The following is a 72089-nucleotide window of genomic DNA, read 5'->3' as shown; positions in this document are numbered from 1 at the left end:
TTAAATTCACTATTCTGCTAAGTTTCAAATGTAAACAAATATGGCACCTCCATTACGCTTAACCGCACTTAACCAACTTTTAAATTGTTGATAATTCTACAACTATTGCATGCGGATTAACTAAAGCATAAAAACTTTAACCGGAACATAAGAGCAACATAGTTCAATCATTTTTAAAGCAAAAAATGCACAATTTAGTAACATATAACAATAAAAGAACTGAGTTTACCAAGCCGAGTAACAGAGCGGATATATGTATATATTTATATATACACTGTTAGTGCGGCCGATTGTAACCAAAAAGATAGATTCACAACTACATGTTACGGCAATCCTATTTACAAAATTGCAACGTTCTGAGGCTACTCGTTTTTGAGTTATGCGAGATACACACGTACGTACGTACATACGTACCGACGTCACAAAAACTAAATCTCTTCTGAATCCGTTTTACAATCCTTTTTTGGGTAAAAGAGTCCTTTATTACGTTTTTACTTACAGATGTCACCCAAAAGCATCGTTAAATTGATTCAATAAGGGTAAAAACGTATATTTTGATTGAAATATTAAACGCAAAATTTTTCGCGATTACAATAGTTCCTTTACTTCGTTCAAGAAAGTAAAAAAGGGGGAAATAGACATTAATAGTTTATTTCCCAGTAATGACCTTCTTATACTTCGATATACTTTTCACATCATTTGAGTCACTCTATTCATCATCACTTTATTCTAGAAATAGTAATCTTAAGGTTTGTCCTTAAAATGCTTCATAACTGCATTAATTTACTCCATCATCTTTAAATATCTTCCGATGAATGTCAGAGTTCAGACTGGAGATAATCTCTTTTATCTGATTCCGGCGTATAAGGGAGAAGGTGATCAGGCTCCTTAAAACTTACAGTCTTGTTTCTGAGCTGCACTGACATAGTGCTGAATTTTACTAATTACTGAAAGAAGTCGGGATACCGATCCTGCAGAGACTATACTTATGTAGAATGGGCCAAATATTTGTTTTAGATAGATTTAATTTTGCTTTTGCTATCTGTTTGACTTTCAATCCGTTGTCAATACCGATTCTCTAGAATTGTAGCAAGTTGTTTTACTCATTCTTTCATTACAGAATAGAAAGGAGAGGAAACACCATACACATGATCCAAATGCTGTGTTTTATTTCTTTGGGTTTAAGATCTTTTTAAGTCAAGATTTTGTTATAGAACGACACCTATTCTAAACGTTTCGGAACAAACTAACAAATAGGCTTATTCTATAGATAGGCAAAAAAAAAAAAGACGATTTTACTAATCAAACTTTCAAATTTATTTATTCTTACCGCCACTACTTCTGTAAGAGAAATTTTTAACCAAAGTTGTATTTATATTTGAGATTGGAAACTTTTGCTACGTAAATTTGACTACCTAAAAAGTAGAATGAGCTAAAAGTCAAAATTTTCTGAATAAATTTATAATTTTACATCAAAATAAGTAGAACGATAACGAGTTCTTATATGTCTTATATGCTTATATGTCTTGGATAGCATTTAGCATATTATTCGGCTAATATAAATTCCATTACACATATATGAATATAACTAAGCAATGGTTATAAAATAAAATACTCAAAAAATAAATATATCATATAACTCTGTCTCTGTAACGCAAATACGGCGTAAGGGTATATATAACACTGACTGCATTTCTGCTGTAATTTACTTCTGTTTCAAATTAAATATGTACTGCAGGATTTTCATTAAAATTTTCCTTAACAAGCCTCTGTTTCTCTCCATCACGTCTGTAAGGTATTTCTCCCTCCCTTCCGCATGCCTTTGTGGTGTAACGGTAGCACACTCGGCGTCCAAGTTCGAGTCCCGGCGAGAGTATTGGTCATTTTTCATGTATCTTGCTTCAAAATGGCCTAGACTCTACAAGTCTTTATGCTAAATTTAGCTGGGAGAGCTATTACTGCAAGTATGTAATGTAGAAGTATATTTAATACGAATACATTTAATGTATTTGCATGCCATATTTGAAATAGTTCCTGGTACTTCGTGCATACAATTTTTTATAATGTTCCAACAACAAATTTATAATGATTCTTATGAGCAGAGCTGTTAAAATTATTGTTCTGAATGGGTGCGTTTTTCCTAAATTAAATCTCAAGTCAAGGGCTCAATCATGCATTCATACTCACGTTGCGATATCGCCAACCATAGCTGACAAGCACTCTTAATCGCATTTTCGTATCACTCCGGCGCAATGCAAGTAAAATTAAAGCTATAATCCTTGATATCTCAAGCATTTCTGATAATGTTTTAAAAAGATGCTAGTATTTCTTGTACCATATAGTTCGTAGGGCATTTTATGATTTCCTCTGAGCAAACAAAATACGTTAATAACTTTAGTTACTCATTAAATGGATAACTTTTTGTTAAAACTGAAGTGTACATTTATTAATCCCCATTATGAATTCAGTTGCATAACGTATTATTAGTTAAAGTTTTCTTTTTATTAACAATTATTATTCCCAACTGAAAGTATTATATGTGTAAATTGTTAGGATTTTCTTATTTATAAAGCGCTGTTTTATTTGACATTTCTATTGAAAAAAATCTCTCTAAAATGTACCAATGAATTTTTTTTTTTTATGTTGCATCTTAATTCATTGCTCTGATAAGCTGTTCATCTTAATAATTTGTATAAAAAATAATCAAAAGTTTCAGCTTTTGTTATATCGAGCTCGACAGTTAAAATAGATTTTCAAAATAAATAGTAAGCATGAAAGAATAATCTCTGAAGCATGCGCAGTAATGTGCGACTTATTCTATAAATAGTTTTGTTAGAAACATTTTCATTATATAAGCAAGTCCTTCATGACATCTTTCAGAAGTTTATTAGTCAAATGTGCATATTGAATAATTTATGGATTAATGCATTAATGCCAATAAAACTAAGAACCTGCACAAGCAAGCAAACCTTACGTGTATTCCAGATTTCATCATGGAATTCGGACCAGCTTCCACTAAATGTTAGATCCAGGTTGACTTCATATAGTTATGAAAATAAGCATTTTGTACTCATTATAGTACAACATATGCACAGAAGTTCATACATTTCTGTTCAGACAATTTGTCCCAGAAATTCAGACAATTTGTAGAGTTATTAGTAAGTTTGTTTCGAAACAGGAAAAGCGAAAAATCAACGATGTTTCCAATCAGCAATAAACAAATGTATAAAACGACTTCATCAATATGCATTGCTTGTGGCAAAAATAGCATGTACCTCAAGATTTAAAGCCTTATCATCCCAATAGTTTTAAAACGCAGATCTTCATCTCTTTCAACTTAAGTTCGAGTTTGTTGAAATTTATTTCAGGAAAACTTCCTTTCAATGATATGTTGATGAAAATCTTTTTGTTCTCATGCTAGAAGTATCAAAGATGATGTAGCGTGTATTTAAATAAACAGTTCTAAACAGATGAAGAATTTAATGCTTCAGCGCTTAGATGGAATGAGCGGCATAAATGCGAATAAACAACGTGACATATGTCAGCGCACTCTGACATCTTGTAAGATTCATCGGCCCAGAAAATTGGAGATTGGCACAGAAGAAAACGTTTGCCCTTGAGATGTTTCAAGGGTTAAACACTTTTACCTGTAATTACGAAGGGCACTTTTCTCCGCATAATGACAAAGTAGCGTTAAACCTTGATTGATGTAAAAAAACGACGCTTTTTCTGCACCATTTTCGCATTAGTTGCTTCAATCTTTAGAATTTTATCAGTTAAAATAAGTAAGAGATAAAAATTGCTAACAGACTGGACAGATTCCATCAATAAACATTTGAGCTGAGATTTATCGAAAAAAATTCTGGAATATGAAAAGTCTCAAAGAATTTCAGCACAAAATTGATAATTCATAGTGAATTCTTATTTTCTTTTCCCGTGCCTATATGTAGGAATTTTTTTTTTAAATTTCAGGTGGACTTTAATCAGTACATATCGCTACCTTAAATCTTTTGAAAAACGTATTAATCATTCAATTTAATAGTTTATTTTCCGTTTGCATACTAATATTAGTACCTTTTAATATCTTGCTACTCAGGAATTCTTAAAGTAAGGATTGTATAAAAACTCTGCGACCATGTGGAGATTTTTTAATTTAATTTTTTATGAATAATTAGGTAGTTAATGCTCTTTTCTGTAAAAATGACATTTTTAAAAACTCTTGGATAGGTAGTTCTTCGTAGATTATATCTTTATTATTATCTCAAAGCTATTTAATATTGGTTGTTGAACTTTTCATTTTATGTAATTTTTCTGAAGATATTTTTTCATTAAGTTAATGGCTATAAGTATTGTGAATCTATTGTTAATATATTGGATTAATTATATTGCATATTATATTGTTAATATATTTCTTTCAATTAATGACTTTACTCGAATAAGATTGTTGTACAACATTTCCTTTGATCACAGGCGTCACTATAAGTAAACATATCTCAGAAGCTTTGTTTTACACTTTCAGATAACACACAATTCGTGATAATCACATTTATATTCATAATCACTGTACGATTACGTAATCAAAACTTTGTTAAATGTTTGTAAAAGTATGTCCTGTGTGATATGCACTTAAAACGCTTTTGATATATTCATTGAATAGTACGTCTTAAGTTGCAACTGTCCTAAGGTTACTACTCTCATGAAATCTAGTTTGATGCTGACTATAACCTGCATTAATTTATTGCAATAATTTTCCTTAATTTACTGTTTCGAAGGAACTCAAGCATTAATTATAAAGCCTCAAGTTGTGTCCACAAAGCATGTAGTTTTAATCCTTCATGCGAGGTTTTGTTATCCTTATAAACTTCTTAATCATCTTAAAGTGATTAGATATATACATATTTATGTGTATAGTAGCTCATGTTTCAAACTGTTAGACATCAGCTTTACCTGATAAAATGAAGAATTTATCTGGAAGAAAAGATCGAGAAACCTTGACCTTAAAAATTATCCATTATAAATTCTATTTAAAGAGAAGAATTATAAAAGTAATGATAAATAAAAGTGTATAAATCCAAAGCATCGTAAATTAAAACTTCGCGTGAAATTAGTAGCTAAAGAATTTAACAAAATTTTGAACCCGGTAAAATCATTTAAATTCCTTCCCCAGATTTCACGGCCAATTTCTTCAGCCGTTTTTAGTATAAATTAATAAGATCATCTGAATAAGATTTTGAAAACAAAAGCTAGGATTAATTTACTTGCTCTCATGGATTTGTTTAAAGAGATTTGTACTACACTCACAATGCCTTCTAATGCCTTTTGATTCTTTCCGGAAATATAATATGGAAAAATGTTATCATTAAAAATTTACTTTCTCTAACTCAAATTATTCTCGAGAAGTTATTTTTCATCAATTTGTGGAAGTCGAAATAATATCCCAAAATTGATGCTACAACATTTAGAGGCATAGTTTTGTTTAAATTTCTGCATTATATCTCAAATAATAGAAAATTCTTTTTAATGAAATTTTATTCATTTTGAAGCACAGCTTATAAATCATATTTCAAGAACTCATAAGTAGCCCAAGAACCGTCACCTCATCTCGTATTTTTAAAAACATAATATAAGTACTTAACCCTTTAGATAACAATAAAATTAAGTGCAGCTCTGAAACTAAGTGATAAAAGTCAGATGCACTGCCTTGTACTATTAATTCTTACTCTAAAAGTGATAGAGATCTAAAATATAACATTCCGAAGTTCTAATTAAAACGTAATAATGAAATATAATGATATTCAAAAAGTGCCGATCGTCTGGCTACGCCACTGAACAAACTCTTCGGTGCAGACAGAGACTAAAGACCTGAATACATACACAGCGGAAAAGAAATTTAAAACGAAAATCTGAAAGGTTTCAGATTTTAAATTACGTCCAAAGGGGCGTTTTTTTAACATTTTGTGTGTCCCCTTTATTTATTAAATATCATGTTCTGCGCATTTAAACCATAAAATTCAGTTCAACAGCAATATCACAAAATAATTTTAAATTGACCATATCTTTAGAATTTCCGATACACAGTCTCACGCGCTGAAGATAAAAACGTTTTTTTTCTGTGCAACATTGCCACTGCTCGCTTTGAAATTTTTGAGTATGTTAATCAAAATTCGTTAAAGTTTTACAAAATATGAAATCGATAATAAATCAAATTCCAAATTTCGGCTTCCAGATGCCGATATTCGCAGTAGGATTACGTTATTCAAAATTCGATGGCTCTAGGTACCGTTGTTTTATCACAGTGCGAGAAACATACATACATTTATGCAGATTCTTCATTATTTAATTTCTTCAAATATAATATTTGACAGCAACAGTTTGAAAAGTGAAACCAACATTCAGAGTGATTCGACGCAAAATCGCAAAATGAAAACAATAGTCCCTCAAGACAAAGCCCCTTTGGAAAAAAACTGATGTGTACGCCACACGACTTATCCACCACATATAAAAAAACTGAAAGATTTGAAATTAAATATCCCGACCTGTATTTGTAATATGGAAGTCATACTTTTTATAATTTTATTTTTCCAAACAACAGTAAAACTTTCCCGAATATAAGTATGGGAACTGAGAGACCACATTAAAAGATAGATATCGTTATTTGTCACAAAACTATTTTTTTTTTTTTCATTTGACATTGCCAAAACATGAAGTCATATTTCATCATTTAAAATAATAATTGGAAATGTATGACTACAACCAATAATTGCGAAAATAAAGACCGGTAAGCGAGTGGATAAAAAAGGGATGTGCGCAATTAGATATTATAGCAATTCCATATAAAATATTTCAACTTCCTGCAGCTAATCGTTTCTGAGTTATGCATACGTACATAGAGACGTCAAGAAAAAATCCATATTAAATCCATTTTACGATCTGTTTTTGGAAAAAACAGTCCTTTATTCTGTCTGTACAGATGTCACGTAAAAATAGTCAAAATGGATTCGGGAACGGTAAAAATGGATGTTTCGGTTGAAATATGGTACCCTAAATTTTTCGCAATTGTAATATTTCTTTTACTTAGAACAAAAAAAGTAAAAAAAAAAATAACAATAATAAATTTAAATAAATAATTAAATTTTCAAAGTCAAATTTAAATTTAAATAAATAAAAGGAAAATGAAATAACTAGTTTACAATACAACAGGATCCAGATCACAGGGAAAATATTCTTTTTATTATCTTTCGTATCTTTTAATAATAGTATAGTATCTTTCGTATCTTTTAATATTACTTTGTCAGTAATAAACAAGTTTATAATTTAGAAGGAAACTGGCAAGACGTGGCAAATCCTATCTAATTAGAGTATATTTTCTCAGGATTCTCAGTTAACTACAAAAATATTTGTGATGCAATAAAATCTCTACCTGATTAATATTTAATTACTTATATAGTTACTAAATTAATTGGAATTATGATTTTTTTCATTTGGGAAAAATATACATAAAATCTGGTTTTAGTATTTAAAAAGTTTAATGGGACATCTAAAAATATACTCTATTGCTTTTAAAACTAAGAATCCAGTTCCTTTTCCAATAGCGGGCTCTAGCCGTTTACAGGCTTTGGCCACTATTAATGCTGAAAACGACGGTGTCTTTATTATGGAGGCACCTAATAGGTGAACCACTCTTAGGGACGGAAAAATTACATTCATGCCTGCCCCGGGATTCGAACCCGGACTCTTCGGATACGACAGACAGATTCATTAATCACTTTTCTTCTGAACGGCTTATTAACCTAATTAAAATAATTACCTTTTCAAGGAATGGCAGATTTAATTTTCGATGTCCTAGCGTTAATTAGCCAGAATTAATTATTAACAGTCAAACTACTAAGCTTTTAACTGCTGTATACTGAATGAATGCACAACAGCCTGTTATTAAGCAGATATTCAAATTAGAGATCACCTTAGAAGTAAAATGAGGTAATATTAAGTCTGCATGATCATTCTGGTTGATAATTACCATTAGGCAGCAGAGGCAATAATTCAACAAGTAAATTTCCTTTTTTGTATATCACTTAGTTACAACATAAATTTACTTAAAGTAAATCTCCATTCAAACAAAATTCACTGTGTAAGATTTGTTAAATTAACCAGTGACCTCTGCTCTATATTCGTATTTTTTTCTGTCAGCCTTCACCAAAACGTAAATTAGTTCAACTGTAACAAGTAATAACAAAAAAAAAAAAAAAAAATTAAAGTCAATTCCTACTTAGGTCAACAAAAAATTTTATTTTAGTTACTTTTTATTAATATAATTAACATTTTTTCGTTTCTAATTTATGAAGCTGATGGTGGTCTATAATTTCTCATTCTATTCATCTCTTGTAATGCTTCATTATTGCAAAAAACCTTGTTATTTGGTCGTTGGTTGGGTAGATACGTAGTGCCTTCTCAATTGAGAACTCGCCATTCCTATCACCATTGTTGCACACTTTATTCAATAACACTCGCATATGTCTCTGTTCCATCTCTCTGACTTTTAATGCATTTAATACTTCAACAAATGTATTATCGCCTTGCTGTCTCATATTGTCTCGAAGCTCTACTAACGTCAACAGTTGTCATAGATGTATTGCTGGAGCCATATACTGTGGTTGATTGAAGACTTGAGATCCTCTGACTGGTGGTTGTTGCATCAATTCACGAAATACGTTCAAATTGATACCACCGACAGCATAATAAACAGCATAATAGATAATACCATGCAAGATAAACGTGCGTAATAGCATGCAGGATAAACATCCATTGTAAACAGCATCTGTTTAGTTCCGATAAACAAGAATAAATAAATAGGAATTGACTTTAATATGTGCAAAAACTGTATTAACATCCAGTGTCATCCACTACAAGTTAAAAAAAATGTATTTGAACTTGAGTGGATGAATAAAAAGTGATTGAAAATTTGAACAAGATATAGGGAGAGTGTGAGCTAAAATAGTAGGAATTTAAAAAGCAAGACTATGAATTAGAGAGCTTGTACTGGGAATGTGCTGCTGTTTTATTCACTACCAATGAACCAAGCTCTGTAAAACTCGGACTTCAAATTTTGAATAACATAGCCCTCTACTCGAATATAGGCATCTGAAAGTCCAAATTTGGAATTTGGAATTTCTTTTATTACCTATTTCATATTTCGTAAATTTTTAAAAAATTTTTCATTAATAAACTCAACGATTTCAAAGGAAGCACTGGCAACACTACACGGGAAAAAAAATTCTTTCCAGCGGCGAGACTATTTATAGGAAATTCTAAAGATATACTCTTTTTAAATATTTTGTAATATTACTGTTTACTTGAATTTTACGGTTTAAGTGCTAAGAACATGATATTTAATAAAGGTAACACAGAACGCTAAATAAAATCTGAAAGCTTTCTGATTTTTACTTTATTAATTTTAATAGCGATATTACTTTTTATTACATGTTTTATACATTTTTACATTTTAAACAATTGAAATGGGCTCATTTTACATTTCTGAAACGTTCTTAGTTTTTTTTTAACAAGACATTTTCGTAATTAAAATAAGCATTTTATAGGAAAGTAAAATCCAAAAATTTTAAATCTAAAATCCTTATTGAATCAACTAAAGTAAATTAAACAAAAAATATCATTCGTTATAACCTAATAATAAGCAATATAGTCGTTTATTTTAATACAGATTTCATTTCTGCAAGTAATTAGCATTCGTAGTTGAAGTTGGTCAAGTACCTCTAAAGATATTGCCAACGATCACGGTAAACCAGCAGGAAAAGAAAACGCTTATCGTGCAGCAAAATATAAATTAAGGATCTATGTTCTGAAACTGATGATGTCCATATCATTTACAAACGGATGATGCCCTATTACACACTAGTTTACCTCAATTATTTAAACAGTCTGTACATTCTATTCACCATTACTTTCACGGAAGGAAAACGTAACCAGAGGTCCAATAATGGACTGCAAAATTAAAAATGTGCCTGGGGGGTGACTCAGCGGGAGTCTTATGTCGCACGCTTGGGTGCCTAGGGAAGTCAACGGACCCTTTGGCAGATGTAAAAGTAAATAAGCAAATGAGAAATTTTTGTTTCTTATGTCCATCCTCGTCGTGCTCACTGACCGACATTTCACGATGTCCCTCACGCTAGTGTACGGTAATTACGTCACGGAGGGAAATGTGAATCTGCATCAAAGGAAAAGCGAAACTGTTCAAGAAATTGATCTAAGACAATATTTCTCTTTGTACGTTCTTTTCCTCATCTACGATTTTTGCTGCTGCTTTTGCCCTCGTTATTAAAGCTTGAAATGTTGAATTCGTGTTTAACTCGGCGAAAAGATTGCTAAAAAATGTTAAACATGAGCTCTCGGTGGTCTTGTTTAGAAAAATGGGTTAATTCTAAATTCGTGGTAATGACAGTAAATCGTTTTCTGAAGCATTTGTGTAAAAAAAAGATCACTAAATGTTTCAAAACCCTCATATTTACTTTAAACACTTGCGTCTTGCTTTCATTTAATAGGGGATAATTGTAAAGATGTAATGTGATGATTAAAATAAATAAGACCTAAAAAGTAAAAGTAAGGATCTTTTTTTGCCTCCATTTACATACTTGTGAAAGTATGCAAATGGAGACAAGATTCCTTACCATACATTTCTCTTAGGAAGTACGATATTTTTTACCTTTACTTTTGAGTACGTATTGAGTAAAAGTATTTAGTATCTCTCAGTATATGTAAAAATGCATTCTTATAGCACAATACTATAGGAAACTAGACCGTAATCTTGTCCGGACTTGAACTCGGGCCCTTCCCATTGCTATACTATATATTACACTACAAAAACGCATGACAGGATTGACTTGATTATATACATATTTTGTTAGTTTTAGAAAATCAATTTAGGTTGCTAGCTCCATGATTTATATTTGTCAACGATACTCAACGGCCGTTGTTTTCCTTTTATTTTAGATGGCATTTTGTTTTTGTTGTTTGGCAACAGTAAGAAAGATTAGAATAACGTGTAAAACGTATGAAATAAAGTTCTGGCTTTCTTAAGCAAGAAAATGTAATTGTTTATCTAAAATATTTGTTTTCAAGCGTTATGGAATGGAGTCAGATTTAATTTAAAGGGGAGAACAACAACTGAATAAAATAATATTCAGGTGGATTCAACGCAATATCTTAATTTAAATAAGAATGCATTTTTACCTTTACTAAACGCTTAAGTTATTCTGCATTTCTGCTTCTGTTCAAAATCTTATAATTTCCTTATTGTCCTTGCTAAATGGATTGTTACTGCTGGGGAAAAAAACCTTTATTCTATTTGCTGACTCGGACACATTTTTACTTTGTAAGATGAATTTTGAAGATGATTATGAGTTTGTCGAAAACACTCACCATTTTATTTGTTTAATTTTATTGATTTTTATAATATGTGCAATGATTTTAAAGTTTACATTTATAGCCTTTACGCTGCTTTCAGTAATATTTCTTGACCTCCCCAATAATTGCAGGTGTTTTAATTATTCTAATATATAATTATTGTTAAACCTTTACTAAACTGAAATTCTTTCCTATATTCCCATATTATGTTTTACTTATTACTACCTGGTAACTTATTACTACTTACTGGCAATATAGCCGGTGGAGGGAAAAAAAAGAAAGAAAAACCCTAGAATATATATTTTTTATCCTCTTATTTCCAACCATGGAGAAGTAAGTTTGGTCTTACTTCCATGTTTCCAGCGTGCAAGGCAGTCTATCGAAATAATCCAAAGATATGCAGCTTTTAAATATTTTATGATTTTGCTGTTGAATTAAATTGTATGTGCTTTGAATGCGAAGAACGTGATATTTAATAAATAAAGTTATCGCAATAAAAGTGAATGAAAAAGGAAAAAAAAAAAAGAGTTTTGTAAGCCACTTTACTAAGGCAACTGGATGAAGTGAGAAACGAGAAAATGATAAACTGAGAAAAGACGAAAAAAATAGAGAAATATTTGCCAACGCTTAACATTCCACAGAGAATTCTAAATATTTGCTGTTATGCTCCTTTTAAAATTTTTATGACTTTGCTCTCGAACTGTATATGGCATACAGGCGAAGAAAATTGTGCTTAATAAAAAAGCTAAAAAAAAAAATGTGAATTAAGGGAGTGCAATACCAGAGAGATAGACTGCGAGCTCAGCGAAAGCGTGAAAAATCTTAACAAATACTTTTGGGTGACCGTTAAATCTGAAGCCTTTCAGATCTTTTTATATCTTCCATCCTTTTAAATCAATTAGAAAGTACATTGACATTCAACTTTTTATTCATTTATAATCATACATTTGAGACAACTGTTAGAATGACAGATGTTTTACGCGTAAAAGAGTAATTTTCTTTCTTCTTAATTTCTTTTCTCGGTTGAATATTTTAAGCACTTTGATACTAATAGAAAGTTTGCCATTGAAAATTAATCATTTGTGCCCCAGTTAGTCTTCTGCGTATGAGTTTGACAACACTAATCATTTACAAATCAGACATAAACTCCGCATTTTGTATTTTAAACTTAATCAAGACGAAATAAACGACAACAATAGCTTCTTTGCGCCTGTTGTAGTTTTCCATGAAACGAGGCCCTATTTTAAATATAAAAAAATAATCTGATGTGGACACCACATAACTTCCTTGTACAGATTATTAAGTTATCCTCATTCTTTGCTGCACTTCATTTAAACTTTTTTCATCAATAACAGAAATACTTACTAAAATGTAGGGGAAGTATTTAAAATGGAGGGTCTGGGCTAGTTGTAACAATTTTGGGGTGAAAATGTTTATATATTTAAATTTATCAACGATTCCTTGATTATAACTGCTTTTTATACCATAACGTATTCACAAAAAAAAAAAAAAAAAAAAAAAAAAAAAAAGATAGTGATTTTTGTAAATTTAGCCCAACAAATATTTCGTCAAAATTATTCAGTTACAATATTCTCTGGACCTCAAGGCAAATTATAATTTTAACACACCAAATAATAACAATCAAAGAGAATATATTTGGAAATATTTATTCACTAATAATGCTTTTAGTTCTAGAGACCGTAGGTATTTTGGAAGCCGGAAAGATGAAAAATTAACGCATTCGCCGGGAGTCGAACCGCGGACCTATGGAATACTAGCCCAGTATGCAGACCACCACACCACGAAGACATGCCAAGAAGGTGGAAGAAATACCTTCTGTACTCCCCCTTTTAAAGGGCGACGGAGGTTTTTAGGGGACCCTATCGCCAAATACTGGGTGTGGAGACTCATCATGCACCACCTTCTTAGTTCGGGCTCCACTGTAGTGACATTAGGTATTTTGGAGGCTGGAAAGATGAAAAATTAACAACGCCTTATCCTGGAATCGAACCGTGGACCTCTAGAATACCGGCCCAGTGTGCAAACCACCACACTACGAAGGCATGCCATGAAGCTGGGAGAAATACCTTATATAATAATTAAAGCAGAAAAGCATTTGGTAATTATTATTACTTGGCATAGTGATAATGAAGGACATCAAGTAGTTTAGAGGGAAATAAAGGTAAAACTATTTTAAAATTATCATATAAACTCATCTTCTTCCCAAATTTGTAGTTAACATAATGATAGATTGTTTCTTCTCAACATTTTAATGTGTGCCCACATTTAGCACATTAAGCATCGCACCAGTTCTTCTTCATCAGAGTTGCTGCAGGCATCTCCGCAAGTTAGGCAAAACCATTTTTCTGTTTTAGAATCTATATTTGAGGTAAAAATTCTTTTGTTCATCCTTTTTATATCTTGGTTTTCTTTCCGAATGCTTCTTTTTACTTAATTTTTCCTATTCCCTTTATCTTTCTCTTCTTGTTTTCGTTCTTATTAATTATCGCTTCATATTTTTTTTTTTTTTTCAAATGTTTCTTTTTCGGGTGTAGGAGTTAGGATGGTTGATTTTCGTTTGCGTCGGACTTTGTCTGATTGTTCCTCATTCTATAGCAAGAAAAAAAGGCACTATACGAATCAAAATCTCGAGGAAATAACAGCTTGCACAGATTTTGTTACATCTTGCCACCTCGTACAGTTTCGGACATTCTGTTGATTTCTAAAAGAAGCTGAGATTATCAAAATAGTTAAAGCGAATTTTAAAACTTAATATATGGACTAAAAGATGGATAAAATTATTTTTAAAAAGGTAATATAACTTACCTCGAACCAAAATTTTCGAAATTCGAAATATACTTTTTCCCCATTAGCTAAGTAAGACTGAATATGTGCACTCAACCTCTACCCATTTGGGAAGCACTACCTATGCTTACGTAATAAGGCCCGTTGTAAAATTCATGATTAGTGAAATTCCTTATCAAAAATTAAAAAAATACAGCCTAACGTGCGTGTTACTACTTACCCTTGTTTTAACTAACTCCTAACTCCGCTACGATTTCACGTTCGTTCATTAAAATTGCAATGAATTTTACTTTAGTTTAATATACAATTTTATAACGGTTTCAGAAACCATACTGGCATATTTCTTTGACAAAAAATATTGTCAAAAGACAAATCAGACTTAATAAATAATTTCCATAAATCTAATTTTCTGAAACGATCAACGTCAGATTTGCAAGAATGTAACGAAAATTTACATTTCTACCTAAAGTGCTTGCATTTAGAAAAGAATTATAACACATGTATTCTTGTTTCTGTCTGCATTTTAGAGTTAAATACTGCCTCTAAATATATATATATATATATATATATATATTATATGTAAAGAGTACTCAGAGTCTAATTCCCGATACAAAGAGCAATTACTATGATGAAAAGGAAAAGTATTTTAATAGTTGCTTGTAAAAAAATTAATTTCTTAACAGAATATATTTTATTACTTCCTTGATTGCCCAATAGAGATAGTATTTAGTTATGCAACAATGAGTTCTAATAGCTGTGGAACTGTAAAATCACTGGGTACTGGTGCTTCGACATAGTCTTATATTCAAACGAATGAGTTGGCTGTTCAAGGGTTTTCATGGATTTCTTCATATGTAAATTGAATACTAGCCAGATTCCTTTAAAAAATCGTCCAGAAAAGCATCCTTCCTAGGCAGATAGCCCTCGAGTGCTTTCCTAAAATTGAAATAATGCAGTATAACTGGAGTAATGATAATCGATGATATTTCTATAAATTATTTACATTATTACTTAAAAAAAGAACAAACAGATCCTTTATTACCATATTTACTAAAATAGCAATTATTTTAACTTAAATGCATAAAAACTATCTAAAGCATTTGATTTGATTTGTTTTATTAGTACTTCTTATCGACAAGCAATTATAATGCTTCATTAATAAACCTTGTCTTTGAAAAATCTCTAAGTTTTCAACATTTCTAGTTTAAAACGATTTTGGGAAAAAAGCTTGAATTTTTACAAATTTTACTAATTTTAATTTAAAAACATATACTTAAATATAGGTACTTATTCTTTCATCACTTTTATAAAATTCGTTTGCAGACATTTTAAAGTTAACTTCGTTCCCTAAAATGATAAGTGGTACATAGTTATTTGAATTTCACTAACTTCATTCCCCCAGCTTTTTTCCCAATTTCTGTGTGAACAGTCTTATAGAAACTAATTTCCCTCAAGGTTCCCTGTAATCTGTGGCAGTAGGGTACGGCCTACAACTCTACTAATTCGAGGACCTACAGGGTAGTCGGTGTTGAAATCCCCGTCTAGCAAGTGGCTAATTTGATTATCAGTCTAGCTCCAGTCAAAGAATTTGTAGGTGAAGAAGCAAAGAACCTATAAGTAAAGAATATGGAACAAAGAACCTAAAACTTCTTAGCTCCAGATTCAGAGGATTCACTCTCTTCGTGGTGGCTTCGTAAAGAAAGTTCAATTGTCTTGGGCGCCTCGGTAAACCCTTTCCCAGTCGAATGAGTGGTCTGTTTTCGAGCATTGTCTAGCGTGGAGACTTCGTGGGGTAAGTGGAGAATTATTTTAATCCGCCGCCCAGATTTAGGGAGAGACTTGAAGTGTGTCTTTCTCTAAATTCTGTGTTTCTGCCTATTCAACGTGGTGTATTGTTGCATTATTACATCTAATCCTTGCTGAATTTGCATCTCTTGGCCAAATACGGAGAGTATCAAAAGGGCCGGCCGTTTAGTACGGTCACATAGACAGCGGAAACACATATTTACTTTACTTATAGCATCTGAAAGCCTCTTTCCACTGGATTTTGACGATACAATTAAACATCAAATTAAGAATTATTTTGTAGCGTAAAAAGATATCTCTCAGAATCAAATTATTTTCCATGTTATTGAAAATATATTCTGTTCTGTTATTTATAATGAAGAATTACATGTTTAATACTCCATATGATATATTTTCATTTAAAAAGTACTCCAAATTATTCGTCTCTGCATCTTTGGCGGGAAAAAACCTGAGTGTTTAATTTAAAATTATGAAATTAAATTAAAAATTTATAATTAAATTGCAAATTCTACAATGAAATAATGGCAAATAATGTAATGGAACAAATGAAAATTCAAATGACTTAGTGTAGACTAAAATGTGGCAAAATCAATTTGAAAATATATTCAGTCAATAAAAGCTCTTATATTCGTATTATTAAAATATTAAAGGAAAAGATATCTATTTCACTTTTTTGTCACAGTTGATAGTTGGAAATGTGTATGCCCGATTTCAAATTATTTCCCATCGTGAGAGAAAAATGCTCCACTTCTCAATTCTGATTAATATAAGTGGAAAGTGATGTAAAATTACATATTTTAAAATATGGATGCATTATCAAATTTCAGAACTTTAATTTTACGATATCTAAAGTAAAAATTTAGAAAGGGATTTAAAAGAACAAATATTTACAAGTTCTACATGTAAAACAGAAAAGCTCACGATTAGCCATCCTCTTGCAGATTTCTTTGCTCCTGAAGAAGAGTGACCTGTATTTGTTTGCCCTCGAAATGGATTGAGATCTTGACGCCAAACTCAAGGCTAATTTCCTGTTTTACATCATTATAGTATCGTTGTAAAGTTTACGTTAATTAACACACCATCTTATTATTTTATCTGTATTCTCACTTCTGCTTCCGTCAGCTTCCACCAGGGTGCAGTTTGGCTATACGTATATAACAACAGAATTCTTGTTAAATTAAAGCGAAGAGGACTTTTACAGTAACACTCAACTTCGGGCACTCCTTTGCCCATATCTGAGAATCACTTTAAATAACGGCTGCTAGCCAAATTTGTTGGCGCATTGTGGAAAAGTTAAAGATAATGTTTGACAGGAATTTACTTTGTGAATTTCTAGCATTAAGTATTTAAAATTAAAATTTGTTTTTATATTAGCTTAAATTTCGCAAGCAGAGGAGATTGAATTGTAAGCACGAGTTTTGCACAGTTAAGTTAATTATTTAATAAAAGTGTTATTTAAAATTTTTGCCTGAGTGCATTTACTAAATGGCGCTATAGTCCCTCCTTAAGCAAAGCGTTGTTAAAGAAGTGACTGGTCTCGTTTATGTTTATTACAATTTAAACAGAATTTGAAAGTTTTTTTCTAGTTCAGGTTATGGAACAATCAAGCACTGAATTGGGAATACTTAAATATTATATGTATATAGCATTCTAACTACCCCAAACATTATTTATTATTGCATTAGTTATTTGCATCTCTTTTTCTTTCTAGGCTGAGCAAAGCTAAACATTTTGTTTATTCATTTATAGTATTTTCCTTGATTTAAATAGTTGAAAAGGATAACATAGCACAGCACGCGTTTGTAAGATATTATTATTAAATTAGTCATATAAATGTTTACAATATGGAGACCAGCATACAGTGCTCCGCAAGTATTAGCTTAGTGTGTATTTAATTATGGCAAAGCACACTAGGGCTATCTGCCTAAGAGGAGGGATGCCTTTCGTGGAGGACTTTCTAAGGGAAACTGGCTCGTATACACGTTACACATGGGGAAAACCACGAAAACACCCATGCAGCCAGCCCGTTCGCGGGATTCGAACCTCGGACCGAACTACCAGCGTTCAGCGACTTTACCGCTCGGCCGCTGGTGGGCCAGTATTAGCTTAGAAACTAAAATATTTACCTGTAAAAGCAGTCTTTATTTAAGCTTTCTGTTATTGATTAATAAACTAACCTATTTGAAAGCGTTAGAGGCAGGTTTTAAAAATATTAATTTTTTACATTTTAATCTGATCGATTTAAAAAAAAAATTGCGTTAAATTCATGATATATCTAACTAGAACATCAAACATTTTTTATAGAATAGCGTTACATATTTTTTCCCTTTTCAAACAAGCAGAGGATATGTAACGTTCCCGCATCAGTTTAAATTTATATTCATTTAGTGTCCTATAAAATGTTTCGCTATTCTGCTTGGACGATCTGTATTGATAATCTCTACGAATAAACCATATTAAACTTTAAAAGAAGCCTTTGGGACTACCGTTAAAATGTGTACACCTTTAAATTTCTTTTTTTATCACTTTTATTTTATTTTACTTCGCTGAGGGTAAAGTTTATACTTTTATTTTTGAAACTTTTGTGCACAGTCTTTGTCAAAATAACAGAAGGCTAAAAAAACCCTCACTTGTATTAAAATAGATACATATTTGCCTTATAAGAAGGAGGCAGCAATTATTAAGATTTTCGAATAATTGCTGCCCCCCTTTATATAAAGGATGTATTGATGATGCTGGGATGTGTTGCTGCCGCCATTTATTCAGATGCCAGGAATACTGTTGTATTTCTTAATGTTTTCTTTCTTATTGCCTAAATTTATGTTTCTGTTTTTTTTTCGGGGGGGTAAGAAAAATTAAAGGCCAACAGAGATATTATTTATTTAAAAAATTCATATGAAAAGAAAATATTCGTGAACAGATTAAGCAATAGTTTTTTACTTGTCTTCCACATTTGACTCCATTATGCAAGGAATTTATTTAACCTACCAGTTTTTGTCTTAAAGTATCTAGTTTTTAAAATTTGGAAATACAATTGCCGCGGAACTTAAAAGGAAATGTCCTTCAAGGAAAGAACAATAAACTCTGTTATCATCAAATGGTCAGCCAAAAATATTATATTATATAATACGTACGTACTAGATCTTAATTCTTTTCCCTTTGTTAGTTGGTGAGGTGGTTTTAAAGTTTCGAAATCAAATGTGTCGCAAAAATGCGCTCGCATTTTCAGAAAAATAGCAAGTTTTTGTGCTGACACTGTAACATACATCTCAGAATCGGTTGACAAGCGACCAATCTGAGACACCTTCGTTCATGATTCTTCTAAGCTGTGGTTGGTTGAATAGCTGCTGCGTCACTATGACGTCATAAATTACGTCGCAATAGCGGCGCGCTGTATATTTTTCAAGCTGAGTTAAAAAGCATCATAATAACTACAAACACATACGAAACACATCAGTTGGAACAAATCGCTCGAACAAAGCCAATTTAAATGCCGGTGAATCTTTCCCGCCATTGTTATGAAGAGTAGTAGAAATGACGACTTTCTAATATTCAATAGCAGACGTTCTATCAAGGAACATTCCTTCTTGTGCTTTCGGATTTTGAATTTCACGAAATGGCGTTTTGGAATAATGTGATAAATTAGTTAAATTTTATGTGTCAATTAGTAGTTTTAATTTTTTTTAACATTAGAAATCAATTTCAAATCATATAAAAAAAACGAATATTAGTAGATATTTATAGACTATTGCTTTCAAGTGGAGACTGAAAATTTTAAAAGGCGATCTGTTCAGTTGTCCCGCAAGTGTACTTTAATTCAAAATGCCAAGTTCTAGAACTCATCAATCATTATCATCATTTTCATCCCGTAGTATCTCAGACAGGAGCAGAGCAAAATCGTATTTTTCTCGACGCTCTACTGTCACCAATGTACCATCACAAAGATCTAACAGGAAAATGAGATGTATTATTGCCATAGGAATAGCTCTTCCAATCATTGCTGCCATCATAGGTAAGTGAAAATATTTTAAATTAGTTTTTAATGCGATTGCAAGGTAAATAAAAATAATTTCGCTTTTAGGTTTAGATTAGAACTATAAAAGTAAACTGTAGTTTATTTCACCAAAGCTAGATTAAAATACTTAAAATTTAAAATTGAAATTTAATATGCTGCTCAGCTCAAATTAAAAAATTTTTAATAAAAATGCATATGATTCTTGCAATATTCATTGTTTTAAATATTTTTTTTTTATGTTTTTTGACAAGTAAGTTGTGATTGTATTTTTAGAATGTAGATTAGATGTCTTCAATCAAAATAAGAGAACGTAATAAATTTTTGATCATGCGGTAGAGATTTTGAATCTATTTTCTTCAAATTATCTCAGTCTGTAATTTTCTTTTGATAAATGACATCTGCGAAACTTTTAAAAATGCAGAATTTCTTGCGCAGTTTTTAAAATTTCATAAAAAATATTATAAACGATAATTAAAAAAATCATGCCTGAACATTAATTCATTTAATGTTTAAAGAAATTTCACAATGTTCATGAAAAAAATAATGGAGGAAAAATTATTTTTTAAAATAAAGGAGCAAAAAATTTTATAAATCCGAAAGCTTGCAGATATTATATTACACCCAAAAGGATTTTTTAATGTTTTGCATGTTACCTTTATTTGTGAAACATCATGTTCTTTGCACTTATTCGCATAAAATTCAATTCAACAGCAATATCACAAAATATTTAAAAACAGCATATCTTTAAAATTTCCAAGAGATAGCAGCGCGCGCTAAAGATATTTTTTTCCCCTGTACAGTGTATCCATTGCTCGCTTTGAAATCGTTGAGTTTGTTAATCATATCTTCCTTAAAGTTTTACAAAATATGAAATAGGTAATAAAGCAAATTCTAAATTCAAAATTTCGCCTTCCAGATGCCCATATTCGGGTGGAGACGTACGTTATTAAAAATTTGATGGCTCAAGGTACTGTCTTTTTTTCGTAATGAGAGAAACATGCATACTACATTCATGCAGATTCTGCATTATTTAAGTTCTTTAACTATAATGCAGGGCGATAATATTTGGTAGCAACGATTTAACAAGTGATTAACCATTTATAGTGAAATGACACAAAATGCAGTTCTGAGACTAATAGCCCTTGTGGGCTACCTCAATTTTGGGATAAAAATGCAGTTATTCAGATGTATAAATTTCAAAATTATTTTTAAATTTATACAATGTAAATTTCAAATAAGTATATATATATATATATATATATATAATATTTAATGTAATATTTTATAATATATATTTATTAAATAATGATACGCGTTTTTATAAAATAATTAACTGCTTCTTTTTGCTGAAATAAGGTATAATTACTCTGCATGTCAAAAGTTTTTTCGTATATTTCAAAACATTTCTTTCAAAATTCATGTAAAAGCGAATTTTAGTTAATTGAAAAAATATTTTAGTGATTAATTTCAAGTTTTTTTATGATCTTGTAAATTCATTGAAAAACATCCTCTGGAGTTCAGACAAGTTTAGAAGATTTTACGAATATAAAAGTACTTAACTATTGTTACCCGTAATGAACTTACCAAACAAATCAGTGAGTCTTTATTAAAAGTTTTAAAGATACCGATTTCCAAATATTGGACGAAAAAATTATTTTTATATTAATAAATCTAGCCTGTAAATTTTTTGTTGATAGCATAAGACATGCGTTTCAAATGTTTTTTATGATATCTTCTATGTTTAGTTAACCTGATTATATTAAATGCAGTTTTCCCAGTTTTGTATTTTTCAGGATTTTAAATATTTAAATTCTTAAAATAGCTAATGAACTGCCTAAGATATCTGATGCGATAACTAGAGAAATGTTTTGAAACATTTTGTGTTTTCTAATGATATGTACTAAACATTATTCTGAATTGGTTAGTAAAATTACTAAAATTTTCTTTTAAAGTAATGATACCTAAAGTGCTCATAATATGTTAAACAAAGTATTACCAATAAAGTAAAATGACAAAATAGCAAAGTTTACCACGTCCATTAAATGCAAAATAACATTTTTTGAAGATATTAATCAATTCAAATCTCTACCTTATATGATCTTTAACACATTGAACGAACAGTCAGCGCTACTACAACATTTAATACTAATGTAATTAAAATTAAGATTTTTTAATAGCCGAAAAGGATTATTATTAGTCTCGGAACATGGTTTTGAGTTGTTTCACTTTTCATTCGAGTCTGTTACTGAAAATCGTAAGATAAAACTTAAGATTTTATTCAGAAAAACGTAAGATATTATTCTTTCGTATTTAATCCGCGCGTTATTTAGTTAATAAACTAATTTACTTAAAAGCATTAGAACCCAAGGAGAACAATGCTTTCGTGGAAGACTTTTTAAGGAAAAATGGCTCGTGTACACGTTACACATGGGAAAAACCACGAAAATGCCCATGCAACAAGCCCGTTCGCCGGAATTCTAATCCCGGACCGAGACCGAGCTACCAGTGTTCAACAACTTCGTATGGCTATTAGGACGCTGGTGAGCCTAATAACCATACGAAGCTGGCTTCCAATTATGCAATTATTAATACTAAGTATAGGCGTCTGGTTGCATATTTTCTCAAAATGAATCTGAGAATTTTAATAAATCATAATCAACACTGGTTTAGGAGGAATATATAAATATTTAAATTTTTTATATGATGCTTGTAAGGCAAAAAGTTCGATTATGAAACATTAGCAACTCTTCAACAAGTTAAATAATGAGAAAGTAAACATCTTTACAAGAAAAATTCGAGGACATATTTGGAAAGATTTTACTAACTTAGATTACTTTTTATTGTTTACTACTGTGAGATATTTCGAATTTTAACCCAATTGAGGGAGTGAGTGCAAAACAAAGTTGTTCGCCTCGGAAGTGAATAATTCCTGTGTGGTAAAGTGATGTCATTTTTAAATTTATAGCTGTAATATATTCATATTTGTTAGAATTTTACATATTAGGGCATAGAACTCTTTTGCGTTTAATTTAGTGATGCCTATAGAATTCGGAATCTTTGCATTTAATTTATCAAAACTTAATGAGAATTTTACTATATGTAATTTTGTCCTATTGTTTTAATATTAATTATTAATTATTATTATTTATTTATTATTATTGTTTAATAATTATTGTTTTTATAACACCCATTGCTTTGAAACTGTTTTAAAAAATGTTATCTGTTTTATCTTGAAAAATTTCGTAATTGGATGTATATATCTAGAATTTAGAAAATGGAAGCACACCTTGCACACAAAAGAGGGCAGTTCTATATCTTCCGTTCTACAGAGGCTGTTCGCACATTTTTTAGACGATTTTGGTAAGCGTTAATAAACAATCGTTTGCTGCAAAAGACGTAATTGCAATTGTACTATGTTTTTAAAAGTCAAAATTATCGTCTGTGGCTTGAAAGTTTTGTTTTTATTCAAAATGGCGAATTTAACAAAGCAGTGGTTCGGAGGCTAAATTTAGGCTCTTTCCGAAGAGAAATATGCATACTCCATTATCCAAAAACGATGTGAGAGTCATGGTTTTGTGATATCTAAAGCGTCGATAGGTAATATCATCAACAAGAAAGGAAAAAACGTCAAATCGGAGCCTCAAGTGGGACAAAAATTCCAAACAAGTATCCAAGGAAAAAACGGACATCTTCGACTATTGCAAAGGTACGTTGTTTAATGTTAAAAGAAAATACCCATAGTCAAAGGACAGTTGCAAAATCATTGTTCGGTGTCCATTGTAAGCAAAATGATAAACGTTGATTTAAATCTTAAGAAAGCGAAAAAACGCAATGTGCATCGTCTTCTTCCAAAGCATATCGCTCAACGCAGGACACGCTGCAGAATTCTATATGAGATACACTTATCCAAAGAAAAATGGAAAACAATTGTCACAATAGATGAAGCATGGGCGTATTTAAATGACAGTAACAAAAAAGAGCAATTTATTATGAGAAAAGGGAAGAAAAAAATTTAAGTACATGGTTCAAAGAATCGAAAGAAAGTTTTTCTAAGAGATTCATGATTGTTGCTGGTTTTTCTTATAATGGTAAGTTAAAAATAAAGAGAGTGCAAAAAAATGTCAAGATTAACTCCAAATACTATCAGGAACATATTTTATCGCCATGTTTTCTGAATGAAATACCATCGCTTTACCCACAGTGCCGTCAATCTCTGAGACTCTATCAGGACAAAGCTAGCAGTGACACATCAAAATCCACTGTAAATTTCCTAAAATAAATTTAACAAAAAACTGGTATCAAGGCCATACCCTTCACTGATATCCCTACTAAATCTCCTGATGTGTCACCTGTGGATTTTTGTGCTTTCGGACTTTTAAAAACTGTTGTCCCAAAACCCTAACAGGACTCTGGAAAGCTGTTCGGGAGGAATGGGATAGAATATCTCTTCTGCCACTTCAAAAGGCATTATTATCCTGGAAATTATGATGTCGAAAGATAATTCAGAATAAGGAATGTCAAATAGAACATTTAAAACACAAGAATGTTATGTAATGTAGTTTTGTGAATACAATATACATCGTCTAAAAAATGTGTGAACAGCCTCTGTATACTGGGGCAGTTGACGAAATTTAACTTGCATTTGTCATGCCTCAAAAGCACGACTTATGATATATATTACGTTCATTTATAGCACTGTTCTAACGTAGGTATTCTGACAAAAAATTGGACTTTTTCTGGAATGGCATATCAATACGTCTCCTACATCGATAAACCTAATGACTCTACAATATTATAGTAAATACTACTGAAAAAAGGCCAAACCTATTAATCGGCTTTTTAATTATCTGAGTGAATAGTATAACCTATTAGTTCGGATACTTAAAATTCTGTTGCAATTAGCTTTCAAATTAATCATAATATCGTTATAGTGAAACCTGCATAATTGGAAAACAGATTATTTAACAATATTTTTTACATTTAAAAGAAAAAAATATTTCTTTTGAAACTTAAATGCTGGACAGAATCTCATCGCTGGTGGTACCAAAGGTATTTTAATTGTTTCTGTTATGGCTATTAAATAATATTGATTATATTATCTCCTACGATTAATTATAGTAGAATTATCTGAAAAGAGTGAATCTATATTTAGTAAATTCTATTTCGAAAGATGTTTTGAAGTAACATGAATGGAAATTGTTAAAAATGTTTAACCGGGATTTGAATTAAATCATGAATAACAAAATTTCAATTGCAAAAGGAATAAATTAAAAGCAAGTAATTAAATTAAATGCAAGTAATCATTGCCATTGATTTGAAATTAGTTGACTTTTCAAGGGGAACAAACCAACTCCCGTTCAATGAACAATAATTAACAAATAAATACGAAAGTGTTTCGTCCTTTACTCGAGCAATAAGGCGATGCCAAACCGGCAATTCAAGCTAGTCCAAACAGTTCATGAAGAGAATGTATTAAGAACCAATGCAGAGAACCAAAGAACTCATTTCGATTGAGCATTTTAGCTAATTCAATTTTGAGTGAAAAGTATTTTCTGCAGTAAATTTGATATCGCTCGAGTAACTATCCCCCGACACCCTCGTGTTTATGCATTTTAGTACAATATTATTTGTAAAAATTAAACATTGGAAATTGTCATTATGAAATAGAATTCAAAGTAGTTGAAATAAACATTAGAAAATTACAAAATATAAGAAAAATAATGCAATCTTTGTAAAAACTAATCAAAAAATAAAAAATAAATATATAATATATATATATATATATATAATAATTTATTTCCTAAACAATATTGATTAATTGATTAGATTATCTCCTAAGTTTAATTAAAGTCGAATTATTTTAAAAGAGTGAATCCATACTGGTAAGTTATATTTTGAAAGATGTTTTGAAGTAATTTGAAAGCAAAATGTTAATAATGTTTTAACGGTTACTGGAGTTAAATCATCATGAAGAATAAAAATTTCAATTGTTAAAGGAAAAATTAAAAACATGTAATCATTGTCATTGATCGGAAATTAGTTGACTTTTCAAGGGGAACAGACCAACTCCCGTTCAATGAACAATAATTAATAAAAATACGTAAATACGAAGGTGTTTTGTCTTTACTCGAGTTATAAGTTAAAGCCAAACCGGCAATTCTAGTCAGGCTAAATATTTCCGCGAATAGAAGGGATTATGAACCAATGCTGATACTAAAAGAACTTATTCTTATGAAGCATTTTAGTCAATTCAATTTGGAGTAAAAAGCAATTTCTGTAGAGAAATCCGAAATAACCCGAGTAACCGTCCCCGACACCTTCATGTTTATGCATTTGAGTTCTATATTATTTTTAAAAATTAAACATTGGAAATTGTCATTATGAAATCGAATTCAAAGTAAAGTTGAAATAAACATAGAAGATTACAAAATAAGATAAATAATGCAAACTTTGTAAAAACAAATTAAAGACAATATAAAAATAATATAAAAATTTATATAAAAAATAATATATAATAAGAACAGTGAATGTACATGAAGATATAAAGTCCAGAAATGGTATTAAGTAACTTACATTCTTTCTAGTGGGGGAGTTGGCAAAGTGTTCTCTTCGTGTCTGACTCATAAGTGTAGGGTGTCCGAAAATTCTTAGCGGCAGTGGGGGCTTTGAATAATATCAGTCGGTAAGACTTGGGTGAAGTAATTTATGGTAGTGGGTGGGACTCGGAATTCTTGAGGGATGTATTATGTGGAGTTCTTATTTGAGTGAGACTGTCTGTTAAGATTTTTTGAAAATACTAGTGAATGGAAATTAATTAATTTCTGGCTAATTGTCGTGTCGCAATGATTAAGAATTAAGAAAGGAAAAAAGGAATTTTCACTGTCCAAGAGCTATTAGACAGACTAAAGTCATGAAATAGGCCTATTTTTTTTAGTAACAGCATAGTAACAGCATAAATCTGAAGACAATTAGCTTCTTACAATATATACAATTGAGTAATTATACTATATACAAATCCTTCAATTGATAATCATCCAACTTATACCGCCTTCTCAGGTTTAGGAACAAATTATCATATCCCTATCAGTTAAATGATTTAGAGTGAGTATTTAACGCCTGCTCTTTTAAGGCAATGGTTGATAAATTGAATGGGTATTAGATTATTTTTGAGAATTTTAATAAGGAGCAAAATTTCGCGTTGTAAATCTATTGTATCTGTGCATATAATTTTAATTCGTTGTATTTGATTAATTATAGTATTGTTAATTACTTTTTTGGATATGTTGGAGTTCCAATTTATTAATTTGTTAGTATTGAATTTGAAGTTTCTTGTTTTGTCAAAAAGTAAAATTTTTTTGTAGTTAATGATTTGAAGATCTAGAAAGTCTATGCTATTTTGTGAATTATTAGTTTTATTAAGTGTAAGACAATTCGGATAAATCTCGCAGTGTTCAATTTTACCAAAATTATTAATTGTAATAAGGTCATCAATGTATCTGTAGGTGTGTTTGTAGTAATTTAACTCTTGTGGTTGTAGATTTTTTTGGAAGTTAAATTCTTTGACAAATAAAAAGATGTTACAGATCGAGGTGCTGGAATGTAAGCCCATTGGCAATTCTCTGACTTGTTTAAAAAGTTGATTTTGAAACTTGATGTAGTTATGAAAAAGTGTGCATTTTAGGTAGGTTTTCCATTTGTCAAGAGTCATGATATTGAGCATATCAGGGAAGAGTTTAGGTAGATCAAGTAGACTGGTATAGATTTCTTCTAGAGGAAGTGAAGTATATAAGTTTTCAAAGTCATAGTAGTTAATGTTTTGGATGTTAATGGTTTGAATGGTATTAATGACAGGAGTGTTATTATGAATGATCCAGCAATAGTTATGATTAGTGTTACAATCATTGAAAATAAATTTACAGATTTTATTAAGTTGAATTGAAAAATAATAGTCTACATTTTTCTTGTAATTATTAGTTCCATTAGCTATAAATCTAAATTTTAATGGTGTTTTATGGAATTTGGGAATCGCATAAAGATTAGTAAATCTGTTGTAGTTTGCATTGAAAGTAATATTGAGTTTCTTATGAAAAGTTTTAATCCTGTTTATTATAGATGTTTCTGTAAGGTTGGCTAATTGATAAGTAGTTGTGTTGCGTCTTTACGAAAAATTTCAGCGTAGAATTGTTTTCATATAATGCTAAAGTTATTAGTTGCTTTATCAATTTTTGTAATAGTAAAAAGCTGTTTTAATTTATTAATATCTGATATAAGTTGCGACCAATTCAGTGTACTTTTAAATTTGAGGTGACTGATTTCGGTGGATATGCGTTGAAGAATTTTAGCTTTCCATTTTAAGAAGGTATCTATGGGTAAATTAAGTTGATAGCTTGCTTTAACTATTAATTCGTTGATGTTGTTTTCGAAAGTCTTGTAACAGTAATTTGTAGTCATGTTTCTGACTGGTCTAAATTTTGTACCATAACTCATTAGTGTTTTTAGTTGATGGTTTTGTATGATATTCAGGTTGCCAGTAATTATGTGTTGGTGATGAGAATCTACTTAATTGCTGTAAATTGGTGTCTTACAATGTCATTCTGCTGTTTCATCTATTTCATGGTGGTTAGTGAGCAAGTTGCTTAAGGTCCTTTCATATTTAAATGCAACCATTGGTATTGTGTCAACTGCGGGGAAGTAATCTTTACAATCTCTGATGATTCTTGAGAAATGAATATTGTCAAACTGCGGATGCAGAAAATTGACTTTGAAATAAATTTTGCGTTGAATGAGACTATTAGAGAGTCTGAAAAGACTAAAATCGAGAATCATGTCTTTAATGATTCGTATGTCGTCGGATCATACAACATATATATATAAATATATATATTTATATGTGTGTATATATATATATATTTATATATATATGTTGTATGATCCGACGACATATATATATATATATATATATATATATATATTGTTTCATAAGAATAAATTGAACTTAATTAAATAAATTTAATTTAAATACAAATTTAATTTCAAAAGACTTCTTTAGTATTTTCCTTTTAAAATTTAATTCTTAAATGCTAATTTCTAAGGGTACCACTTTATTGGTATTTCTTTTTACTTTTGGTTTTGACTTTTAACCTTGCCTGCATGAATGACGACACACGAATTGAATGATTGGAGAGTTAGGTTTGGAGGCGACTTCCCCTTGATAAGTCTGTCTCCTGCGTACTCAACAGTCATTCACTTATGCATTTTTAAAAAAATTGTTTGGTTTAATTTCAATTTGCTAAATTAGTGAATTTATTTTCATGGATTGTTTTTGCACTTGATTTGCTTATGCTTCTGAATTTAAATGATATTGTAGATTAGTTCGAGAATTAAATCTTTTATATGTTTGCACGTTTTTTTAAATTTTTTTTAAAAATTATTTTGGCGCTTTTTTTTTTTTTTTTTTTTTTTTTTTTTTTTTTTTTTTTTTTTTCTTTCTTTATTTTGCCTTTAAATTTGCTTTTTTACTTTTATACGTGTTTGTTAAAATTTAAATTTAAATTTGTTTAAATATATATATATATGTGTGTGTGTGTGTGTGTGCATATATAGATATATGTATGTCTGTATATACTGTATATATATATATATATATATATATATATATATATATATATATATGGAATATAAGAAAAGGGAGAAAGTAAATTACAATTCGTACTGATCGTCGGTTCAGTTCATCCAGTTACAGTTCTCTCTCTCTCTCTCTTTTCTGTTAGCCCAAACGGGCGTTACCTCAGAAGGGCTGTTAGTCTTGAAACGGCATTTTTTGTTGGTTCACTATAATTGTTCGTTTCACTTTCCAAATTGTTGCCACCAAATATTATCGCCCTGTGTTATATTTAAAGAAATTAAATAGTGAAGAATCTGCATGAAAGTATGCATGTTTCCCGAATTGTGAAATAATAACGGTACCTAGAGCCATGAAATTCTGAATAACGTAGTCCTCCACCCAAATATAGGAACCTGGAAGCCCAAATCTGGAATTTCAAATTTATTTTATTGTTTCAAAGCAAGCAATGGCAACACTGGATGAACAAACACACATTACTATCTCAAGCGCAGGAGACTGTCTATCGAAAATTCTAGAGGTACTCTGTTTTAAAATATTTTTAACCAACGGGGACATTAGCCCAAATGCTTTCAAAACGTGTATGTGTGTGTGTAAATGAAAAACATCCTTTTGTGCGTAGTATAAATACTAAATTCTTTCAGATTTTTTTTTTTCAATTTTATTTTACTTTGCGTAATCTTGCACGGTTAGTTTGGTATATCACAGCAGTGGTTGCAAACTCAAACTGCATGCGGGCCGAATGCATAATGTAAACGCAGCTGACGGGTCAGAATTTTTTTTACAAAATAAAAGTTACTTAAATAAATTTTAAATTTCGTTTACTAAATACCTGTCAAAACATAGATTAACAATATTGCGGACCGTATAGAATTGTTTGGGGGACGGCCAGTTTGAGACCACTGGTGTAAAGAATATGAAGAAGGTTGATTGAAGAAAATGTGAATCATGCCAAGGGTACTTGCGCATCTAAACGGATGTTAGCACAATTTGACTGACCAATGACTGAAAACTAATTTTGCTAAAATTCTTAAAGTTATTACTTCCAAAAGAAGTGCTTTTACATTTCGGACAAGGGTTTTACGTTTCGGACAAGATCATTCTATCAATTTCAGTAATTATTAGCTTTAGTTTTGAACAACTCCCGGAATCACAAGGAAAATATTATCAATGGATTTTCAGAAGGAATACTTTGAGTTCAGGTAATCATTAATTTGCATTCAATTAGTCATATCTTTTATGATGTAGAGATAAACTCTTATTTCAATGGATTAGAAACAATTTAAGTAACTGGTCTGTTAATGTAGGAATTAAATTTTTTAATTGACGTATAAAGCCCAAATTCAGGATCTATGTTAAATAAAAAAGTTAAAACAGTTTGATCTCTTTATTGCATTTTGCTTATCATCAGCATCTTATTCTAGAATTAGTTATATTAAAAACAGAATATGATTTCCATTATTTCAAGTGTTTAATTTTGAAATCTGAGTTAATGACTGGTGTTTTACTAATTTGCAGAAGTTTTATCAATGTCTGAAAAATTCATGGGACAAATTACTTATCACTGCAGTACTGTTGTTGCTTGTTATAATGACAGCTCATTGCAATGACAATCCTACTATAGTCATTGGTACTAAAAGTCCCCAGCTGATGAAATTATATTAAATTCTCTTTCGTGATAATCACTACTCATTATAACGTCGTTTCTTCTAGGATGGGATGGGTCATTATATTGAGCGTCATCTGCATTTTAATTTTTCTTAAGTAAGTGCTAGATAAAAGTTTCCTTGTTTTTCGCTTTTTTAATATTTAAATTTTTTTTAATGACTTATGAGAGAAAACATAGGAGTTCAATCCTCATTTATCACAAAAAAATTTTAATTAAGATATTTTAAATTTTATTTGTAAGCAACATTCTAACTAGAATCAACCTCGTCATTAGAATAAAAGTTTTTTTCTAATAACTATAACTGAATGTGCATACAAATATTCCATGTATATATTCCATATATATATTCCATATAAATATATCAGGTTAAGTCAGAAAAAATATTTTTTAAAAGGATATGCACTCTAATGGAATATCAATGTATTTTTCTCATTACATGTAAATTACACCTGTTAATGAATGTTTGCAACTTGGTCATAAAATGAGGTCATAAAATATTGTTATCATCATTTTGTCAATGAGTGCATTTTGTGTTCAGCACTTATCTTCTCCTAAGACAGAAAAGATCCCTCTCGGTGTAATCCGAAACAAATTGTATTTTAATGTATTTTTAGAGTGGCTGATTTATTAACAGTATATCATTGTTAATAATTCAACTGATAAGTATTTGATTAAATGATTTACAAGTGAACAGCACATGTACACGAATTCCTTTCACCATTCTTAATTAGAACTACTTCTAATATTTTCCGTAGTTACTCGCGTATTGCCATCGCCATCGTCACCGTTCAATTTATCATTCTAAGTGCAATGATTTTCAGAACCATCCAGAAAGTCAGATATTCTCGTTCGTTCAGGCTCATCACTATTATTGCTTCACCAAGCGGAGACCAATCCACGAGAATTAATTTTAAAATTTAGGGAAGTTCGCTCTCTTAATGCCTTGACAAAGAAAAAAAATTATACAAGTATTTAAAAAATTTTCAGAATTTTGTGCTTAACTAGAGAGAAAATACGAAAGAGATGGAAATATCCAAATAAATACAGTATATATACAGCTAATGTTTTTCTTTGTTATGCCTAATGTAAATTTTCATTGAGTCCGAAGGCTAATTCTTATGTATCTTCTGTTATCAGCAGTCCAGGCTGCAGTGTTTAGATTCATCTACTGTATTGCAGCCCGAGCTTCGGAACAAAACTGAATGAATGCGCACTAGTTATTCCGAGATTTGGAGAAAACTTCCTCATTCATTACACAGCACAAAAGTGGGTTGATCCAACTGATTTAATAGACAATATAAACCTAAAGTTCAACAAAAGTCCACCTATTTATTTAACCTCAAAATTCTAGTTTCTTTCCTTTACTTTACTTTCAGTTTTTTTCCATTCAAGCGTTTTAAAAATGTCTTTAAAATATCTCAGTGACTGTTAGTCAACTGTTAAATTATCTGTCGGTAACTGTTACATTATTGAGAAATGCGCACGTTTTCACATGGAATTAGAAAACTTGTTTTGTAACTCAAAAGTAGCAATTCCACATTCTTAATAGCCAACCGAATATGGCTCTTTAAATGTCATAAAAAGATAGATACATACATTTTTTTTCTAGTGTTATTTCTATGCAATCATCTTTTGATGCATTCATTTGATGGTATTATTTATCCAATTATTATTATTTACTTTAAAGTAGAAATTTAATTTTGATAATTTTTTCTGAAATTTAATGTTTAGCCGTATATTAATAAAATGAAGTCTGAATAACGTAAAATATAATTTCCCCAGAATTGTGTATTATAAATTTTAAGAATGCGAATACAGTAGCAATGCAAAAAAAACGCTCATTATATTTAGAATTATCAGAATCATAATATACCAGTTATATAAGAATTTTTAATTAAAAGATGTGCTTTGCGGCTCATTAGTAAAAATTTTGATGTACATAATTCAGTAGTAAAAATAAATTAATTCTATGCAATGGAAATAATTTGAAACAAGATAAACATTTAAAAAATTAAAGCCTGTTATATAAATATCACTCTTATCGTATTAAGAATATTTAAATAAAAATTTAAAACAAGGGGACATAAAGCAATTTAGTTGATAAACAGGTGTATTAAATATTTATAAACACAACCATCTGAAAAATAGAAGCATTGAGTCTGTTTTTAAAAGCGCAAAAGCTGAGAAATTTGTCAAAATTTACACAAAAATTATTAGCCTTACGAAGTCATTTAAAAGCGGAAAATTAGAAATTCATGCAAAAAAGAAGGTACTTGCATGTTATTCCATTACGAACTAAAGAATTCTTTAACATATTAATTTTTTGAAGGAAATGAAGAGTTAGAATTTTTTTATCTTTTCAGTCGGGAGAGGGGGTATTGATCTAATTGAAATAATGAAAAAATTCGCTTCTTAAACACCGTATGTTTCCTGCATTAGAAATAAAGACCTTTCTTCATATGACTAGATAGTACCATTTATGCTGATATTATTCAAAACAATAGTTAGTAACTAAAAATTATATAAATATTACTAAATACTAAATATTGTTATAGGTTTTAACGTACATATCAAAAATAATTGTCATAAATTGTAAAATTTGTTGTCAAAATAGTCTACTTATTGAAACGGGTACTTTTAGCATAGATATAGAATTAAAAAGGGTACTGTTATGCGCATGGTTGTATAATTTGGCGACTTCTACTAAGGTAGTTGCGATAGTGCCTAAGTATTTTAAAAAGACAACATCGACAACGGATAATCAAATTAAGAAAAAATATACACATATTATAATTAATTGTAATTAATCGATAACAGTCATCATTATATTTGTTATAATAATGACTGTTATCATTATATTTGTAACATAAAAAGTATTATCTATTAATTTTCGTTAAAATTTTTTAAATACAATATTAAATTAAATTAACAACAACAAGGCTTTTAAATAAAGTGTTAATATACAGGCCTTTCCTACAGCCTATTAAATTTTCAATGTGTACATGCAGTATTCGTTTTAAAATGCCTAACTATCTCCTCATTACTTGAACAGATGATGAAATAAGATGATTGGAGGAAATTCATTGAAGAAAAAATAATTTTTAATAAATGATTTCTGAAAATTCATTTACACTTAATCTATCAATCAGGTACTAAATTTTGTAAAATGAGAAAGATTTCAAGCGTTTGAATTTTATTTATTTCTTAACTCAGGGAATACTTTTGGAAGCCATTTTTTTATAATTGGTATTTTTTCTGAAATATTAATGCTTTTTCAAATTTATTAGATATTAAACAGTAACTCAGCATTAAAGTGTATCGACTTAGTGAACAGTTTCTGAAATAGTAGTCAAAACACAATGATTAGGATTTTTTTTATGACTTTAGAATTTTTCCCGTTTGGGATTAAATGGCGCACAAGTTCCTTTATGGACGAAATTTTGAAGTTGAACGTGTCTTTCTTAAATTTTTTAATTATCAATTTAAATTTTCAAAAAATATACTAAATGAAAATATTCATGTAATCATCGCCAAATTATGACATAGTTTCATATACATTTATTTTTTTTCATGTTTTCAAATAGTCTAATATAAATTTTATGACATTTTGCCAATCTTAAATAGTGAAACTATAAGTGGCATTCCGCATTTTTCCATAAAGATATTCAGTAGTTCTTCTGAAACAAAGGTTCAAGCATATGTATTTTTACAGTTAATAAAACACTCTTCATTAGGACAACTTGCTTTATTTATTGATTTCTAGGCAAGACTTCTGTGATAGAAACATCAAATCCGTTCGCCTAATGAACATCGTCCATATTTATGTTTAACCCTTTTCAATGAAATCAATGGAATTTTAAAAACTATTCAAAATAAATATATGAATCAAATACACAAAATAAATTTAAGAAAATAAATCATGATATACCCAGTGCAAATCAAGAAAATCAAAATCAAAAAGCTATATTTTAGAGCTATAAAATCTACTCTACTTCAATAAATATATGAAGCAAATTAAATGATATTAAAATACTATTTAAGTTAGTATTTTCGCTTAAACTATCGCAATAAAAAATAATCAAAAATCAAAATTTTTAATGGCTTCCTGAAGCGAGCAACCATTTCTTATAAACAAAGAAAATCAACTATAAATCTGTAATTAAAATACTGTAATTTTAGTTCGTACTGTCCCGGGGTATAGAAAGGTTAAAAAATGGAGATTCCTTTTAGATCAAAATAAAGATAAAAAATATCCCACTTTCAAAAAAAGACTAAAATTTTCGAGAAGGTTTCTCGATGTTTTTTGTTTATTTGCCCGCAAATCAGACAAACATATTTCATTATGTTTTATTATTATTAATTATTGCATGCTATTATTATGTTTATTATTAATATTATTATTAAATTTATTATTATGTTATTATTTATTTGTTATTATTATTTTATCATTATTAATTATAATGTAGTATTACTATTATTATTATTTATTGTTATTATGCTTATTATTATTAATTGTTATTTGTTATTTTATCATATTATTTTTTCTTACAATTTTACGATATTGCGGGCAGATAAAGGAAAGGCATCGGTTTTTCATTCTCTCTCTCTCAAAAATGTTTCTAAACTTCTTTCGAAATGAATTGCATTATCGTTAAAACCAGCATTTATAAAGGCGACGATATCTAAGCCGAACGATATATTGTTTATTCTATTTATTGACAACGCTTTCTCTGCCCCTTCTCCAGTTGCATAATAAATTACCATTATAAATATACTTTTCTCTACCTTTGATTTAAGGTACAATCTGTAATGGGTAAATTTGGTATTTTCTTATATAAAAATAATCATAGAATTATCTTGCTTTAGAAATCGAATTTTAGTTCGGTTGTACTTTATGGAAATCAGTTTATCCAGTTTTCGAGTGCTTACCGAAAGCTACTGATTGAACTTTTTATAAAGATGAATTGTATAAAATTGAATTTTTTTGTAGCATATGCGAGTAGGAAGTAAATTTACAATTAGGACTTTTATTCTGTGCTTTTAGTTACCGTTCTTGCAATAGAAATATCTTTAAAAATACTACTAAAATATGCTGAATAATGAAATTCCAATCAAATTATTCTCTTTACACGCTTGAGAAGTAAAAGGAATTTGTTTAAATACTTTTGTGCTCTCCAAACATTTCTTCACCTTTAACATTGCGATATATGTAGTTTTTAAGAAATGTCAACGAAAGAATATGTTCATCAAGCGAAAAAAAACATTTTGAAGAGGATAATTATTTTTTCAACAGCCATTGCTCTTACCGATCCATCATTGACAGCTCTCAGAAAGCACCTGTTTAGTAGGTCATTCAATCTCCAAATGCCTGGAAGGAATTATTTTTCACGATTCGTTTCCATCTTGACACGCGTACGCAAATATTCTTCCAGCTGCCCTAAAAGAACTTGTTTGAGTTTGCAAGTGAGAGGGCAAGTTACTTCGTTTATTCATGCGTTAAAGGTTTTGAAGAGATAATGATTGCAAACTTTTCACGGTATGTCAGAAGGAACAGTGTTTTCTATCGGTTTTTCTTCCAAGATTATTTTCGTGGCTAGCAATGAAAATTTTAATTTGTTTTATTTAATTTAGGTAAGGCCAACCATTAGATCAGAGTTTCTTCAAACTGACTCACTTGAGACCCTTGAAAAACATAAGGAAAAGAAGGACTAATTTTACTTAGCGTTAAACGTATGCAACGAAGACATTTTCAATAAACATCCATGCGCGGCTTTTACTTTTTTAAACATATGTCCGTGATTATGAATGGAAAACATTTCTTCCACCCCCAAAAACTAACCGCCGGTTTCGAGGTGTAAATATATGGAAAAGTAAAGTTTTAAAAATAGGAAGTCAAAAATATTTTTATTATGGTAGTCTGTTAACTATTAGAAACAGCAAAACATAATTTATTTAATTAATTAATTTTTCATTTAAAAGGAATTTTTTTTGTTAGATAAATTCCTATTCAGTATTTCATTTTAAAATTTATGGATTTAACTAAAATATGCCGTAGCATAGTACATAATACGTGCTGTTAGAAAAGCAAACATTAATCTATTGCTTTCTTCGAATTTATTCGTAACAGCTGTGTGCAGTTAATAGAGTAGTGACGATGGAGAGCTCTCTAAGCTAAACTGTCCAGTACTTTTCTCGCAAATGAAAGGAACACAACAGAAATTTCATATAGTCAACCCATTCAGAAGTCAAACAACAAAAATCAGCGTTATATTTACAAAATTTTTTTCACAGGACTAGTTTCGATGGTTTTACCGAACCACCATCTTCAGCTGCGGTTTTGCAGCTGATCAGCTGATAACGCTGATTTTTGTTGTTTGACTTCTGAATTAGTATTTAATCGGCGTGTTATTGTGTCTTAATTATAGTCAACCCAGTCAACGGTAAGGAATAATACTCATGGTGAACTAATAGTGTTTCGCATCTTTAGCTACTCCGTTCGTTGATTGACCATACTGAATAACAAATACATTACTGTCTGTGCCAAAGGCTTTGTTCTACAAAGTGTATACAAAGTGTATACAAGACTGAAAATACTTTCATGTACCTCATGTAAACATTATATGTACTATTACAACTTAGTCTAGACAAGTGATTTTATTAAGCGCCTCTGAACCTCTTCGAATGTGTTTATTGTTTTCATCAAATGGATTTATCACTCCAGCCGAAAATAAATATTGCCACTTGAAAGAAATATTTCTGCAAGCCTCGGTTCAATCAATCCAGAGAAATAAATTCACAACTACGTTTTGAATAATTAAGTGGGCATGTCTCCGCGTGACTACAATCTATAAAATAATATCATAGCAAAGGTTTGTTTTTTAAATCATGAGTATAAGGGCATTTTTCCCATCCACTTTTAGTAAATAAAACTCAATTCAACATCTTGTGATAGTCTTGTAAATATTCTTTTTGTGATACTGATTGAAAATGAGTGGAATATGATTACTAAACACCTCTAAGGAAAGATCTTCTGAAGTATTCATTATTTTCAAGCAAGAGTTCAAGCCATACCGTCGTCTCAAAATAAAAAGTATTATCACCTGAGATAAAAAAGTACTTACGTATTATCGCACCCATCTTAGCAAAAATCACCAAAGCTTCAGAGTACACGAAACTCTGGTAAGCACGCACAAAACAATTATCCAGGCAACCATGCGGATGACAAAATATCCAGTTTTTTACGACGTCATTTTCATATGCGTTCTTTTTGTTGTATTCCAAGTTCCAATAGCTTTTATAGAAAACATGATGATTATTTTTTGTCTTAAACTCGATTTTAAAATTTACGCTTGTAGGATTTTCCTGTAATAGAAGATAAGGAGGCGAAATTTCTTCAGGAATACATTATTTTACAACAAAATCGCTAAAGGAACATTGCTTCGAAGTTTTTCTCAAAACGTTTGCTACGATATTTCCCACACAACAAAATCAAAACCCGTTTATAACTAGGTTTACTGACTGTCTTTCGGAATAAATACATAATTGAAACGTAGACTATGTATGTATGTAATATGTAATTTATACAATGAAAATAATTTTCTTTTCCTTCCGGAAAATTCGCCGGTTTTATATGCCAGGACCCGAACGGGATCCTCTGAGGAACTGGCAAGAGCAGGACCTACCTAACTTGCTAAAGGCCAGTATTACAAACAAAAGCATTATTCGAGCTATCTAGTAAAAATCGCGTAGCCGCCTCTTGAATAACTGTATTTTCTTTATTAAATAATTATAAAAGCTGTCTGTGGAAATAATTTACGATGATAAAAAGTTTTTCCCGTAACTTTTATCACTGCTATTTTTAACCACTTTTTTTAGGGTTTTTTTTTTTTTTTTTTTTTTTTATCTCGATTTTCTAAGGGATTAATACTTAATCTAATAGGCTATTCGCTGCTGTTCAGTTTTAAACCGTTTGTGACGTTCAACTAGAAACGACATACGAAGCTTAGACTGCAGTTTTTTAAAACTTTATAATTGTTTTATTTATTTCTAAAATTTTTAGTATTTTTTGAAGATTTTGAAATTTTTCCAGATTTGCTGTCCAGTCAATAATCTTAAATAATTTTGAAATTTAATTCATCGTTATTATCATTATAATTAAAATTTAATTTATTACTTATTCTTGTACAAACAAAACTACTTTTCTTTTTACCAAAATAATTTAATACCTTAATCCTTAACAATAAAAACCAAATGAGCTTCTTAGAGTAGCATTTAAATTACAATTCCTACAATTAACGCCTCAGTAAAGCAAGGAAGTGTACTATACACTTTTTATAATCCCCTTAACTGATGTTATTTCATAGAAATGCCGTTGTTTTCAAGGTAAATATATACATGTGATTCGGTAAGATATCTCTTTGGCTGATTGAATATTTGTAACATTTTTCCTTAATAGCAAAGAACAATTAATGACTAGAATTAAGGTCAATGTTTCCAGTTCAGGTTATTAATTGCTACTGAAGCGAACTATTTTCCCCTCGTACTTTCAGTAGCTTAATAGGATTATTCGAAACATATGAATAGCTGTAGAATGCATTTGTTATATTATAAAATTTTTAAAGTCTAGAAAGTTAATTTTTTCAAGTTTAAATAATGAATTAAAATGGGAATAAAGCAAAATAATATTAGCTGTTTCCTATCGTATCTGCAAAAGTCACTGCATCCGTAATGACTGGTGTGATTTTCACAATACTTTTCTAGGCGCAGCGGTTGATGATTTAGCAGCACTTGTAATAATATGCTAATAAACTACAGCATAATTTATATGACATAATTGTGTTATTATATATTCATAACACTAAAATAAGGATATAATAGCATGGTTATAATATCTTGTAATAATATACGTCCATTTTTAGTGATTTCCAGATCGAAATAAAGCAATAACTACTTTTCTGAGACAAACTATAGCTACACTCATTATGTACGTAAACATTCTATTACACATTCAGCATCCTGTATAATAAGTAATATTTTCTGATTCATTAATTATAATACAGTATGATGTATCAAAGAATAGGTAAAATCTATATGTGGTTAATATGGTTATTTTTTGAAGGTACACTTGTTCGATGAATTTTATAGCTGTAGATTTTAAGTAAAACATGACAATGTAAGTGTGATTCAATATGTGTTTCGTGTTAATTTTTTGATTAAGAATGGGAATTCCTTTTCAGAAAAAGACTTAAAGTTTTGATAAAATGTATATAAAGATGAATATGGCAACATTACCATTATCCAAATGACATGAATAGTTAAGCAAGTAAAAAAAAAGCAATTTATTATGAAAAAAATAGAGATGCACTTAAGCAGACGCTTTTCAGAACTGCCGTTCCGAAACTTTCTTCGGAGAACTGTCTCTTGGTTTGGTTTCTGAACAGCTTCGAAAACAGCCATGAAAGCATCCCTCTCAGCTTAAAGCCGAGGTGGACTACGGACATTCAATTATCTTACCTATTCGGTATCTTATTTTCAAGTATATAACGATTCTTTATGCATTAGCAAAATATATCACCTATCAAACGATTTTCCGACAAGGATGCACCGCGAGCTCTATTCCATGACTGGGCTGCCAAACTACAATAATTGCACAGAATTGGAGATTCCGTATAGGAATGATGGTGGTAGGGAAGTTGTCTGGCGCAGGCTTTAGAAGTCATCATGAGTCAAGCACATGATTTTGCATAGATTTTAAAATGAAATTTGAGGAAATTCAATGCTGTACTGAAACAGTACTCATTTCAGCCAAGGCGATATGTGCTAATATATATTATAAAAGTTTGAGTTAGTAAATGAAAATTTATTTTGTTAAAATTAATTACACTTTTGTGTAAAAATGTTGTATCAGTACACAGCCAAACTGTATTTGAGGTGTATGAAAAACAACAAATTCATGAGGAAGATGATAATACTCAAATTTAAGCTATTATTCACTAAAAACTGTCTGATACTAACATATTTTCACACTTTTCTTCATCTTGGGGCCATTTTAAGAATAAGTTCAAGCGATCAAAATTATTACTAGTAACTGACTTTGGTGAACTTCTGTGTTCCCATAGACACCTAAAGCTATTAAAAACTGAATCTGGTAAACGTATTTCTTCCCACGGCACCTATAATGCTTTCTTGAACTTTATTAGATTTCAAGTATTAAAATATTTCAAAGACACAAACATTACAATTGGTAAATTACCGACACAGTTGGTAAATATTATTATTGAGCTGGTACTTCCTTGTTAAAGTACGAAGTTCCTTGAAGTTGCCCTTCTTGAACGGTTCTTCTGTTTTTTGCAACCACATGCAATTAAAAAAATTTAAATTTTCTGAGTGTTTTTTACGCACTTTATCTTTTGTATAGGGCACAATTTTTTAATTCAAATTCGAGTTTTCTGAGCTACTTTGATGCATATTTTCACCTATTCTCTTTTTTTACTTTTTTTAGCCCAAAGAACGTTAGCCCAGAAGGGCTATTAATTTTGTTTTGGCATTTTGCGTTGATTCAATTTTCAAACTCTTGCCACCAAATATTACAGGCCTGTATTATATTAAAGAAATTAAATAACGAAGAATCTGCATAAATGTATGTGTGCATTGTGATAAAACAGCGGTACCTAGAGTCATCAAATTTTGAATAACGTAATCCTACACCATGGGCATCTGGAAGCTCTAATTTAGAATTTGGAGTTTGTTTTATTATCTATTTCATATTTTGTCAGACATTAAAGAATTTTTGATTAAAAAATTCAACGATTTCAAAGCGAAGAATTGCAAAATTGTACGGGAATAAAAGAACTGTGTACTCTAAAGATATGCGCATTTTAAAATTTTGCGATGTTGCCGTTGAACTAAATTTTATGGTTTAAGTGTGAAGAATATGATATTTAATAAATAAAGGTAACACACAAAACGTTAAAAAACGCCCCTTTGGGCATAATGTAAAATCTGAAAGCTTTCAGATTTTTTAATTATTTTAATAATACTTCTTTCCTTTAAAAATATGTAAATAAAAATATGTTTATAATATGTTTCTTGAGGAAAATAAATACCACCTAAAATATGTGAGCCAAGATTACAGGTATGTGTGCCTTATATATGCTAATTTGAGTACTTGGACTAAAACCATGGTCAAAGATATTAGTAGTTCCTTAAGCAAGAAATGCAAAACTCTATGTCATTTTTAAATAGTAAGACCGAAAGATTTGCAGTTCTATATTTTAATTAATTACAGCAGCATTTATATGACAATAATTGTGTTATGTATTATAATAATTAAGTTTACTTTTATTCTCCAAAATAAAGGTTTATATCTTTTCAGGTATCGTAGCGTGGGCTGTAAGTGCAGACAATGCCTTCCATGATCCTGTAATCAATAGTATGAGAAGAGTAGACGTAAGTATTTGAGATAATAACATACCTCAAAGTTGAACCATAATAAGAAAAGATAATGTTTCAGATCAAGGTGTTTGTTTGAGGTCTGATACCCCATCACTTGACCAGTATGCCTTCCAGAAACCAGTATGTTTATTTCTAATTGTATTTCACGAAAAGTTAGTTTCTAATAGTAAGCAAATTATTGCCCTGACTGCAACTGACTTACAGAAGCACAGATTTAAAAATTTTATAAACTATATGTCTTCATCTGTGGTGAGTTACACAGTTAATCATTACAAAAGAACGCATTTACCAAGCACGAACGGCAATAAAATCGATGCGGCTTCAGCAACTTCTTATTTCTTCCAAACAAACTGGTGCTAGATTGTAAGAAGAGTTGGCTCTCCACTCAACGAAGCATGAGCTGTAATTAACCCCTGCTACTTTTAACTCTCTTGCGCGTGCATTAATTTGCATGCCGTGTTGATCTGAGCGAATATATGAGATGTACGTAGGTAAGTTGAAAAATAAGTTTCCCCTGTCGACTGTGGTCAGAGTTGTGTATGAAAGTCAAAAAATAGAATGAGACATTAAAGATATGACATACCTTTATTTTTCCACATAGGTACCAAGTACATTGAGACATTTGTCATATCACTTGATAAGCTTGAAAAAGCCCTCCAGGAAAAATCAGGGCTTTGCATATGGAAGAAGCGTTGAACGGTTTGTTTCACTTCAGTATTGCTTCAGTATTACAATTGACCTCGACACACAAGGAACAACGCATGGGGGTCAGCCTGGAACATCTCGTGCGTTACCATGAAGATGGCAATGACTTTCTGTTTCGGATTGTGACGGGGGTTGAAACATGGGTCCACCATTTCACGCCAGAATCGAAGGCCGCATCTATGGAGTGGAAACATACGTCATCACCTGTCCGAAAGAAGTTCAAGACAACTCCCTCTGCAGGTAAAGTGCTCCTCACAGTTTTCTGGGACGCCCAAGGAGTTTTGTTGCTGGACTTTTTGGAGGTTGGAACTATCAATGCTACGCGCTACTGTGACACCCTGTCGAAATTGAAAGAGGCGATTCGGAAAAAGCGGCCTGGCCTTCTCACATCTGGCGTTCTGCTGTTGGATGACAATGCCAGACCACATTCGGCGACGGCAACGCAAAACCATATTGCAACTCTTGGTTGGGAGCGCCTACACCATCAGCCATACAGTCCTGATCTCGCCCAAGCGACTTCCATCTGTTTCCGGCTTTGAAGAAAAATCTCGGGGGAAGGCGCTTTGGAAGCAATACTGAAGTGAAACAAGCCGTTCAACGCTTCTTCCATATGCAAAGCCCTGATTTTTTCCTGGAGGGCTTTTTGAAGCTTATCAAGCGATATGACAAATGTCTCAATGTACTTGGTACCTATGTGGAAAAATAAAGGTATGTCATATCTTTAATGTCTCATTCTATTTTTTGACTTTCATACACAACTCTGACCACAGTCGATAGGGGAAACTTATTTTTCAACTTACCCTCGTATATATATCAAAAGATAGTGTTTAAAATAAGCTTACATATTAGTAAAACTTAAAAATATTGTCTCAAGTTTACCATGCAAATTAGTATTGTATCCAGTATTTAATTAAACAACAACCGTCCTAGGATTTTTAAGGACGAATATTTTACGCTAATTTTAAGACAGCGATTTTAGAACTTAAAGCGAATACAAATTCTGATCAGCTCAAAATATATCGCTGTCGTTAACAGAAACAGTGTTGTAATATTGCTTTTATTCTGCTGGGAATATTCTGCTTTTATCAGGGCCTACCAGCAGCCGAGCGGTAATGTCGCTGAACATTGTTATTTCGATAGGCGTTCCATTCCAGTTGAATGAATTTGGCTACATGGGCACTTTTATGGCTATTTTCCATACGTCACGTAGGTACAGGATAGTCATAAAAATACTTCCCCGATATAATTGCCCTATCCTTTCAACAAATCGAAATGAAATTTCAGATATTCTTATTTGAAGGTATGTGCTCAAGTTTGGGATGATTTAAAACAATAGAGCTTTCATGGTTACACTTCCAGTGAAAAAATTTTGAAATTTTCTGATGACAACACCTCTGAAAACACACACCTTTTATCCTGCACAAATCAATCAGCGCATTAAAAAAAACATAAATGGCATTCGAACGATATACGTATTAAGAAAATTTCCGGGATAAAAATTTGCAAAGAGCATTGTAAAATGACTAACGACAACACAAAAGAGGAGAAGGGAAAACTGTTATTGGAATTACAAGTTTTCAACATGCCCAGCTTCGCAGACCATAACACACTGCATGCGGAATATTGTTCACAATAATGATGAACATAACAGGAGAAATCTGTATAACTTCACGTTTTATGGCAAATTCTGACAATTCTGACAAATCTCGTAGATTTGATGTGTATACCCTAGATTTCGGACAACCCAGAATAAGAAATCCATCGGAACGAGGTCAGATGATCACGGTGGCCACGAAGCTTACAGCACTTGCCAAACACAAATGGCGACGTGTGCATCCATACAATGCCATTAAGAACATTTCGCTGTTGCAATTCTGGAATTACGTAATTCTGCAACATTGTCGTATACCGAGTACTTGTGATGAAGCTCGTTTTCAAACCCGTGGATGTGACCTGCATTGAGCCCAGTGAGAAGAATCCATTGGTCCCTTACAATGCTATTCTTTGCAAATGTTTTAAGCCGGAAATTTTCGTCATACGTATATCGTTCCAACGCTATCTATGGTTTTTCAGTGCGCTGATCAATTGGCGCAGGAAAAATGTAGATATAGCTCTATTGAAATGTTTTTACTATACCCGTTATAGATCTATTGTTTTAAATCATCACCACCTCGAAGGCATACCTTCAAATAACAATATCTGAAATTTCATTTCGATTGGTTTAGGCCGCTAGGGGTTCATATATCGAGGAATTTTTTACGACCACTATGAATAAAGTTTTTTTAAGTCCTCCGCGAAGAATCCCTCCTCTTAGGCATAAAGGTTTTTTGCATGCTTTTCATATTTAAATAAGCGAAACCAAACTCACTAGAATAATCCTTCCACGAAAGGATGTAGTCAACGTCATAACCACTAATGCATTATACTTATCGTTGCACAGCTCCATGAATTTATACAGTACTGTTGCAAATTGATTTTAATGTGAACAGTTAGTCTATAGGTTAGCGTGCACCAATCTATTTAAGTACATTGAGTACCGTAAAAGATTTTTTGTGCTGGTATGGTTGAATTTAATTCCAAACAGCTGCTAGAGTTACACTTCTTTACAGCTTCAGTAGCTACCAAAAACTTCTATAAAATGTATGAAGCAAACATTACTACCACATAACTGCAGAGGATGCAAATCTAGTGACTTTTGGAGTTTTGTGAGTTTAATGAGGTTTAAGAAGTATATTTAACTTAATAAAACAGGTAGATAGACAAAGAAGGGATAACAGATAATTTAAGTAATTTAAAAAGTGAAATCTTTTAAGTAGAAATCTGGAATTTGAATGAATTTATTATAGCTGTTAACCAGATGGTAAGACAACATTTTTCGGGAAAAAAAAGTCGCCTGCATGAGAATCTGGTCTTTATATGTCCTATTTGATCCCTGACAAGATGTAAATAACCCATGAATTATGACTTGGGAAATAACATGTTTCATAAATAGTAGATTACAGTAAAATAGAGAAAATGCAAGTAAATATTTCATACACTTCATTTTAAAAGTTCACTTCCTTTTAAAACATTTTATCTTTTGATTCGCAAATCACGAATTCTGGTTATAAATTCTAACTCTTTGAAGACCGTCGCACTCCTACGTTGAAAATCAGTTACGCTTGGTTTGGTAACTTTTTAATACTTTTACTCGAACCTCCGCCGGAATTTTCCATACAAGGAAGTCATGTGGTGTCCATATCAGATTTTTTTTTAAGGTATTAGCTGGTTTTAGCTATAATCGGCTTACTGAACTTATTTGGTTTGGCGATTTTACTTTATTTATTTTGGATTTTACATTTATTTATTTATTTATTTTAGTTTTTACCTTCAAATGCAGACCACGATTTATATAATTTAAAACATTTTACTGAAAACTGATATTTCAAAATGCAATAATAATAGCAAGAATAAAAGTAAGTACCACCGTATTGTCGTAACCACCTTAGTAAAATTCGTAAACATTTTCAGAAAACGCCAAAAACTGGCAACCATTGCGCATAAACATTCTTCAGGTAACCATGCTCATATAAGTCTTTAAGTTAAACAGCGGTGCCATTTTCGTGAGCATTCTTTTCGTTGCATTCCAACGATTTCTATATACATATCGAGATATTTTTGCCTTCAGTTCTATTTTTAAATATCTTTTGCTGAATTACCAGTAATGCAAGAAACTGTGTTAAAATTGGTGCAGAAGCGTAGTATTTTGTCGCAAAATCACTGAGCGAATAGCGATGAAATGCGGTAGATAGCCGTTGCGCAATGCAAAGTGCCTGCAATTCTCAGATATTTTTAAAGCATAAACTGTTTGCTATGAACACGGGGAGAACAGCGGTAAAAAAATTAAAAAAATATTTCGATGAAAATATGTTAATTTTTTAAGGTCTTCATTTAATAATTTAAATTCGTATTTTAAATTTCAGTTTTTTTTTTTTTTTTTTTTTTTTTTTTTTTTTCTTTTGATAAGTCGATAATGTTTGTCGACTTATGATAAATACCGACAGTTTGGTAATGTTTTTAAAAACTCTTCAAAGATCGCCAACTTGCATCCGAAAAACAATTTTTACCTTATTTATAAAAAACTGCCAAATTTCGCCAGGGTGCGGCTGGTTTCGCCAACTGTCTTAGAAAATGGTACTTTTACGCTCTTGAAATAATAATATGTTGTAAAGGCCAAAAAATCATAATTGATGTGCGAAACAAATCATAATTAATTGAGTGTAATTACACTAGTTATTAATGTTTTAATAGCTATTAAATATTTTATTTGAAAATTTTAGTAATCCACGCAGTAAATAAATTAAGTACTATAATTAGAGATTTCAGAAAACGAACTAAGTAATTAATGAGTTCAGTATAATTTTTTCTGGAAAACTGGATACAAATTTTATGTATAATATATATGTGAGTAAAAATTGCGATAACAGGCAAACAGTAACACACGATTGAAATTAAAAGCTTAAGAAAAATTATTCAACACTTAATGCCTGTAAATCGAATAATTTTAGACTTTTTGGTCATAAGTAAAAGATTCATTTTTTAATTACATTTTGGTATTTATGTTGGAAAAGGAGTACAGAATTTCTATGCAACACAACCAAGAAATGAGCAATATATAACAGCGTTTTGAAAATTATAATTTTTCATACATAGACTATTTATGAAACGTTTTCAGAAATTAAAACTGTTAAAAAATATTTCTATCTTAGTAGTTAATATGTTAATATATATTTTCCATAGTTTTACTTCCTAGTTTATGCATTTTTAAAAACGTCTTTTATATGCTAGAAGGTGAATTTTGATGTTTATAAACCATTATTTAGTATGCGTAAGATACTTTGAAAATTGACTATGAATTTCATTTCCTTCAATGTGGAAACTAGGTGTAAACTTCCAGTTATAAAATACCCTAAAATTAATTCTTCTTATTCTTAAAATAATTATTTTCAAACTGTTTTAATTCTGAAGTTAGGGAAGATTACGTATAAAAACAAATATTTTGGTGTGAACGTATTCCCTGAAGATCCAACTATTAGGAGGAGTGATTACTTAAGAGAGGCATCAAGAGATTAAGAATTGTCTGATCTTACAAATAGCATTATCTTAATGAATTTTACATAAAATATATTATGTATTATATACACGGTCTGTGTAAAACGTTCCGAGACCTTATTGACAAAATCTAGAGAAAATTTAAGATGAAAATTTTAATGCTTTAAGTGATAGTCTTTAGTGATCTGCCCTCACTTGAGTACAACGCACACAGAACTTTCATACAGCTATATGAAACTATCAGCAAAATTCTTGTTCAGGATGTTATTCAACAAGTGTGTCACTGTGGCCTTGAATGTCGGTTATGTCGGCATAGCGTTGACCCTTCATGTGAAGTCTGATTTTCAGCTATCCAAGAAAAGTCACTTGGAGTCAAATTCGGCGCATATGGAAAATGGTTAAGAACTGGCTTAAGTTCTTTGCTAGAAACCGCTAACTCAGTCATGTTAGCAGTCTCATTGTCGTGCAGTAAGAAATAATTCCTCTCCTTCCATCGTTCCAGACGGACCAGCTGAATCCTTTCTCTCAACCGATCCGTGACACACGGGAATTTGTTCCTACCAGACATGATTATATGCCAGGATGAAAATCTGTCTGGGAACTTTTCGGACAGACGGTGTATGTTGTTATACAAGGGAAATTCACGTCAAACCGAGATTTATGAGTTTGTAAAATAAAAGAGCAAAATTCAGTGTGTAACATGTGAATTTATTTTTTGATATAATCCACTGCTATTCAGTTATCCCAACAGGTCAACTAATTTCTGAAAACAGATCTTTCTACCCGAAACTTCGGTGGGGAAAGATTTGTCAGCGAGCTTGAATCATCCATCCTAGACATTTTTTGCTTCACTTCGTCATCTGTGCATCTAAGCCACTCTTTCAGATATAAATTACTCCTTTATCTCAATGCAGACATCAACTCTTCTATGCCGGCCAACGGCGAAAAGCTTTCTCGGTACCCAGTGAGTTCTATCATTTTTGAAAGTACACCAATAGTATTCACTGCCCTCAAAAAAGCTATATCTCTAGTGAAATTTAATGATAGTTTGTACGTCGATTCTGTAATTCTCTAAAAGAATTCATTGGAGGTCGCAGCTATGACGAAGTGAAGCACGTTGTGCTATGGTAATTCAGATGTTCTAGCAAATCTTTCTATGCAGATGCTTTCAAGAGATTAGTTAACGCGGGGATAAGCGTGTAAATACAATAGTGTATTATGTTGAAACCTAACTCTAATGAAATACTTGAAAGTCTTTTGATTAAATTTTTGAAATTTGATCTTTTTAGCAAAAAGTCCTTATATGGCTCTTATCTAACTTAGCGTTAAAAAATATTTTATTAATTATAAAAATGCTAATATTGTTTATAAAATTATAATTAATGGTAATTTATAGCTATTAATTATGCAGGGTCATTGAAAATCATAAATCAGGTTTTTAAATCATTATACTTTGTTTTATCATAAATAAACTTTCGTAGTTTTCATTCCGAAATAATTAAATGGTATTTTTGGTTGGTTATTTGATTATAGCAAAGCACTCGATTGCTATCTGACTAAAGGGAGGATGCCTTCGTGGAGCGTTTTCTTAAGAAAACTGGTTCGTATACATGTTACACATGGAGAAAAATCACGAAAGAGCCCATCCCGTTCGCGGGATTCGAACCTCGGGCCAAACTACCAGTGTTCAGCGACTTTGTAAAGAATCTGATAAGGACATTTCAAACATTTAAATTCCAAAAATTTTTATTTTGTTCTCGCGCAGAAAATGTTTAATTGAATAAAATATGCATAAGGTTTTCTTTATTAAAAACGAAAACTTTCATTTAAATTTTTATTTTGTTTTCGTGCAGAAAATGTTTAATTGAATAAAATATGCATAAGGTTTTCTTTATTAAAAACAAAAACCTTCATCTCAAGTAAATTCGTGAAAATATTCTAGAACGAATTTATTATATTAGATCATTTCATCATGAACTTTATTTTAAGATTTTTAAAACAAATTTAGGAAGCCGCCTCAAAGCTAAAACTAACCATTTTTACTTATTTCAAACATGTATTTGACTCCCAGAAACTTCTGTAAATGTCATTTTAACATGTTCCATATGCTTAATTCCCATTAATAAAGCCTTACGGGAATACGGTGCCATGGACTCGGCTTAGGGAAAATTATGCCCAGACTGTGAGTTGCAAGCAGAAACGTTCAGCGCTTTGACATTTAGGATGTTTTTGTTATTTATAATAATATATCTCTAGACAATATCAGGGGCTAGGACGTTAACAATGAAGACATAGATAATTTACTAGAAGACAATAAAAATCAGCTCAACAAGAAAAGGGATACATCTAGGAAATTTGTGGAAAATGGGATAAGATTGTAGAGTCATTAGGTTATTTTGAAACAGGAGACGTGAAAAAAAGCAATGCCCTCGCCGGGACTCGAACCTGAACCTCTCGAATACGTGTCGAGTATGTTTACAGTTACACGACAAAAGCATGCTGGAAGAGGGGAGAAAATAAGAGCGACTGGGGGTGAGGGGACCCAGTCGCCAATTCCTGGTAATGACGAATTATCATCCACCACCTTTTAGTTGGGCTCCACTGTAGAATGATTAGGTTTTTATTTAAGAAGAAGACTGGAAAAATATGCAGCACCCTCAGCGAGACTCGAACCCTGAACCTCTGGAATAGACATCGTGTGTACTACCGTTACACCACGAAGGCATGCTGGAAAGAGTGAGAAAATGCCTTAATTAAGATGCAAAGATTCATGGAACCACATTATCGGGATTAAGCAGTAGAAAGTTCCAGAGTAAGCATCTTCCATGATAATGCCATGTTTCAACAAAAACAGATAACATTGGAGAAAGTTTTAGTGAAACATAAGCTCAATGAGTCTCAAGGAAAGTCGAGTGCCACTTAAAAACAAAAAGATAAAGATAAAATGTCTCCCAAAAGCAATGAGTCTTAAGCAAAGTGGCTCTTAGAAATAAAGAAAAAATAAAAGAAGGGTGTCTCCTATAGACAATATCTGATATTTTTGGGAAAGAGAATTTCACACCAAAAATAATAACATTTTCCTGATCATTTTCCACTTATACTTTTCACTTTCCTTCGTATAGGTAAAATAAAATTAAATTTAGCTATTTAATACTCTGTATGTCCTTTTCTTAATATTTAATGATTTCTATTTTTGATTATGTACTTTAATGTTTCTTTATGACTTGAATGTGCACTCAAATTATATTACTGTGATATTATGATAAAGTTTAAACAAGCAATCACCTGTGATCCAGGAACGAATTAATCCATTTTACATTATGGGGGAAATGGCTTCAGTTTATTGACATTTCGGTTGATGAACGAACTCCAGGAACAAATTAAGTTCTTAAGCCAAGGTTTTCTGTGTTATATTTTTTATTGAATCTTCCCTAACCATATTATTCATAATATATTCTGTAACTCATTTAAAAAACTTTACTTATTTAGGTTCAATATTTAAGAAAATATAGCCTTTAACTAACTTTTCCGAACACCCTGAATACTACTATCGTCTATTCAATCATTCCATTTATGTTTATAATGTTAAGGAAGTGTGCTTTAAAATCTCTCCGTATCCAAAGATACCGTCAAACAATTCGTTAAACTCTCACATTTCCTTTGGGAGTGTTAGAAAACAAGTAACCTTGACAAGTGTCTACGATTTCAAAATACCTTCAATTTTCATTCGTAAGCCGTTTCCTTTACCTTCCTAGTTCAATACTCTGTGAAAGACTTTACGCATATTACTAATATAAACTAATCATGGCGATTTCATTCACTTAAGTTGCTCTTTGGAATCAATCTCGAAATATGCTAAAATTCGATGAAATCAAATCTATATTTTCCTTGCTTTTATGAAAATGTTTTTATTTTATTTGTATTTACCTAAATGCACCCTAAACTCGAATTCAGTGAAGCAGGGAGAAGCTGCGCAATGGAAAAGCCGAAAAGATTATTTTCCGTTTATTGACGCTCTGTTTATTTTCCAAATAACCGTAACCATAAGGTGGCAGAGATTCTGGAAAGAATAAGAAAGATCAAGAGAAAGCGTATGAGGGATAACGTATTTTTTTCTTTTAAATCTTTTTCCAAATTTCGCTTTCGTTCCTTAAATGAGAACAGGAAAAGAACGGTAACCGAAAGTAAATGTTTCAATTGAAAACAAAATATCATTTGCGGTTAATAATACGCCTGAAACCATTTTTTTCGGGTAGGACTTTTAGATATAAATATTGTAAGGAAACAAATATATTTTTTATATTTAAATTAATTAGTTCTAAAACAGTACTAAAATTACACTTTATTCAAATTTCCACTTAATTTCAGTATAAAAAAGCAAAAAGAAAGGGTAGATTTTGAGAAAATAATTACTGTATTAAAATTAATAATACTTAGATTTAAAGATTCATTAGTACATTTTTTGTAGTCAAACTAAAATAATGCATAGTGTGTCATCCTTCTCTGTATCGTTCCAATTTTAGTATATATACTGCCGAAGCAAGTACAATGCATAGTGTGTGTGTGTTTATTAATTTCGTTAAAAGAGAAACATTTTTTATGTTTAAATTTATCATATTTTTCAAAATATATTCAGTTGAATTGTTACTATATGATTCAAAAATCGTTTTTCGTATCAAAAACTTAAAAACGGTAACTTCTGTTTGATATTACCTCTGTTTCGTTAAATTCTCAATGAGTTTTGAAAAAAGCGAAAGATCTCCTTTTATCAGTAGAAAATTATTCCTTCTGTAAAGATCTGCAGAATTTCTTATAAAGTCTCATAAATTTTAAGTGCCATATCTTGCAATTTTAGAACTGGCTGTCTTTATTATAGTAGCACTAGTTGATACCCTCCCCCGCTTTGCTGGGTACACTACCTATTTGAATGTGAACTAGAATTCTTATATGGACGAAATGTCTAATTTCGAATTGATAATTAATGTAAATTTTATTAATTTAAAGTCCAGAAATATAGTACCAGTCAGTGAATCCGTCATACACAGATTTCCCCATCACCCATGAGGTATTGTGTATTTGCGTCCCCATTATTTAATGTGGCGGGAACCTCAGTAGGCCTACACCATGCAAAATTGGCCAACATAAAACTAAGTTTTATATATATTTAACTGTTACCATAAGTTTCATAAAAATAAATTTTACTGTCTTTGTTATCAAATTTTTTAATCAATTATAAATTATGTGTCCTTGATATTTTATGTATGGCAATTTTATAAATAACAAGAACATTTTAATTTTTCATCACAATAATTTATTTCTCTTAATAATAACATTTATTTTCATGAAACTTATGATACCATAGTTAAATATAAATTATTATTATTAACCTTATCATTTAAATATTGTTTGTATTCATTGGATAGATGCAAGTTATTTACCAATTTAACAATTTTAAAGGAAAATGAATTCATTGTCGACATTGTATTTCATATCTAGTTTTGGCAACGAAAAAAAAATTCTGAACTTGGATTTGAAAACCAAATGTATGAAAAAAATTCTGTTGCATAACAAAAATCCATTTTGGACAGGATTTACGTAAAATCCGTTCTTAGAGCGCGTCTGCATCATGGAATGAGTAACTATGCAAAATTTCAAGTCAATTGGGTGTATAGTTTCGGATGAGTCAGTGGTATTTCGCTTATATATATATATATAGAAATTATTATAGATGATTTTTTAGCATCATTTTAGATTCAAAATCATTGCCTTATAAATGTTGCCTACGCAATGTGTAAAAATAATCTGTATTCTTCGATAACACTTTACAACAAATGTCATTTCGTACAGTTATTATAATAATTAAAATATCATTCCAACATTTTGCAATATAGCGGTTGAAAAATTTAATTATTCTTCTTGTGTACACTAACTTCAGCGACAAAAATGAAATTTAATGTACTGCTGAAGTTTTGTAAATTACAATTGCCCATATCAATTGCCCCATCAGTTACATTCAAACGAGATGTATTTTATTACTTTTATGCATTCTTATTTTTCTGTTTATGTTTTACTGTTAAACCGAAATGCAGAAGCACGTACTGAAATTTTTAAAATGAAATATTTTTAATTCAATTTCAATTTTATTTCGCTGTAAAGATTTAGATTTATCAGTTAACAACGACAGATAATTGGATATAATACAATAAATTTATTTAGGATGCGATGCTATATTTTACATATTTGTTATACTTCTAAGGGTATTGCTTTCATGCAGAATATAAAATGCTGCCCTGGCAAAATAAAATCCGTCGACACGATCATAATTTGAAACAAAATTTGAAAACTGACGGTCTAGGAGAGAGGAAAAAATTTAGAAACTTCTCTTGGCAAGTGTTAAAAAAAACCTTTAATTTATTTTCCACAGAGCATCGCACGATTTTCAAATTGCTGCCATTCGAAGAAGAAGAATATCTAACATTTAGCTTTTTACCTGTTATTTTAAGTTAAGCAATTTAAAAAACAATAATCGGACTTTTTAATAATTCAAATATTCATTATACTTTTTAATACCGTGTCTTACTGATAGATTAATTAATTTATGAAAATTTGTTTTCAGTCCACAAATTGAAATCACAAATGATAATTTTTACGAATATCATTGTGTAACAGAACTGTTTAACTGTAACAGAACTATTTAATGGTAATCCAACTATTTTATTCATCGCCTTGAACTGTTGAACTGTAACCGAACTACTTTATTGAAACGCCATCTAGTGGCGAAGTGGGAAAAACGTCAGTCGACCTCCAGCCGCCATGATGATAGGTTACTATGTCTCTGTTATTCTAATGTTTGATGTTCCATTTGGTATATGTTTCATTTTTATGCATATTTCTTTTGTTTTTAACCTTTCCTGTGTGCTCTGTTAATAAATCCTTTTTACAGCTTGCCAGCATTAGTGTCTATTGAGGAACGGCTACATCACAGATGTAACAGAACTATTTAACTGTAACAATTGTTGTTTGCAACTTGTTTTAATTAATATAAAATGCCCTGCTCTGGATGCTTATGATTCTGCACCAGTTAAGTAACTGTGCTGAATCATTCGTCTTCTTTAATTTTATACTTTATGTTTTTTTTTTTTTTTAAATATTTAAACATAAATTCTATTTTTAGGTTTTAGATCGCAATCTAAGGATTTCAGATTGCAATTTTTTTAAAACATTTTACACATAAAATTTTTTGGAACTGTTTTAAATTTGAGGCATTCATGTAAGATCTTGATACTACAAATTAAGTCTTATTTTGTCATTACTAGAATTATAAGAATATAAAAAAATGTGTTGAGATGCGACAAGTATAGTGAAATCGTGGCTCACGAACTTAATTCGTTGCTGTAGATAATTCGTCATCCAAAATATTCTTAAACCGAAACAATTTTCCAAATAGGAATTAATGTAAAATGAACTTATCTGTTCTCGAATCGCAAATGATTGCTTAGAAAAAAAGTATTTCTTATGTATGTTCTTAATGCAAAACCAGTGGAATTCATTAAAACTAATACATATATAGTATTAATATATGCACAATATTTAGCACAATACTTAATATATATAAAATAGGAAAACTTGAATTAAATTTATCGAATCCTTACAGAGGGAAGTTGAAGGCGTAAATAGAAAATGGTGAAAAAGCCAAAGGTGCGAAAAGTGTTTTTGTTTAAAAAGGAAATCTTTTTCCCCGAGAATATCACGTAACTGCTGATTTTTCTGGGTTCCCCTTCCGCCTTTTTCTTAATCCCGCTTGCCTGTATTTGAGAATCGCTGGGCGTTTGTCGTATTAACACTCTCACCACTGTGATTAAATGTATTCCTAAAAGTATGGCATTTTCATTGCAAATATTTATGCCGCAGCTTTATCAAGGTTATAATGTCCTATGAACAAGTTTCACTGCATTTTTGAGTATCATTTGTTACCAGCTTACTTGTTCGCATCTCGAAGCATCGTTCGGCATCCAAGACATTTATTTTCAAATTGTAAAATTTATTCGTGATCTAAGGCATTCGTGAATCAAGCATTTAGCACAGTTGCTTTTAAAAAGGCTTTTTATTGTTATATATTTTAATCCTCCTTCTTTTTTAAAAGCGATTAGAGTCTAATTATCGTTTAGTTATATAATGCCTGAGCCTAGGATTCCAGATTTAAGGAAGTCCTAAAATTCTATAATAATCTCCATAATCTTGCTTTTCCTGATACATCGAGTGTTGGTCAAAAGCGGGTGTTGGGACCCTAAAATAGCATTGTGGTTGAGATTCCAGGCAGGCTTAATCGAGCGATGTGCATGATGGGTGAAAGTCATAGGAAAAAAATCGTTATTCTTCTGCGGGATTGCATTTATGACATTTTCTGCTCGAGTTTTATTGAGATGCAAATTATGCCACATACTCCAAAAGAAATGAAAAAAAAGGAAATGGGATTGTTCATAATAACAAATATTTCTAATAATTAAGTTGTATTGGTTATAAAATGCGTGTAGTCTGATTCTGTAAGAAGTCATAATACTATATAACCTTTCTTTTATAGGCACTCACAAATCCTCACGAAGAAGACATTTTCCAAGTCTTAGAAAATCGTAATGATTTGGAATATGTTCAGCATCGGTCATCGCCCAGTCAGGAACTGGACCAAAGGGACCTCTCGCGTGTGGATGATCTGCAACATATCCAGCATCAAGATAATTTTGGAAATCAGGATATGCAACAACAAAACAGTTTCGATGATGCTTCCCAAAAAGATCCTCTGTATATAGTCCATTTTGTGCCATCGCCTAAGCCTAAAGTGGATTCCAGTACTTCCAGCCCTGATCAAGTATCAACTGTATCGAATGACGTTTTGCAAAAGATTCTCTCAGCAAGTAAAGGAGCTAAGCCAGGAACGCCACAGTTTGTTGTCTTTGCTCCCGTTCCAGGAGAGGATGGTAAGAAGTGAATACTTTTTTTTTTTTTTTTTTTTTTTTTTTTTTCGAAATAATGTGAAATATCTCAACTACGCGATGTGTCGAATGATGCAAATCACTCAGTCACACACTTTCAATGTGAAATTGAAAATTAATATTTAAATAATAATTTTTATGACTGAGCAATTTAATATTAACGGATGACTTGAAAATACTGAAATATTTCATATTACGTGTAACTGAATTACGTGATATTGTTCACAAATCAACTCCCTCATATTATGACTTCACCTGTTATTGCATTAACCCATTTTTCTTTTCCTTTTTATATTTTCTGGGGGCAGTTTAGTTTTACATCAATGGTGTAAAACAAAATGTAATTAACACTATTTAATTTAAATGTGATAGTAATTTTTCCAGCTTTCAACAATGAGCAAACTTAGCTTTTAAGGCGTTAATCTACAACACGCTTAATCCTCCTCCGATTAGTCAGATGTTAAATTGCTTCTATAAAGTCAGTGCCTATTGTCTCATTATATAGTGATCCACACGACTTATGTTGCTAATCGTAAGCGCTGGATTTCTTTCTCTTCTAATTCAGTAGCATGATCAGCTTTCTCTGTTATTCTTCATGGTAATTATATAAAGGATAACAGAAAAGGTCTTCAACATCTCAATGTAAACTGAGGTATGTATAAAATAATTACATAAGTTTAAAATGTACAATTTGAGGAGGAACTGCAAAAATAATGCCAAATATGTATGTAGGTGGAACAAGTGCATTTTACATTTCGGACCACTTTTAACTATTGTTTATTTTATTTAACTACTGTTAACTTCATAATTTTGCTACAACAATGTGATGAAAATATTTGCTATCTATCTGAGCTAAATTACCATATATAAAAAAAATTCTTTTTAACTCATTATTTTAGTTGATCATTCAATTTCTTAAACTTTTGACAGAAGTAAATAGGCAAATTTTCTGAATATTGATTGCATAAGAGTATATATATTTTATTTTTCTATGACACTTCTAACTATGCTTTTTCTCACCCTAGATCCCAAAAATCAACAGAATAATATGGGTATTCCAGGAATAGACTTCTTTTCCAAAGCTCCACCGCGCAATGGAGAACTGGATTACGAATATGAAGAAGAATTAAGAAAATATCAAGAACTTTTAAACTCCAGAGATGATCCAAACCTCAAAGAAACATCTAGAGTTGGGGGAGGAAGTGAAAAATCTCAAACACAGGTTCATAAAGAGTCCGTCAAAGTAGAGGCACAGAATTTCTCCGCTGGAAAAGCCTATCAATCTCATCAACAATTAAGATCTCCTAACGCTGATATAGGTCTACTGGCCAATGAGTTCACTCAACAACCATATCAACACCCTACTCCGCAGGAAGCTCTAAATTACCAAAATATTGCTCCTGTCCATAGCAGTTCTCAACTAAACTATCCGCAACCAAATTATGAAGCATCCCAACAACCATATTATCCAAACCCACACCAACAAGCTGCCAATTATCCAATACAGCAAATACAACCATCTGTAAATCAGCCTCCTGCCGTTGCCAGGTCAGGACAGTATGAACCACTTGGAATTAGTCTGAACTTTGGAAGTGGTAACAATAAGGGAATTTTAAGTGGTGGTTACAGTCCTTTAGGAGTTATATCATCCATACTGTCACCGGTCTTTCGCAGACCAAGACTTAACTTAAACGGAAAAGTGATGTTTGGCGTAATGTTGGAAAAAGGAGTAAAATTTGGGGAAAATAATAAGGCTCATGTTGCTTATGGCTGATGACGGAAATATTTGATAGAGTTATTAAATTTTCTATGTGATCTCAAAATAAAAAGCTGCTTAATTTATTGAAAACCTGAAACTTCATTTTCTGCCTTCAGAGAGCAATTCTTGAGATATCAGTGCACACAGAATAGATGATTTTATTAGAGTTGTTGTAACTCATATGACAGTAAACGCTTGACATAAGATACTGATTCATGTATGTTTTATCTATTAAAACAAAATATAAGCTTTGAGCATTCTGTTTAAATTCACAAGTTAAATTAAATTCGGATCACCTTCATTTATAATGGTCGCACCAAAAAAATCTTTCTGTAAAATTAACTTTCGATATTAATTTTTCACATATAAAACAGAGTGCAGTGTTAAAATATACTAAATCACGATAAGTTTTCGAAAACCTCTATATAGTAGTAGTAATAAATATTGCTCATTAAATATCTAAAATTAAAAGAAACTTGATTTCCAGCATCAAAAAAATAATTCTTTAGTTTCATTCTTAGTTATTAACTTTTTAATAATTTTAATAGTAATAGTAATCAATGATTGTTTCTCATTGATTGATTCAGAATTATAAAAGTATTGATACTCTCGTTATGTTTCGAAACCTTTCATTAAAATCTTTTCGCAAGATAAACAGAAATAAAATATACATCCTTCTGTTGTAATCTTTTATAAGAACTCTGCATATCTTCATAAATAAATTCCACCTATGTCTTTGATCATATAACTTAAAATATGGCCTTAGGTTTATCTGAAGTATTGTTACATGTCTGAGCAGACCTATAAAATTTTCTTTTAAAAACCTGATACGTTATAACAAATAAAATACTGTCCATGTATAATCATAGTTTGAAGAAAATGTGAAATTGCATTTGTATATGTATTTATTCGTATGGAGATTAATTGCTGCGTTTAAGCATTGCAGTGGTAAGCGACTGTGACTGAGGTGCTGCCATCTATTGAGTAATCCAGTAAACGAAACTAAACTTAAAAAGCATATGAACGAAATTGAACAGACATTTTCTTCAGCTTTGATTTTAAAATAGAAATTACAATATTTGACTTCCCATGTTTAGAAAACTTTGTTTGTGTATTTTTAATGGTTGATGGTTGCTTGAATTCTTGTAAATAAATATTTTTAATAAGGGAAGTTTTGTGATATAATAAAATTTTATTTTTTATACATTTTCATTTCATGTTGTTTATTTCTCATATTTTAAATAACGCTGCACTTATTTCAATCAGTTTTACGATAATTTTCAAAACACTATATTACTTCAAATTTAAGACAAAATAGAATTTTAAAACAGGAAAACTGGACAAAATAATAAATCTTAGCAGCCTTTGAATTTATTTCAAATATTTTAATAGTTCTTTTTTTTTCCTGCAAAAATAACTTTAAAAATTACTAAAATAGCTCATATAAAAACATTTTTTTATTTTTAAATGCATAGTTATTTAAGACCAGATCGTTGGTGAGTAGTAGAGTGACATGAATTAGTTGCTAAAGCATTCGCTTTGAATTTAAGCAACAGTCAAATTTTAAGTCTCAAAAATATGAATAAAAAAGTTTAAACTTAAAGTAATATAGTAATTATATTTGTTTCAAACTCCTATACTAGTTTCTTTATACCATTTTAACATTTATGAATCTTTAAAATTTTGGAATTTTACAAAACATTTAGAAATTATATAAGACGTTCCATATTACTGTTATTTACAATATTTTAAGGCTTTTTATTTGTATTTTTTTAATTAGGATTTTGTAATCTTGCAATTGGAAGTTCAGTGTCAAAAAGACGATATAAGGTTATCCCAGATAGTTTGTCTAGCGCACACCTTTTTTGTCATCAGCGTCAGATGTTTGCTGTTTTCTAAATACAAAAAAAAAAAAAAAAAAAAAAATTAAATTAAATTAAATCTAAAAAATGTATACTATTTTTATTACAATACGTTGCATATTTAACTTTACATCTCAGCGCATGCTGTATTTGGTGAAGTGTAAGTTCGTATTTCAAATTTTCATACAAAAACATGCACACTTTTGCGAGTTACGGGTTCGTAAAATTATCTTGAATAACTATTCCAGATGAGCAGAAAAAACTTTAGACTTTGTTGAAATTACTTACTCGGCTAATTCGCTGAAGTAACTGACTCTCGGCTTCAACGAGCTGTATATATACATAAGACTACCCGAGCATATCTGTAAACTTTGAGAAAAGTCGCCAAGGGCTTGAAAAATGCCTTTTATTACAGCATCCAAAAAGTCTTCAAGTTGGCATGAAATCGCCAAATGTCTCCTAGGCTTATAAGGAAAGCTTTCGCTCATATCTCATCTTCTAAATGAGCTATCTTCACAATTCAAATGGCTATCTATTTAGAATTATAACATCTACAAAAAATATAAGAAATAAATTCTTACAAACACAGTATTTGGCCACAAGTTCGGTTAAATAAAAATTTACGATACAAATTGTTACAAATACAGCAAATAAATAAAAATGTATATAATATTATAAAAGGACGTAAAAACGAAAAAGAATTCAATGCCCCCCCCCTCCTTTTGGACTATACGTGACAGTAGTGCAATCTTCAAGACCAATGACAACTTTGGAGTGCATTCCTTTAGGTTTCGAAGAAGTTCAGTATATACCCACCTCCGTTACATCCCTAAGTTTGTTGATGACACAGAAGGGTTTACAGCTTGATTGAGACCCTTCAGCCACGCTTGTAATTTTATCCAGCCAGACTTGATATTTTTCGTCAAATTCGCTCTCCGTTGACTTGGCATCATACAACAGTTTTTTTATCTTATCAGTCGTTGTCTTAATTCTTATTCTAGCGAACCAGTGAATGTTTCTGAATGTGCCAGCAGATGTCCCAGGTATTGCTCAGGCAGAATACGCGTGTTCAGCAACCACCGTAAGAGCAGAACGCAAACAGACAAAGATTATGGCTAAAAATTATTTCTAATGAAGAAAATTAAATGCGCTCTTGCCCTTCAATCCTAGCAGGAGTAAATGAAGTGTTTTGGTTCCAATTCTACTGACACCAGGGTACGAATAATGAGAGATGGTTCAATATTGTTGAATTAATGCCGTCCTACTGTGGATTTCAACATACCGACTGTTGATTCAAAGAAAGCCTTTTATATACGGTAGATGTGAAATTTATTATTTGTTTAGAATGAATAAATTGGTTATCTAAATCTGAAAGTCCAGTTTTCTTCTAGAATTCCTGCGATGGTAGAAGCTCCTTGATCAGAAATGACATAAGCTTCCGGCCTCTTACTGAAGTAGTTTATGGTAACTAAGATGTAGTTCTTAGCCTTAGTTATGCGAGGTACAAGGTCATCACAGATCATTTTAAGTATAAAGATTAAGATATTTAATTATAGTTTACTCTGAAACCATTCATATTTGAGTAAAGGTAGATGCAGGAAATGGTAATTGCCTAATAGAACGGTAAACAGCATGCATATATTTGCAGTTTTCACGTTACAGATTGGTTTGTGGCTGAATCCTAGAAGACACTATACAAATAGAGCCGTTATTTACTTGGAGGGGTTAGAATAGATGGAGTAAACTTTCTTCGTATGTCCCGTGCTATGAAAATGAAGCCATGAAACTTCACGGTATGACATCATCACGTTTATAAGTCATATTGAACGTTTATAAGTCTCTCGTTCCACTTTTAATCCTTAAAGATTTTCTACTTAGTGTATAGAAAAATCACAAGGATTGCAAGTAGCGTTTATAAATTTATTTAACTTGAAAATGTGTAAATGGTAGCTATAGCACAAATATATGCATGGTAAAACCTGGAAGATCACTAGAAGTTTTATGCAAATTATGCCTTAAAACACTTTTCTAAGCCTCCAGACGTTGATGTTTGCTTTCAGATTCAGTGTAATTTTATTTAACAATATATTTCGTAGTTTTCCTCGTACGCTGTATGGTGGCCATGATAAGACTGACGTCACTTTGCTAACATTTCCTTCGCTTCAGTTTTGTGATGTCATGCTTACTTCGTCTATTCTAACCTTCATGCCTTAGGGTTCAACACATCTTTTTATAACGATCACTGATCATGCACACACTTTTATATATTTTCTATCACTATGTGTGATGTCAGTGCTTCCTGCAGTATAAATGAAAATCTAAATTTGTATTTTTTTAAGTTTTGATAGTAGGGTATGTAGTATACGGCAGGTAGAACATGTGTCATAGGCACCACTCGCAGGGAACGCCATTTTGTCCCTGAAAATAAATCAAAAAAGATAATAAACATGATTTAAATATTTTAAAGGAGACATAATTTAAATTTTTGCCAAGGACGCCATTTTATGTAGCTACGCCACTGGCTTTTGGAGTGAAAGTGTAAAAAAAAACTTGACTGGTGTATGGAGAAAATGTAGATTTCCAGGTCGTAAAATTTGAGGAATGAATATGAAACTACAGAACAAAAAGTTGTATAGATAATTTGAATGATGTGTAGAACAGAAAAATGTGTTCGAAAGGATTTATAATTTGAGAAGCGTAAACATTGATACGTTTTTTGATACGTTGAAGGGTACTGCTGTGTTTTGTCAGTTACGTGTATGTGGTGTGGGAATAATTTTATACGATTTAAGTTAAGAATGGCAAAAATACTGTAACAGATTGGCAGAACTGTTCCATGTAAGTGTGCAGAGAGTTAAGTTCGTAATAGAATATATTGTTAAGGGGCAAAAGATGATTGTAGAAACTGATGAAAATTGATTTCGTAAGCAAAAATATAGCAAGGAGAGAATAATAAAAATGAAATTGGTGTTTTTTATCTGAAAAAAAATGGCGGATAAGTGTATGTGTTGTGCTTCCACGTATGTACGAGAGTAAACCTGGCAACAACGCTAGTGGTAACTATGGTTACAGAATTTTCCGTTAGCGAATAAGAGAAAAGCTTTTCTGGATTTTAGACTACCTCGTTCTAAAGTTTAGTTTTCAACACTGCGTTACAGAATTGGGTATGAAATCCGCTGCGTATATTAGGAAATTCTTTTAGTTTGCTGCATTAAGAAAATAAGGCATCCTGTGTTTAAGTTTGCGATGCTCGATCTTCAGAAGCGTTTAAGTTTAGGAAATGATTCCACAATTATTCTCAGCATGCAGATAAGAAGAGTTGTTTCTGTTTTTGAAGTGTGTCTAATTTGTAAATATAACTGTAAATAGAATTGTATTAAATATTCAAAAATTTCAGAATGGTAATTTTATTTTGTCGTAATTGCCTACACATTCTATGCTGTAGCCCATTGCTGTGAGGTGTGCAAAGAAATTAATATCTAGCTATAAGAACATTTTGAGAGTTTTGCTTTGCGATAGTATGTTTACTGTGGTTGAAAGCAGAGATTGTGAGTTATTTTTAGAAATAATTAATACAAGTGTTCTGTCTAGATCGCTTGTAATTTCCGACTGTTGGAAAGCGTTCAGCTGCTACGTGCACGAAGGATACAAGCATTAGGATCTGAAAGCGAAAAACAGCTTACACTTCGAAGATTCGGACAAAATATATTCTACAAAAGCCGAGGACTAAAAGATTTTTATTTATTTTTATTGGCTAAAGTGAGGTATCGCGTGCACATTAAATTTGATGATTTCGTTGCTGGTTAAGGATTTTATTTTGGTAACCTGACTTTCGCTGAACGGTCATTATTATAGAGGTTTTTTAACTCGAATCAGTAGATTTGTGGGATATTTCTCTCTCGGTCGCTTGTTCTTTATTTCCGATTGCTGTTTATTTTTTAAACGGCTTTTTCTAAATACTGAAAACAGTAAACTTCTTTTATATTTTGATGCGTTGAAGGGTACTTTGAAATTTTAACTGTTTTTGGAGAGTCGCGGTCATAGCTAGTGCTCGATGACGAGGTTATACGCGATGACGAGTTTGTGCAATTCTCTGAATTTTTTTAGAGGAAACAGATGGCTGTGTACATAGAGAAAACATAAAGTAATGTATTTTATGCTTGAAGTTTAATGTATCCTTTTCGCATTTTTAATTTTTACTATTGTATTAATTGAAAATTGTATTTTTAATCATCATTTTTGTTTTATTAATCATCATTTTTGTAAAGTGGATTTTTCATTATTTTCTTTTGGTATATTGATAATGTTTTTGACAGTTTTTTGGTAAATATCCATAGTTTGACAATCTTAAAAGAGGCGACAATCGCAAACTTGCATATGATCCTAACGCAAGTAACTTTTGTATTATTATTTTCTGTTATAATACGTTTGTGTTTTTTATTTTCGGACCGGATTGTGACTTAGAGTAGCAATAAAATTATTTGTTAAAATAGAATTAATGGGTTCTACAATGTAAACTTTAAAAAAAAAACATTGTTTTTTATTATGCCAAAGCTTAAAAATTTTTGAAAATATTGAAGCTGTCTAAAGTACAAGTACGTGAGCCTGGGTTGTTTACCGCTTTAGTAAATGGAATGACTAAATTATTCTACTATGTTAATTTACAATTTATTATGCTTATTTTCAGCAAAACCAAAGCTTAATTTTTAGAAATGTAATTTAAAATTAAGAATTTAGTGTTAATTTACAATAATAAACAACTGATTATTGTTATTTTCAGTAGAAAATAACAATAATCAGTTACACCTAGTATAAAATTACACCTAGTATAAAATGCGATAATAAATTGTGGCGTCATGACATTAGTAAGCTTCGCCTTCGCAATTTAATTTATGCAGCGTATTGAGGCTTTACAGCGTATTGAGCTGTCGATTTTCATGCCCATGTGAAGTTATCATTTAATAAAATATCCAAAAATGAATTATTTTGAAAAATAATTTGTTATTCATTATCATTATTTCGTGGCAAAATCCACCTTTTCTGAATAATTATTGATGCACAGTTTTGAAGGTATTATTACTATATAATACGTTTGTAATTCACAGTAAGATTTGTATTTTTATGCTTTCCGTACGTTTTTCGTTAAGTATTCGTAAGAATTGAACAAATCAGTCAAAAACAAAACTTAGAAATTATTTCTAATTGCCTCTCTAATAAAAGAAGAATGTGTCAAAAACGCTTAGAAACTAATTTTTTTCATCAAAATTAGACTTACTTCACAATACTTTCTCAAACTTGAATACAAGTTTTCTGTTTATTAGACGTAAGATGCAACTGCTAAATAATTAGTAGTTAAAAATATATGTGTAGTATGATAACCTATGTTTTACTACCTGTTGCTTGTAATATAGAATTAATACATCGACTGAATATTTAAAATAGGACTTTTTCTTATCCTAGACACTTTCGATTTTGCAGTTTTGTTTTCAAATTATGGAATTAATTATTTTCTGATTTCTCTTCTTCTACTTTTTCTGCTTCTTCTTCATTTGTTGTATTGTTAAATATTATTTTCTTTTGATCTTTTCTTAGATCGGTAGTAGTACTTGGATCAATGGCAGATGCTGAAAGCATAAGTGGCCGGATCTTGAGAAAGGAAATAAGCTTTTGCTCTGCTAGATAAGTTCTAAAATTTGCTTTGAATCGTATGTCTCTCAGAGCTTTTATAAAACGTTCTTTTAACAAATTAAATTCATTGGTTTCTCTTCTTAGTTTTTCCTCTAGGCAATCATGTTCATACATAAGTTGCTCAAGTTTTAAATTAAATGGTAAAGCATCTTCATCAACATCAATATTTGATTTTATCTCAGCTTTTTTACCTTTAACTAACTGTACTTTTCTATTTTTCTGCTTAGCAGCATTAAGAGAAGACCTTAGCTTTTCATATTCTTTCTTTAAATAAGATTTTTCTTCATTTAGTTCATCGAAAATACGGATATTTTTCCAAAAAATATCTCTGAAGTAATATTCCATTTTCTCTATATCAGAGGCAGCATTATTTTTTAGAAACTGTATTCCATAATCTCCTTCTAAAATTGATGTTAATTTCGCCATCTTTTTCTCGTGAAAATCAAACTTCTTTTGTTGGAATTCTACCAAATATTGCTGCACAAAATCATCAAATGCATTTTTTAAATCTCTACAAAATATAGAAGAACTTTCTTCTTTCTTTTCTTTTAGATCTATTAAAGTAAACAACCAAGAAAGCTGCACGTCATTTATCTGTCTGTCTTTTTCCTCTATTGCCGTTCTTAAAGCTCCTTCTTTCTTAAAATTTTCAGCCTCTTCAGTTTTAACCATAACAAATGATTCTAGAGCTTCTCTGTCATCATTTTCATTGCTTTCTATTTTAATAATTGCATGGAGTTTATCTTCAGATTTCAGTTCCTCATTTATTTCATTCAATGATTCTTGAATTTTTACATTAGCTTGAAATATTTCCTCTGTTATTCCTGTTGCATGTTCTTGGCTCAGCTTTAAGAAACCCCGATATTCTCTGTTGTCGTTTTGGTGCACATTACATGCACTCCACATTCTTTTAAGTTCTTCCTCTAAGGCTGCTATATACATCTTTAGTTCATCGGAATTCATAAGCTCTACATCATATTCCCCAACTATTGAAGTTTCAGGTGCCTTTTTAGGTCCCATTTATTTTCGTTGGTATATTTTATTGCAGCTCTGACTGTATTATATTAGAAATAGATTATAGGCTAGATTATTAGTCATAGAATTGAAAATACTGACCATTTATTAGGAAAAAGGGGGCTATTGAGGCTATAGACAGCTATTTTAGAGGCAAATGTAAAGCTTATCTATTGACGTAAGCTATTGCTATGGCACAGATTAAAAGTTTACTTTTTTACATTCTTATTTATGTTTCACTCGTGATAAACGTGACTCATGGAAAATTTTCCACGCTTTACAAAATTGTAAAAATAATTGAAAAAAAAAATATTATCTTTTCGCTTAAGTCTCATTGTTTTCGTTTTCAAATATTTTATATTTGCGTATGTAAATCAAATAACTACTATTTAAACTGAAAAGGAATTATTTTAACTTATTAAACATCATTAATAAATTAATTAATTGATTAAACATATTCGCAAATTTTAAACACGTATAATGATGAATGGGAAAGAGGACGCTTAATCTCCTCAAGCACGTATTTTTGTTTTTGAAAGAAGTTTGTGGCATTGCGCATGAAAATGGCAGACATATGACTTAAAATTATTGTTTTTTATGTGTTTATGTGCTACTGTTTTGAAAAATTGCATTTAAAACTGAAAAATTAAAAAGAAGTATCTTTAGACATAGAATTTCTAGCCTTAAATTTATTAATGAAATATAGTGGGTTTTTTTTTTTTTTTTTTTTTTTTTTTTTTTTTCCAATAAGTAAATACCAGGAATAAATTTTAGATTTGTGATATTTTGACAATTCATGAATATTGCCGGCTAGGTATTAAATTACGTTTCTCCTTCTAAATCTAAGATTAAGTATTTTAAATCTTGTTTGGCCATAATAAGTAGCTGGTTGCATTATTCACTGATATTTATTAACATAAATGTTACATGTCTTCCATGCAATTTACTATAAACAAGAGAGTTACGCTTACAGAAATTATACACATTTAGTCTGAAAATTCCGAAATCCTAAATTTCCTGTTTCTCAAGGCAAAAAAAAAAATTGTTTAAGAAGTATTATAGTGAGCAAATTAATTTAAATAAAACGATTTTTTTCACAAAATTTTAAGTGTGTTGCCAAGTGGCACCAATAAGCTCTTAAAGTAGATTTATCTGCTTTATTGCCATCTGGATGTTTGCTTTTGACCCCTTTAGAACTGGTTCGAACGATTAATTATGAATGTTGCACCATTTTTAAGCTTGTTTCTGTGAAAAGAGGAAGTTATTTTTGCATAATTAACATTATTAGCACTGTATGTGTAGGTATGTAATAAATTACTAAAACAATTCGCTTTGTCCCAGTTAATTTGCATACTTTGGTATATAAGTACTTGGCAATTTTACATTGCAGAAATGTTATGCATTGATCCGTTGATTCAAAGAACTTGAATGGGCTGTTTGAGTTCATTCAAGTTTTTGATTGAGCTATCGGATTCGTTTTTAGTGGATCTGTTTAAAATTGATTCTATGATAGAAACTCTGCAATTTTTGCCAATAAGAAAGAAGTGCACAGCTTGCTTTTAGAGTGGAAATTTTATGGAGATGCTGCAAGGCTTAGGATGAAGTCTCTCGCCAGTACAAAGGAAAAAAAAAAAAAAAAAAAACATTTTTGACGCCAATGAACCAGAGATACATTCTACAAGATAATGTCAAGCAAGACATTTAAATTTAAAAACTGGTGAAAATGTTTAAAAGTGCTAATCAAGTTTCTTGTTTGTGCCAACATAAATGACGTTGAGCATCTTAATATTTTGGTAATCCCAAAGTTAAGACGTTTAGTCTGAAAATTCTTTTTCTTTCCTGTAAAACTAATTAGAAGGCGTGGAAGAGATTCATACTATTTGAAGAAAAGCTGTGAAAGTGGGACGAAGAACTGTCCGAAAGCAAAAGATTATATTGATATATATGACTGACAACTGTGCAAAACACAAAGATTTCGAATATTTAGGAAGGATTAAGGCTGTTTTTGCCCAAAATGTTACTTCCATCCTAAACGTTCTCTACTGAAATTGAGAGGTAGAGTGTTGCTTAGAGAGCAGCCTTGGTGGCGATATTTGTTTCTTTAAAAAGGAAGTACGTTATCTGATGACAGTCCTAATGTGGGTTACCATAATAAGTCGTTTCTCCCTCATTTTACATACTCTCAAGTTATTCTCCGAACTCTCATACGGAGAATACTCTCAAGTTATTCTCCGAACAATGTGAAGAAGCATGATCTGGAACTTGACGTGTTATTACAGAAAACAGCTTATTATAAGCATTTTGGATGACTGTCTCTAGTAGATATAAAACTTCACTTCTTGTTTTCGGTATGTTACTTGAGTAAAGGTTATTGAAGAGGATGATGAAAACAAAGATTTGATCCCTAATAGCTAGAAAAATTATATTTCGCTATTTTTAGAATGTGGTATGGAGTTTTTCCAAACATACAATAATGATGTCTCCTGTCAGTTGTTATGATGTGTATCTTTAAAAAATTGTTGTTCATACAAATTGCTAAAACGGAAAATGATATAATCTTCCTCTTTCGAACAAAATTTTAGATAAAATTTTCCTACAATCTGGAATCACGAAATCATAAAATTACAGATTATTTCTGTATTCAAAAACTAATTAAAGGTAAAAGGCAAATTCGTCAATATTTTGGTTATTCGTTTTCAGTGGTTTTGTATTTTTATGGATAAAATAATGAATTATAATTATGAATGATCATTTTAGATGCACATATGTAATTAGAGGGACCAGAAGTAATATTTTGCTAATATTATTAACGTATAGTGGAACTGAAAAGCAACGAAAAAAAAATTTAGTAACTGCCTTTAATAGCATTTGTAATCAAATTTAATATAATTTTTATTAAATTTTTTGGCACGTATTACGGTGCAAATTACTCATTTATGGATATTCATCAATCAATTTCTGCATTATTTTGTGAGTTTTTTTTTTAATTAGATCGGATATAACGAACCAAAATTTTAGTTCTTTAAAAATCATTAAAGAGGATTTCACTTGTACTGCTTTGCCTAATTTTTAGTCCAAAGGGGCAATTTGCCCAGAAGGGCTAGTGATTTCGTTTTGGCATTTTGCGCCGCTTCACGATGAGCGTTGTTTCACTTTTCAAATTGTTTCCACCAAATATTATCACCCTGCATTATATTTAAAGAAATTAAATAATGAATAATCGGCATGAATGTATGTATGCTTCTCGCATTGTGTACCTAGAACCATCAAAATTTGAATAACGTAATCTTCCATAAAATATGGGCATGTGGAAACCCAAATTTGAATTTGAAATTTGTTTTGTTATCGATTTCATATTTTGTAACATTTCAATGAATTTTCTTATCAACAAACTAAACGATTTCAAAGCAAGCAATAGCAACACTGTAAGAAAAAAAAAACATTTTTATCTCCAGACTTTGTATCGGAAATTCTAAAGATATGCTCATTTTAATTTTTTTTTTTTTTTTTTTTCGATATTGCTGTTGAATTGAATTTATGCTTTAAGTGCGAAGAACATGATACTTAATAAATAAAGGTAACACACAAAATGTTAAACAACGCCCCTTTGGACGTAATTTAAAATCTGAAACTTTTCAGAAAGCTGAGAGATGAAAGCTCTCAAACAATTATTGAAAAGAACAAAAGGAATCTAAGTAACAGATAATGAAACTATATGTATATCTCATCGTGTTTGTGACCTTAGAGTCTGAAATTTTAGACTCTGACATTACAATCATGGAGAAAAAAAAATTTCTTAACAAATAAGTTGCATGAAGTTTTTAATAATAAAATACAAAAACTATTTTAAATGGAACTGCAAGTATACTCCTATAGAAAGATTGGGACAAATCGGTACAATTGTATGCATTGTTTCACGAGGGCCAGGACTGCTTGGCTGCTGGTAGTTCCGCCCTGGATAGATGCCCAGAGATAGCTGCCGTCCATTATTACTCTTATAAATTTTAATGCTTTATTGATTTTCTTTGGAAGAACTAGACAGGGTTTCAGACACGTAATTTTCGGATTTCCAAACGTATCACGAATAGAATCTATTCTTACTGGCCACTAAATGATTCACCTATACACTATTACGTTAAAAATTCGAAATTAGGAAGAGTGGAAGAAATTTATGAACTCAGAATATCTACAGAT

General features: G+C 30.8%; 1 protein-coding gene across 2 annotated transcripts; it reads left to right on the top strand.

The window, feature by feature from the left end:
- The first annotated feature begins 19463 nt into the window (after positions 1-19463).
- On the top strand, positions 19464-60537 carry LOC118203682 (uncharacterized). Of its 2 annotated transcripts, XM_085806671.1 has the most exons (4): positions 19464-20038; positions 42707-42780; positions 57164-57557; positions 58598-60537. In XM_085806671.1, exons 1-4 carry the CDS (start codon positions 19849-19851, stop codon positions 59344-59346), a joined length of 1407 nt encoding a protein of 468 aa, XP_085662797.1. In that variant the 5' UTR covers positions 19464-19848; the 3' UTR covers positions 59347-60537. The 2 variants fall into 2 exon arrangements, with proteins under 2 accessions (XP_085662797.1, XP_035231852.1); XM_035375961.2 differs by lacking the exons at positions 19464-20038; positions 42707-42780 and adding an exon at positions 55397-55447.
- The last annotated feature ends 11552 nt before the right edge of the window (positions 60538-72089 follow it).

Source organism: Stegodyphus dumicola, chromosome 12 (genome assembly GCF_044657685.1).
Source record: "Stegodyphus dumicola isolate Sdum_Otavi_A_Nest chromosome 12, ASM4465768v1".
Taxonomy (NCBI): Eukaryota; Metazoa; Arthropoda; class Arachnida; order Araneae; family Eresidae; genus Stegodyphus; species Stegodyphus dumicola.
The sequence above is the reverse complement of the archived record's forward strand: the minus strand, read 5'-3'. Positions and strand labels throughout refer to the sequence as shown.

Excerpts from the sequence above, each read along its gene's own strand:
- LOC118203682 (XM_085806671.1), top strand. The coding sequence starts at position 19,849 with ATGCCAAGTTCTAGAACTCATCAATCATTATCATCATTTTCATCCCGT. Across the intron at positions 42,781-57,163 it reads ATAGTATGAGAAGAGTAGAC|GCACTCACAAATCCTCACGA; the intron begins GTAAGTATTTGA and ends TTTCTTTTATAG. Across the intron at positions 57,558-58,597 it reads TCCCGTTCCAGGAGAGGATG|ATCCCAAAAATCAACAGAAT; the intron begins GTAAGAAGTGAA and ends TTCTCACCCTAG.